The sequence below is a fragment of the Cygnus atratus genome, unplaced genomic scaffold (assembly GCF_013377495.2).
Source record: "Cygnus atratus isolate AKBS03 ecotype Queensland, Australia unplaced genomic scaffold, CAtr_DNAZoo_HiC_assembly HiC_scaffold_45, whole genome shotgun sequence".
Taxonomy (NCBI): Eukaryota; Metazoa; Chordata; class Aves; order Anseriformes; family Anatidae; genus Cygnus; species Cygnus atratus.
Genome location: NW_026110051.1, coordinates 92,061 through 151,862, shown reverse-complemented (window position 1 = coordinate 151,862; position 59,802 = coordinate 92,061). Strand labels below are relative to the sequence as shown.

Sequence of the window (59,802 nt, the reverse complement as noted above, 5' to 3'; positions counted from 1 at the left end):
CTTCGTGCCAGTTCATGCTGGTCTGTTGCTCCTCAGAGGCATGGCAGCAAGAGGCTGCGGACAGCCAGAGGGCAGGAGGAGCAGGCAAAGAAAAGGTGCTGCGTGGTGCCACGCACAGGGCACAGAGGGGCCCTGTTTTCTTCTGCAGGCACGGCTGCCCCAGGACGGGCACCTGGACGGGCACCAGGGTGTGTGTCCCCTGCACCCTGCCCTGAGCTGCCAGGGGAGCCAGGAGCTGCAGGGTGACGGGCATGCTGCAGGCTCTGCCCATCTCTCACGGCTGTGTTCATTTCAGATGATGCATCCAACTGAAAAAGTACTAGCGGATTTATGTGACCCAGAAAAGCTGCTGCTGCTTCTGAGTCTTCACAACCTGCCGATTCTCTGGCTGGTGCTCAGAGCCCTCGTCATGTTGTCGGAGAGATCTGAGATGGTGAGCCGGACTTTGCCAAGCAAAGCCCTGTTGGCAGCCTCGTGCTGGGACAGGAGGCAACGCCATGGCTTGTCATTAGCTGGGAGTCAGGAGGTGGGGTGATGGTGGTGGTGGGGCCTGGTGTCTGCTTGTGGAACATCCCAGGAGCTTTCCAAATGGATTCCCTGGGGGACATTTACAAAGGGGGCGACTCAGTGGGGGAAACAGAGCCCTTGCTCTCATCACCTCCCTTCCCCGTGCCCTGCTCTCCCAGCTACTTAATCACCACACTCATGGCCGTTGCCTGACGGAAGGTTGTTGGTGAGATTCCCATGGCAGCTGCCAGGAAGTGAGCAGGATGATGGTGCTCTGTAACCAGAGCATCTTGGCTAAGGTGGCCATTTTCTTCACTAAAAGCAAATGGTGTCTTTCTGTACAGGTGAGGGACGTGCGGGTCCTGCTGCCAGAAGTCATGGAGACTCTGCAGTATGACAACACACACATCACTGTGAAGGCCCTGACTATCTTCAAAAATGTGATCGGTCATCTGGAGAAGAAGGAGGCCAGCCCCATCGCTCTGGCACTGGCTGAGAGACTCCTGCCTCTTTTCAACAACGTAAGGCTGCTGTGGGTGACTGAGCCCTGTAGATGGGCACTCCGCAATGGCACTGCCCTTCAGCCCAGGCCTGTGGGCAGCACTTGGGCAGGGCCTTCTCCTCTCTCTGCTCCTCTGGGCTCCTGTGGGCTGTCTTCTGGGCTCTGCAGTCCAACAGGGCTTCTCCCTGTCAGGTTGACAACTCAACACAGTCAAAAGTTCCCTGTGCTGAGGCAGAAAGGCAGAAGCTGAGGAGACAGAGTGTGCCCCAGAAGCCTTATCGAAGGCCAGCCATATATCCTCCTCAGCCCTTTCCCAGGGAGCTATACTTTGACATGGCTGGTGCAGCTGGTAGTAAAAGTGGGCTGGCTTGGAGCACACTCTATGGTACAGGCACCCTGTGCTGGAAACCTGTTGCTTTGCCTCGTGTGGGCCTCCAGCTCCTTTGATTGAAATACAAGGCTTCATCCTTCACATCAGCCACCCTACGGCCCTTGCTCCCCATGGGCAGGGGGGAGGCTGGCAGTTGCTGAAATCCTCCTTTTGTCCTCCCTAACAGGTGTCCAGTGAGGTGCGAGAGCGCTCCATGCTCCTCTTCAAAGACTTGATGGAGTCTGTGGTGTGGTGGAAAAAAGGAGCAATGAAGACGACCGTGCGCAGGGCCCTTATTCCACTGTTTTTCCGGATGAGTGACGAGGCTGAGAGCGTGGCCAAGGTACAGATTTCAGACCTGGCCGTTGATGTGGGCACTGGGTGTGCTGACACCAGAGGGGTATTCTGGGCATGGGGGGGGCAGGGCAGCAGGCAATCAGACACTTTAGATATGTGTGTGCGGTGCCATCTCCCTGCCTCTGCTTCTCCACAGGCGTCTGCAATAGTCCTACTCGCTTGTACAATGTTCCTGAAGTGGAAACAGCTTGAGCACCTGGCTCAGAACGAAGACACCACTAGGATTACGGAGTACTTGGTAAGGAGAACTGCCCAGCCCCAGGCCCCAAATGGACAAGCTTGCCCGATGTGCCCAGGCTGTGGGCTGTGCAGCTGTGCGTGGCCTGCGCTGCTCCAGCCCAGAGTCCACCACCTGCTGCTGCACTGTGGCTCCCTTCCCTCCAGCACAGAGCCCCAGGGGCTCTTCTGCAGGCCCCTCTGCCTTCCCCACCCCCAGGATGCGGGAGGAGACCCTAGCCCATCTGGGCCTTGGCAGCGGGACAGAAGGGTCTCCTAACTCTCTCCAAACCTCAGCCCCACAGAGCTCCTGGCTGGGAGCTGGGGATGGCCTGGGGGAAAGGGGGAGGGGGGTGCTGGCAGGAGGGACTGGTCCGGCTGGCTGGGGAGGGTATGTGAGCCCCGCGCCCTTGTGCTTTCTCCAGCTCAAGCAGAAGAGCAGCAGGGTGGGCGGATACCTGCAGCAGAGCCTGCCATACCTGGAGGACGCTCAGGCCAACTTGCGACAGAAGGCTATCAAATTCATCGGTGAGCCCAGGCCCCGCTTCCCTGTCTGGGCCCTGGCCTGGCAGCAAGGCGCAGCCCTGTGGGCCCTGAAGCCCCTGATTGTACCCCCAGGAGCCCTGTGCCTCCCTCAGCCCCCTGCCCATGCAGGTGGGCCTGGTGTGTGCCTCGCTCAGGTTCCTCCTTGGGCACCGTGCTTGCAGGGGTGCTGGGGGCAGGGGGGGGAGGGCACGGCCCTGTCTATACCAGGGGCTGTGATGGATCTGATTGGTGCTCTTTTCCTAGCGTTTGCTGCATTGCATTCCAGGGACCTAGACAAAGAGAAGCTGCAGATGATCATCACCTGTGAGTGAGGGCAGTGCTGGGGGTACTGGGACCAAGTGACAGGGGCCAGAGCCCCTGCAGTCTGCAGCTCTGTGCCTTGTCCTGCTCCAAGGAAATGCTGCAGGGGCAAAGGGACATGCTAGTCTGACCTGTTCCTGCTGGCCCTAGAAGTATACGATGGGGTTGGCATGGTCCAGAGTGATGATGGATGGTCTCTGTAGGTCAACGGGTTTCATCTCTGCTCTGTGTCTTTCTGTCACAGACCTCCAAATGCATTTGGAATATGACACCCATCCATCGATCCGTCACCTGGCAGCTGGGACCATAGAGATCCTGCAATGTCAAGTACAGCAGCAACCCGCATCAAGATGGGCTAGGTTGGCAGCACTGCGCTGCTGGCCCTGAACAGCCAGGGAGCCACAGAGCTTCCCTGGGGAAGATCTCTCTGAATAAAACTGGAACTACAAGACCAGTCCCTTGGTGTCCTTCTGTATGTCTTATGCGGCAAGGTTTTGATAGGGGGGTTCTGCAGGGGCAGCTTGTGTGAGAAGAGCCCAGGAGATGCCGCAAGGCAAGCGAGAACCATCCCCAGATGGCTCCAGAAAGGACCCGCCGCCAGAGGAGCCCATGGAGGAGCAGGTGGATCTGGCCTGAAGGAGGCTGCAGTCCATGGAGAGGCCCCAGAGAAGCAGACTCTGGAGTGGAGCTGCTGCCTGTGGAGAGCAGCCCACAGCGGAGCGGGAGGCCCGGGCCCCCCTTCGCCATTCTCCTGTGCTGCTTGCGGGAAGGAGGTAGAAGAGTGTGTAAGGGAGGAAGGTGTTTCTAGTTTGCTTTTGATTCTCACTGCTGTAGTTTGTTATTGACAGGAATAAAGAGAACGATGTTTGGGTGCTTCGGGGAGATGTATGTCTCCTCTGATGAGAAGCACTGGTTTACTGGAAACAAGCTCGCTTCTCCCCCTGGGAGGTGCTTGTGGACCACAGGGAAGTGCTGGGGGTCCCCAGGAAGATGTCTGGATGCCCCTGGAGGTGCTTGTGTACCTTGAGGAGATGCTACATTGCACAAAGGAGATGCTTGCGTGCTCCAGAGACATGCCTGGGGGCCCCTGTGTTGTGCTTTCTTGCTCCAAATCTATGCTTGGGTGCTCTGGGCATGTTCTCGTGTGCCTCCAGGAGAAGATGGTGTGCTCCTGGAAGGTGCTTGGATGCCCTGAGGAGATGCCAGCATGCCCTGGGAAAATGCCTGGGTACACCAGGGAGATCCTTGGTCTTCAAGGGAGGTGATTGCGTTCCCCAGCGAGGTGTTTGGCTGTCCCGTGCTGGTTTGCCTTAGGGAGATGCTTGGGTGCTACAAGGATGTTCTTGGGTGCTCCTTTTACACAGTTGGGTGCCCACAGTTGATGCTACTCTTTCCCAGGGAGGTGCTTGGGTCCTCCAAGGAGATGCTTCTTTTCTAAGGGGAGATGCTTTTGGGTAATGCAAAGAGGGGTTGGGATGCAACAGGAGAGATGCCTGAAGGATGTGCTTGGGTGCCCAAGGGAGATGATTTGGTGCTCTAGGTAGAATCCTAACTTCTCCAAGGAGATGTTTTTGTGGTGTGGGAGAATTTTTCAGTGCATCCATAGCGAGCTGCTTGAGTGCTAATAGGAGATGCATGGGTCCACCAGGAAAATGCTTACGTCCCCTGGGGATATGCTTGGGTGCCCTGTGGACATACTTGAATGACCCGGGGAGGGGCTCCTGCACCCCACAGAAGCTCTGGGGTTCCAAGGGAGGTGCTTCCCATGTCCAATGAGATACTTGTGTGCCCCAGGTGGTATTTTGGAGCCCTGGGGAGACGGCTGGATTCTCCAATCAGATGCAGGAGTATCTTGGAGTATGTGAGATGCAGGAGATGCTGGCGTGTCCCTGTGAGATATTTGAGTGCTCCCGGGAGGAGCTTGTGACCCAGAGGCAGGTGGTGGCAGCCTCTAGGGAGGTGCTTAGGTGCCACTTGTGGTGCTTGGGGGCCATGGGGAAATGCTTGCATACTTCGAGAAGCTCCTTGGGTCCTCCAGGAAGGTGCTTGGATTCCCCAGGGAGATGCTTGTGTACCTAGGGAGATGTTTGACTGACCCAGGGCGATGCATGGTTTCTCCAGAGAGGCGTTTCATTGCTGGAGGGAAATTCCTGGGTGCTCCCGAGAGACGATTATGTGCCCCAGGCCATTCTGTGCCCATAGGAGATTCCTGTGTGCCCTTGGAAATGCTTTTCTGCTTCTGTGGACTGCTTGGGTCCTGAAAATATTCATGCTTGGGTGCCCAGCAGTAATGCTTGGGTGGTCCAGGGAGATTCCTGGGGCCTTCAGGGACACGCAAAGTGCCTTAGAATGTTCCTTGGGTGGTCCAGAAACATGCTGGGGACACTGTGGGAGATTTTAGGATCCCCCGGTGACATTCTTACGTGTCCCAAAAAGTTATTGGAGTGTTCCAGGAAGGTGCGTGGATGCTCTGGGGAGATGTTTGGGTTCTGCAGGAATGTGCTTGTATGTCCCGACGGAGATGCTTCTGTCGCCTGGGGAGATACTTGATTGCTGCAGTGGGATTTCTGAATGTTGTGCAGAGACGCTTGCTGCCTCAAGAGAGGTGCTTGTTTCCCTTGGGAAGATGATTGGGTGCCCTGTGGAAATGCCACGCTACCCCAAGGAGGTCCTTGGCTCCTCAAGGAAGATGCTTGTCTACCGTTTGGATATGCTTTGTTGCTCCAAAGAGATGCCTGAGTGCCCCAGAGACATGCGGTGTGCCAGGCCAAGGGGCTCCAGGAGTCCACGGAGGTTTGTGGGTGACCCAGGAAGATCCTTGGGCATCCCAGGGAGATGTGTGTCTTCTCCTGGGAGGTGCTCGATGGCTGTAGGGAGGTGCTACGGAGCTCCGAGGATGTTCTTGCCTGCCCTATGGAGATGCCGGGATAGCTATGAGCAATGCTTTTGTGCCCCGAGGAGGTGCTTGGTTGCCACAGGCTCTAGCAATTCCCTGTATGCCACAATCATCTCACTCAGGCAGGCAGCAATTTCCCAGGGAACTCAAGCATCTCCACATTTCTCTGATTCTCTCATCCATGGAGTTGCTTGTTGGCCCCACGGCCATTCTTGGTTTCTCCGGTGTGGACCTTGGGTGTTCCAGGGAGATGCTTGGTGAGTCAGCAAGAATCTAAGCACCCCTGGGGAGGTGTCTGAGTACATCAGGAGGTGCTTGGTTTTCCTGGGGATATGCTTAGGTGCCCAAAGAGGTGCTTTTGTTCCCCTGGAGGTGCTTGGGTGCTCCAGGGCAGGAGCCTGGTTCTTAACGATTGAGTGCTCCAGGAAGATACTTATGTGTGTCCAGGCAGAGAGTCAGGTGCTGCAGGGAGCTGCTTGGGTGCTCCAGGGTGGTGCCTTCTTTTCCCTGGAGGTGCTGGGGTGCCCTGGACTGATACATGAGTGCTCCACTGAGTGCTTTGTGTGATCCGTAAAGCTGTTTGCTTTCTCTGGGGAGATGCTTGAGTGCCCCAGGAAGTTGCTTGGCTGCTCTACGAAGGTACTTGGATGAGCTTTGAGTGCTCAAACAGGGAGCTTGTGTTCTCTGGTTATGTGCTTGGGTACCCTGGGATGATGGTTTTTTCTTATTTTTCACTGCCTTGAAACTTGGGTGCCTTGGAGAGTAGAAATCATGTTGAAGACCCCATTACTTGTAATACTGGAAGACTGCGATTCCTTTCTTAATCTCCTAATAAGAAAAACAAAGACAAAGTAGCAGCAAGCACAAATGAAAGCTTAAGAACACGTTCTATTACTATAAAAATAAAGACTCTGTCATACAGAGTCACTAATATTTAGCAAAATAGTGTGCTACCACCATCACAATGACCTATTACCCCTTCTAGCTTCAGATGCATCCTTATGCATCCAAAATAGAGGGTAGGATATAAACTGTATGGACCTGTATCAGCAGTGGTTTCACAACAATTAGAAAGAGTTAGAAACAGTTCCTGAAAAGCCACAACAAGCTCAAGAAGTTAATTTCTAGACTTTGAATAATTACCCGTTAAGTTCTCTCTCTTCCTACAGTACAGCACGCTCCTGACTAACTTGTACAGTGCCCTCTGAATAGGAGAGATTTGTTTGTTAAAGCTAAAGGAAGAAACAGAAAACCAAGAAAGCTAATTACTTTTAATTTAAGTATTAAAAGTTAAGTTACAAAAGTTCACAGGCCCTGAGATAACACAAGTAAAGCCCTGCTCAAGCTAAAAGATCTCATTTTTTCAGGAGCGGCCTCCCTGAATCCAAAGAATCCTCTCTCTTTCACAGGCGGAACAGAGTGTCCGTTCTAACTCCTTCTCAGATGTGGAAGAAGAGATCGAGATGACCAGTGCCTAAAACAAGAGGCACTCTCTTTTTAGGGCAGACTGATAGGCGTAACAACTTTTATCTGTTCTCAAGCACAAGCAACCCCAAGACAAATGGGTTCAAGGATCTGGAATCAGAAGACCGAATATCCAACGTATACTGGGAACACCTGACTTGGACCATGGATGCCTCATGCAGATTTCTGCTGAGTTCTGACAACTCGGAAAGCATCTTTTACAGGAAGAGACCAGAGAATTTGACTCATTAGGGTAAAACTGGCACAGGCAGAAATCTCCCAAATTACAGATGGTCAAGCATATTAGTTAAAAAGAGATTAGAGTGTGACTAGAGAGAAGGCTCAAACTCTTGTTATATACTTGTGACAAAAATTGTGTTGACAAGCCCCTTTACAAAAGAGGATTCTTATCTGGTCATATTCTTCCCACACAGGATTCATGCAGCACATAAACAGCAGTCCTAATCTGTTTTGGGCCAACCTCCATGACTCCTAGCAATTTTCCTAAATTCTAATTTCCTCATTCTAATTTCTAATTTCCCTCATTCTGCTCTCCCCTCAAGATGGTCCTTACTCATGCCCTCTCCAACTCATGCAAAGGAACCTTTTTCCTCCCGTACTTAGGGCCACTCTTATCCATTTCCCCCACTGGAGCCTAGGATAACCACTTTCCTCCCGTGAGGGATTGGCAAACCCTTATTACACTGCAATAGTATGGATGGGAAATCCTAATACTGCATTTTGAAGGAATTTCAGAAAAGTAGTCGCTTATCCACGGCTAGCTAGTTTATGTCAACCTGCTATCTTCAGGTTTAAAATCATCACCGCAAGAAATAAAGATCCTTTTCAGGTTCCTAATACATCAAAGCATGCAAAAAAAAAAAATACATAATAAACATCCCCAAATAAAAGCCCTCAAACCCATCATAAAAATTGTTAAAACAACAATTATAACCAATAGTACTAGCAGGTCATCAGTGCGGTATTTTAAAATGCAACAAGGCCTTTTACCTTAAAAATTAAGCAAAGAAACTGTCTCCTCAACTACAGTTGACCAAAAGCAAACGGTAGCCTACAGAAATCTACACGAGGTGTGGAAACTAAACAGTCACAGTGCATTATAGGTTGAATTACTTCACAATCTATATGTCCTTCCAATTAATTGTTTTAACTGGCATTGCTTAACAACTGACTTAATTTGCAGTTGTACAGATCACAAGAATATGTCCTATTTGACTATTAAAAAAAGCTGGAATTAGACCTACTTTGAGCTCATAGTGATCCACAATAACTACATTGTCTGGCTCTGTAGAAGCTTCCACGGTGTTCTCAACACTCATCTGTTGCTGTCCTACCTGAGAATGTCCAGTAGGAGTTCAGTTGAAGTGTCTAAGAACCTGGAATGACACAAATTTCTTCAGTCAGGTTTTCTGTTTACGTAGAATACAGTCTCAGTGAAGTATCCTGTACCTGCAAAACAATCTCTTCCTACAAATACAGAGACAGAATTGTTATCATCTTCACTGAGAAATACTTGGCTTCTCCCTTCTTTCCAGCTAACGTCACTGCTCCATAAAAATTTGAAACTGAGACAAAAAACAAACACCTCCCAATCAAACAAAAAGCACTAGAAAAAAGGGTAATAGCGGGAAAAAAACAGTCATGTTGCCAATTCAGGTTAGGAAACACATCTTACACTGCAACATTACGGCATAAGTCTCCTATTCCACATGTTACTCTGGAGCCACACATCTTGAAGTGCAGCTTTTTAACCTAAGCTGCTCATTATTGGAAACTGCCTCGTATAATAAAAGAACGTCAGTGATTGCTGGCTTTCAGTTAGGCACCATTCGAAAAAACAGACTTCAGAATCAAAAAAACAGCACCTACAGAAATACGTGGGCGTGGCTTACATAATTACAGGAGCAACATCATTACGGAATAAACTGTGTGATGATTTTTGAGAGCTGTAACAGAAAAAATAGAGTGAAACTGAAGGCTAGAGCTAATAAATAGTGTAATCCTCCTCAGCAAGAATAAGGTGCTAAATGACCTGTTGGACTTTTCACTTACCACTTGAATTCTGCTCTTCTTCTCTTAGTGCTGAATGTCCAGGAAGCTTGGCACTCTCCTTTTCAGCATCAGGTTTAGTCATATCAAAATCTCCCCCGCTTCTCTCACTGTCTGTCTATCCCAGAAAATGCTATTTCGTTGCTATGTGTCTGTTGTTCTTGAAGAACACCTTCACTTTCTTCCACAAAATAATTTTGTGTGGACTCACCTTCAGCTTGATACATCATGTCAGAAACATTTTTTTCCAGAAACTCTTCTTCACCACTACCATTTTGGTCATCTTCCGGTACTTCATTTTCTTTATCGAATTGAAAACTCCTTCTTCTCTTTGCTGCAGTACCTGCAGATTTGTTCCTTCTGCGCTTTCTTTCTGACGCACCCACAAAGAGACAGCATAAAAAGTAATCCAAAACTTTACCAAAAGAATTCTTTCTTCAAAATCCATTATCTTCATCTTACTTGACTGACAAGGAAAACAAAGGAACTGAGGTCCCATTGTCTGTATCCCTACATATGTCGAGAAAAGAGTTGAAAGTTAATGGGGTCACTTTGCTATTAGATTTAAAAAAAAAAAACAAAAAACACACAACACAACTACATAATTTCATTCACAGAACAACCGCCTTCAAGATTTTACATGCAGAGGATTCTTACTTTGGACGGGAAGTATTAATACAATGTGAGGTTATTCGATCAAGTCACTTCCTGTCTTATTACGGGAACTAATACAGATGACCATCAGAAAAGCCTTTGGAAATAAGCTCTTCTTCGAGTCTGTTATCAAGCTGCAGACTTCAAAAGCTGAATACGTGTTTGGAAGAGTTTGATTAAAGAGACAATTTTGAGGGAATATTCAAAGGAGAAAAAAAATGTAAGGACTTATACCTCGTATGCTTCCTTATTCAGTTCACCTTTTGTGAAAAAACAAACTTTGTGGTTTTGCCCAACAGAAAAGCCCAACATTCGTGGTATTCACAAAGTATTGCAAAAGGATATGGGGAAGTCCGTGGCAAAATTCCCACTCACACTAGTTAGACTTCCCTCCTTCAGCTGCAATCACAGTATGAGGTAGCAAAGATTTCAGCATTTGGGGAAGAGAGGGGTGGAATGGGGGAAAAATACCATTCTGCATAATTAAAAACTAGCTGACTATTCAGAAACTCCCATGCACAACATTTTTTACCTCAAGAATTAGCAATTTAGGGGCTATTAGATGTCAGTTGGGTCATCAAAGCCAGTTTTCTATACTGTAAACCAACTTTCTTTGAACTTGAGTTCATAACTATATTGAATGAATGACCTCTGGATTTCTCTCTCACATTTTGAAGTAAACTCGAAAACGTAAGGCCTCTGGCACAAAGAGCCAGGCATCAGAGAAACCTGTTATGTCACCAGAACAGAGAAGGTAGGAATGACATGAGCAACGGAATGAAATGCAACTTGCCATTACAAAGGGGTGTACTGGCATCTACAGGTGCCGCTGTCATCTTTGCATTTTCCTTACTCTCTTGATCCGCTTTGTTGTATTCAGTAGCAGGGTTTTGCTGTGGCGTCTCGGAGCCGTTACATGGAGCACGCGCTGGAGAGGTGAGACCTTGCAATAAAGAATAGGTAGCAAAGATCTTTGTCTGGCATTTTCGGTTACAAATGCAGAGACGAGTCTTAAAAACCATAGCATCAGAGCACATACCTCTTTTCTCACAAGATTCTTTAAGTTCTTCCCAAAGTCACCCAACCTCTGCATCCATTTCTTTCATCACTATAGAATATGCAGTGTCTTGCAAAACATAGGCTCTGTTCCTAACGAGAGGATCTGAAATTTTACAGACATTCACTGAATATTGTCTACCAACCGATGAAACTATTTGGATCACAGAAAAATTTGCTCTCTTCATAGGCTGGTTCTGAAAGGTTATCTCAGTGAATAGTTTCAGCATAACAACATAGAAGTTAGTTATTAAAACAAAAGCACTAGTTCCTTGTGAACACAGATCCCAATTCCATGCCCAAGTAGCAAAATGCTAAAATATTTACAACCCGGTAAGAAATGTTCTCTGTGGATATCCAAAATCATCTAATCCATCCAGACTACTGTCCACACACAGCATTTATCCATCTATACATCTGGCAGATTTTTTAAACTAGGCATAAAAAGCACATCCTCACCTGCAGGTCTTTGATCTGGGTTGTATTCTAAGGCATTGTTACAGATCAGATCAATATCCTTCAGAAAGTCTCCTGCACTTAGGTATTGGGGCGAGTCAATTTTACTGAGGACTGTTGAAAGATCCATTGCCTCTTTAGTGATTGTTGCATAACCAGGTACCTGCCAATCAAATAGATGTGTTCAGAGGTTTTCTTAGACTTGCACGCTGTCTACCAAAATTATTTGGAAAAACTTTCAATAAATGTCTTCTTAAAACCCTGAATACTTGTGACGCATCAGGAGATGCTGAAATTAACCACTTCACTTCTCAAAAATGGAAGGGCTCTTTCAACTGGCGTTACAGCTGCTACGAGAAGAAAAAAAGAAGTAGAGAGGTCAGAAGCATGTGCATGGTAGAGAACAAACACCGAGGGTGGGAGAGTCATTTCCCTTTGCTTCAGAAAAATCACAGCGATGAAATCTGAGTAAGCCGTCCGACATTCTCTTTGTTGTTGACATTGAGAAAAAGGCGCACGAATTGCACCTCTGAAGCATCTATTCCAGGCATCTACTTTAGAATGGGATAACTGGGCTCAGGGGTGCTGATTTCTTTACTCAGACCGTAAGAGGAGCCTAATGACTAGTTTGCATGAGGACATATGTATTTGTCTAGATGTTTCTCACCTCAAGAACCTAGGAGGAAAGGGGAAGAAAAGTCAGTGGGTGCCTACGTGAACAGGACTTTGCTGATACGCGGGCATATTCCAGTTACATCTGTCTTTCAAGCATATGCCCCTAGTTTAGACTTTTTGAATACATGAAAGGAGAAAAAGGGACCTAAGCAGCAAATGGGAGGAAAAAGAAAACACACAGCACTTAAGGCTGATCTCATATTGAGGAGTTCCAGATGAAACAGACAACAGAATCTCAAAACTTCTTTTACAAACTGCTGCTTCTCCTCCTGTTCCCACAGAAACTGACAGCCCAATACAGAGCTTCAGACTTCAGTAAAATAGTCCTGTAAATACAGTTTGTAATCACAAAGAAAGATCTCTGTGCTTTTCAGTGCTCTAACGTGCCTACATATCAAAGCCTTTTCATGAGCAAACTGTGTTGGCATTTGGTCTGACCAGGGCTTTCAGCGAATAATCCGATCACAGATATTGGAGAGCCAGCAGAAGTAAAAGCCCTGCCTGCTTCTTGCAAAATCACAACAGTGCAGTCCTAAAAACAAAGTTAAACCTTCCTTCCCCAAAATGCTGAGAAATACAAACCCTACCACTTACAGGGCAACCAGGCGATCAGGCTCAGTCAGCACGGGTTTATGAAGGGTAGGTCCTGCTTGACAAACCTGATCTCCTTCTATGACAAAGTGACACGCTTAGTGGATGAGGGAAAGGCTGTGGATGTGGTCTACCTTGACTTCAGTATGGCTTTTGACACCGTTTCCCACAACATTCTCCTCAGAAAACTGGCTGCTCGTGGCTTGGACTGGCGTACGCTTCGTTGGGTTAAAAACTGGCTTGACAGCCGGGCCCAAAGAGTTGTGGTGAATGGAGTCAAATCCAGTTGGAGGCCGGTCACTAGTGGAGTCCCCCAGGGCTCAGCACTGGCACCAGTCCTCTTCAATATCCTTATCGATGATCTGGATGAGGGGATTGAGTGCACCCTCAGTAAGTTTGCAGACGACACCAAGTTAGGTGCGTGTGTCGATCTGCCCGAGGGAAGGAAGGCTCTGCAGGAGGATCTGGATAGGCTGGAGCGATGGGCTGAGGTCAACTGTATGAAGTTCAACAAGGCCAAGTGCCGGGTCCTGCACCTGAGGCGTAACAACCCCAAGCAGCGCTACAGGCTGCGAGATGACTGGTTGGAAAGCTGCCTGGCCGAGAAGGACCTGGGAGTACTGGTTGATAGTCGGCTGAATATGAGCCAGCAGTGTGCTCAGGTGGCCAAGAAGGCCAACAGCATCCTGGCTTGTATAAGAAGCAGCGTGGCCAGCAGGGCTAGGGAAGTGATTGTCCCCTTGTACTAGGCTCTGGTGAGGCCGCACCTCGAGTACTGTGTTCAGTTTTGGGCCCCTTGCTACAAGAAGGACATCGAAGTGCTCGAGAGAGTCCAGAGAAGGGCGACGAGGCTGGTGAGGGGTCTGGAGAACAAGTCTTATGAGGAGCGGCTGAGGGAGCTGGGCTTGTTCAGCCTGGAGAAGAGGAGGCTCAGGGGCGACCTTATCGCTCTCTACAGGTACCTTAAAGGAGGCTGTAGAGAGGTGGGGGTTGGTCTGTTCTCCCATGTGCCTGGGGACAGGACAAGGGGGAATGGGCTAAAGTTGTGCCAGGGGACGTTTAGGTTGGATATTAGGAAGAACTTCTTTACTGAAAGGGTTGTTAGGCATTGGAATAGGCTGCCCAGGCAAGTGGTTGAGTCACCATCCCTGGAGGTCCTTAAGAGACGTTTAGATGTTGAGCTTAGTGATATGGTTTAGCAGAGGACTTGTTAGTATTAGGTAAGAGGTTGGACTGGATGATCCTGGAGGTCTCTTCCAACCTAGACGATTCTGTGATTCTGTGATACAAACACTGAGAAATTACAAATACACACAGATAAGATGGTACGCACAGATCAACACTCGTTTACCTTCTGTGGGTCAACGGGCTTTGTAAATTCCATGAAACGTCTGTCAGTGGCAAGTCTCTGAGTAACCTCCCTTAAGAAAATGCTAAGTTCACGCAACGTATCCTCCGCTTCCTCCTCCAGCAGTCCTACTTCTTCCTCTGTCGGCTCTTGAGGCTCAGCTGGTGATGCTACAGGCAGGACTTCCAATGTCCGGCGAACTTCAATTAATCAGGAAAAATTAGCCAATTCACAGTACTCACATACAAGCATATGAAAAATTACCGACAGAAAATGACCAGCAAAGGAAATACCAAATAGCTAGTAACTTACAGTTAGGAAGGTTTTAGATGTATTTCTTATATCCTCACCTGCTTTCTTTACCGGAGGCTTAGCAGTTCGATCTAGAATTAGGTCCTCAAAAATTCTTGCTCTGTCCTCCTTACTCGTAAACTTCTCCAAATTCCTTAAGAAAGCATTTTTGGATCTAAAGCAGAAGGAGAAAAAACATTTCAGATTTAAGGCCACAAAAAAATCATACTCTATTCCAAAAAGATGAGTACCTGTTAAAATTAGTAATAACCTGAAGAAGACAAACTGAAGCTATCTTCTTGGCCTTAAAAGGCTAGATTTTCACAGCTTAGCATGGCAAGTTCAAATATCACCTTTAAGAAACACCTGCAGAATTACATCTCAATGAAAGGATTGCACGATACACTGATGAAGTCATGGCATTCGCCACATCCAAGACCGCTTACTTTGTATTTACTTGCCTTGCTGCCCTTTAGTTAGAACCTTGATGGCTATAGAGGGAAGAGAAAGGCTTCAGTAGACAAGTGAGGGCTTTTTGCTGAGTTTTTATTTCTGTACCAAAAGAAGGTGTCTGAAGTAGCTAGTACTTCTTGCGTTTCCTCCATTAGTCAATTTCTAGTATCAAAAGGTAGGTAAGGAATTTCAATACTTATTTTAGAAGGAATTTAGAACCAGCACAAAAACTTCTGCGGAAACTTAAGCACTTTCAAAGCAGTTGACAATAAACACACCTAGGTAAGACCCATTTTCTCCCCCAGTAACTGAGACAAAATAATCAGAATGAGAACAGCTTGTTCCTGTTTTGAACACCTTCCTTTAATGTAAACGCTCAGAAGTCAACCAAGTTATGCATGTACTTTTACTGCAGTTTGTTTAGGAATACAACTAAAAATTGATTTCAAAGTTCCTTAAGCAGAAATTGGATCTCGGCTTTCCAGCTTAGAAAGCTTTGGCTCATATGAAGAAAGAAGCTGATTTTTTTATTAAAGCGTTTCAATTCTCTACTAAATGGCATTATTAGCAGTTTACCCAGTACAGCATGAAATGACAGACTGTCAGAAGAAATCTCTTCAGTAAAAATATCTTTTCCTCATTTACATTTCAAGCACTGCATATTTTGCACAAATTATGCTGGTGCTGTCTTCTGAGCATTTCCGATCACCTAGTGAAAAGGAATGCTTGGATAAGAAAACTAAAACACGTAGAGTAGCCTGTTAAGACGTAACTATCCAGTCATGTAACGGGTCTGTCCTTACTTGTACGGCTCACAAATGTTTTTACTAAAGGTAAAAATATTTTAAGATGGTGATGCCAAACAACAAAAAGGATTTCCTGCCTAAATGTAAAAACACCAAATCTGCTTATGTTTATTTTTTCGAGTTAAAACCACATCAGTTTGTAAACGAAGCGTTTTGTGAATTTTAATGCTTTGATTGCACATACTGCAACAGCACAAGTTGTATATGTACATGTAAAAACAAAACAAACAGAAGCCCCAGACCTTAGCTGCCTTACAGATAGAATAAAAAACAAGGCTACGAAAAGTACACCACATGCAGTCTGATACAGAGCCATCTACTGGGAGCACACAGTCCTGTAAGGCAATGAGAACTACTTTCTGGATCCCACTGAGAGCAGCATTTCTTTCCACAAAGAGAGGTCTATTAACAGCACCTCCCAGCCTCCTGAGCTGCTAGCAACATCCTCACTGTAAAATTTGGTATGGAAAATGTGGATGTGTACAACATCCATCATGTTTATGGTTTTCTCTAAAAGAAAAGTGGATTTTCAGACAGAAGCAAACATAACAGCACATGAAAACAAGGCCACCTCCATTACCAACGAATTTTGCTTACCTTACTTGCAACTCAATTGATCCTTTACATACAGTCAATGAATCCTATGAGGATAAAAAGAAAAAAGATACCTCTCCGCATATTTCTTCTGGCGGTGCAATGTTTGTAAACAGAATGGATAGCTCCAGGGTGTGAACGGGAAACTTCTCCAAAGCATGCAACACCGCGGGTGCCAAATAAGAAACCTGGCCATATCCCGCTTTTCCTACTATTAGCAGATGGGGCTGACATGATGGCGGTTTGTAGTAAGCACTCCTAGAACAAGAGTCATAAGAAAACAACTTTAGAAATGAGGTGCTGAATAGACACACGGATGTTCCAAGTACTTTTCCTATATACTTCCCCCCACCCCCCCCGCCCCCCAAATAATCTCCATCTTCCAGCAAATAATAAGCTGTTCTGTGATCAGGAAGACTATCAAAGCCCATTTTCTTACAATCTTGTGCCATACCTCCCCCTAAGAAATCCTGTCCATCTCTATCATGTCTGCTATTCGTTTGGCTGGGCTAAGTAATGACTCCTCAAGTGTACACATGGACTGTCTAACCAAATACATAGACGACACCTGATCTGCTACCTGATATGGGGGAGCACAGCAACTTTCTCAGCACACACCAATCTGGATCTCATCACTTCCCATATACACCAGTCTTCAGAAGGTCTCAAGTTTAAGTACCTGAGAGATCTCTACATCTGTCAAGTTTAGCCGAAATGTGGCCCTAGTTACTGGAGAAGGTAGCAAGAAAGGAGCAGAACAGCTTTTCTAGAAAAAAATGGATGTGGGCGCTGAACCACATGGGCCATATCTAAAGCAGCACACAACTGGATTGGTTAAATGACAGCGGTACATTAAACACATGTAAGATTTCCAGCTAATTTATTCAGTCATTCTAATTGTTTCATCTTCTTCCCTTATGTTTCCTAGTCATTACTAAACCAAGATTGCGAATTAATAGCCTGGCAATCTTGCTTTCCTACTAGGAAATATGTTTGCGAGAAGCATTTGCTTTTTTTCCCACTACAATAAGGCTGTACCTTTACTGGCTTAAATCAAAGATGCTAGAGAGTTAACTTTGCTCAAAAGGACAGAACATTTTCTGGACAGCACAGCAACAGAAAGTGAGAAAAATAACTGACCCGACTGTGACAACACAATCTAACTTTCCAACCGTGGGCTTACGTGACTTCCACATTAAAATACCAAAAGATAACACAATTTGGTGGCTTAATGGTAACAAATAAAAACACCGTTTGAATTTTTCTCAAGGCGTTTTAACAAGCCATTTCTCAGTTTTCTTTCTGCTACAGAATTCACTACTCGTTTAGCAGTCCTGGAAAACAGAAGGGCAAAAGGTGGCAACACAAATCCAGAAAGTTGGCTATTTTTAGCTAAAAGGACAGACAGCACGTTTATGTGGTCTTGAGTCTTTCAAAGAATGCCATGGATTAAGTAGACGTTCTAGTAGTCTGCGGATCACTTTGGCTCAGGAAGAGAAGCCTGGGCTTTTCCCTTTGATCATTTAGAGCAACTTACTTCATTAGAACTTTAGTCCCTTCACACTTTCTTCTTGAGAATACCGAGCACCCCTTCAACACACAAACTTGATGTTGCCCCTTCATCTACCAACCCTCACACTTTTAACAGCCGAAACTGTTTACAAAGACTCAGCAGTCCTAAGAATGTAAACATAATGGGGACCCATCTTTCTTTACCTGCAGAAACAGAGGAATTTTTCCTCGGGTCTGTCAGGCATTTTATCTGGTAGTTCATCTCCAGAGATTGAGGATGCGTCGTCATCACTGTCAAGTATATCATCTTGTAAAATAGGATTTAAATTGTCTGAAAGACAAAAGAGGTTTGTTAACTTTCCTGAATAGCCTGTGCCCCTTTCTCTTGCATTAATACAGCTTCTAAATCAGTGCCAAAACCCTTGCTTCATTTGAGGGCATACACCGAATGCTATTTCCTAGAGTTCATCCCACCACAGATCTAAGGAGATGGCACAAGTCTCTGTAAAGCTGTCTTAGGTCCCATTGACGTGTACGTATAAGGTACGCTACTCTGTTGGTGATTTTTCTTCCCCCTTAGAATAAAGGATTAGGAACAATTTCTGGAGCTGCTAAATAGCTATAAAAACAAGACCCTTTCTTTCTGGAGGAGGCTCCCACAATGAAAGCATGGGGATTAAGGATGTGCTGGTCACAGAATTCCATTCGTCTACGACTACTGAGACCTGGCAGAGAGACCAATGCGTCTTTCACGTAAGGCTCCTTAAAGATAACTGAAGGAGAAGATAGAAGGCAGACAGCAGAGGGGGAGCGCAATTACCAATCCCCTAGCCTCTCTGCTTCCACAATCATTTAAATTAGGAGACTGGTGAAAAATCATGATAGCTAAAACAATATTTAGCTTAAACCAGTTATACTTGTATCCTGGTCCCGATGTTCTTCAGAAAGGAATTAAAAACACCAACCTAAAAATGCTTCCCCTCCAAGTAGCTGAGTTTTTATTTTTAAAGGAAAAGAGGTGCCTTACACTTCAAACCTTCAGTCAACCTCTACAAATGCTGATTGCCTTAGCTACTGTCAGAAGCAGGATGCTTTAGCAGAGAACGCATAGTCCTCTACCGGGTGCTGAGTCATTCAGAGCTTCCATTTGGCATTTCAGTTTAGAATCCAGAATAAAACCTATGCATTATATTCCAGATATTCCCAAAATAAACACACGCACATGCAAATAATAACATTCTACCATCATTATGTCTGAAACGTTTCTGTATGCTGATTGCACAAACCACAAGTTTTTGCTCTGGCAGAATTTTAAAGAAGTGGATGCTACGGTTATACCTTGCTGTCGGTCCTTCTTTAGCGCAAGCTCTGCATGCGGAAATGTCTTCTGCGCGGCTTGTAAAATATTCGCTACTGAATTTTCAAAAAGCGGCTTAAAAATGGGTGATAGTGCTTGTCCAGGTGAAGCCACAATCCTGTTTGAAGCTGGAACAACCTTCTTCACAGCCATCAAAAAAGCCTTTGCTTTTAGTTTCATGGAATTAACGTCTAGTCGCAATTTCTCCCCACTTGCATAGATCGGAGGATAGCGTCGACACAGAGAGCACAGCGCAGCTTCAGCACATAAGGATTTTATATCTGCACCACATTACCTTAATAAACAAAAATCAGATGTTACATTAGTCAAGGCCCACGTTTACAATAGACAACATTTAGAGAATTTGTAATGCCAAAACTAAACAGGTTAACAGGGACTTGAAAGTGCTACCGCCCTGCAGGGAAGTTTTCTTATGCTGCTCACTGCCTGATATCCTGTGCTTATTAAGCCAAAGCAGACTCCTCATCAAAACTATACTCTTGAGGAAGATGCCCCAAAACCATTCAATGTTCTCAGACAACAAGAAGAACGACAACAAAAAGTAAATAGATGAAAGCATCTAACTCTGATTGCTACGAAGGCGTGCCAGCTGACTCATGGACCAGTTGTGCAGCAAGGCACAAGAGCTTGGGTACTGCCTGCCACAAGCTAAGATTCTTTAGAACTTAGTCACAAGCATTAATCCATTTTGTTTTCAGTCTCACCAATGCATTTCTCAGCTAGCTCATCAAGCAACAGGTCCGGTGGCTTAGGGATCCGGTCACGAGTATGAATCTTGAAAATTTCTTTTCTAGCCTGGAAACAAAATCATCGCATTTTAGCTTGTCCTACGTTTTCCTTGAAAACACCCACAAAAACAAACAAACCAAAAATCAAACAAACAAAAAACAATCTTCCCTCAAAACCCCTCATATATTAATACATTTTTCTTATTTGCTAAACTTTCAAGTATTGTACAGTTACGTAATATACACTCTGCATTTTCAACCAGGAAATCCAGTATTTCTTAATTTGTTACACTGAACTTTTGATAGGAACCTGCAATGAAAGAAAAGGCATTTATACCTTCTATAATAAGTTTCCAAAATATGAGACCTAATGACCCAGAGGAAAATGCTGTAATGAAAAATTTATCCAGAAACAGATCTTTTTTCTCCAAAAAACTTCTCTAAAATTGAGCAAACTTTCATTGTGACAGTCTCATTAGTTCATCAAATTTGCTTTTCAGTCAGTAAATGCGCAGAAAGCACTTCTAGCGCTATGTTTCAAGCTGCTACAATTACTATAAAGAAGAAAATAATTATGACTCAAACTACTACCACTGATCCGGGGAACAATCAAATGCAAATACGTCCCCTATCCATTCATAAAGGAAGTATTGAGACCAAGAACACAACGTCAAGATGAAAGCGCCCACGTGGATTAAATAATTAAGCAAACGGGAACAACTTCGGAAATCAAAGATCTGATTATAGAACTAACTACTTGGCGGTACCATCTTGACCATATATATTCAGTACCAGATCTGCCCTCCACGGTACGACACAGTGTCTCCACATATCACTCTTTTGCTCACGTTGTAAGTTTTTTTTTCTATAAAGTTGGACTTTGCCACGTTAGCATTAACGTTGAATTTAAGTTCTCACCTCTTTATTTGGCAAGTTGAAGAGGAACTCTCTGTCAAAGCGTCCTGGTCTCCGTAAAGCAGGATCTATAGAACCTAGTCTGTTGGTGGCTCCGACTACCACAATCTCCCCTCTGTTGTCTATGCCATCCAGAAGTGTCAGAAGTGTTGAGACAATGGAACTAACAGAAAAACATAATTTAGACTTACCAGTTCAGTAAATTTTGTTACATTCCACATGACTTTCTTCCATGAGTAGTCAAAAAGGACAAGCTTTTTAAGGACAAGATTCATTTTAAGACATAAAAAAATAGGTAAGTTAACACAGACCACGTGCTGATATCAGGCTTAGTGTATTGTTTTCAACTATCGTTTAAAAGCACCTGAAATTTAGTGGCAATGAGTTACGAGTTTTCAGGATAAATTAATGTGTTCACAGGAAATTAAGCAGGTCATTATCCTCTTTTTTATTCCCCAAAGATCAAGCAGATTTTAGGTAGGTGCAAAAATGTACTGCCTATGAATTTGGTCTTGTTTACTGCACTGCACAGGAGCGAGGCCATCTACCTCATCAAAGAAAATAACTGAAGGTCGCATCTGATAGGCCCACAATGAAAACACAGAGTAAAACAGCAGTATTTGAAGAAAAAATGCACAAAAACATTATGGTTGGAATGTCACCTAAACTCGATTTTTCACTTTAGCATCTGGGACCTCTACTTATAGAGCTAATGGACTATCTGGCATGACTAACAGAAGATGGCACTCTGTGGCAACCCACTGGTACTGGGCGACACGAAACAAATCATACCAGTACTTACTACAGCTTTTTGGCTACCATAAAAAACAAACAAACAAACAAAAAACAAACAAACAAACAAACAAACCACGAGTCAGAACTTAATTCAATTACAGGTTCGGGAAGCAAGCTTCCTTTATGAGTTTAAATAACCATGCTTCCAGCCTGTATCTGTTTCCCTCTCATCCAAAGCCATCATCTCTTGCCTCCTGCAGACTTTTCAGTGGCTGTTTTGGTGGGAGGTAATCTCTTGCTTTGCAAAGTTTTCTCGTTTTGTTCCTTCCCCACACAACTCAGTTTCAAGCCCCTGATCCAAAGTAACAAAAAAAAAAAAAAAGAGCAAGTTCTACTTAAAAATGTTGACCATAAAAATGATGGTTTCAACTCTGACAGAATACATTGCACATTTCAACCTCACCTGTTCAAATAACGAGCGAAGCTGACGTTCTGATTCCCCCACCCATTGTCCCAGGCAGTCTGAAGCTTTTCTCATAAAAAACGGTATTTTCCTGTCTCCTCGGCTACATTCGTTAGCAAGAGCACGAACAACCAGCGTCTTTGCCGTTCCTGGGGAGCCATAGAACAAACAGCCTCTGCAATAAAACAGATTTTCTTTTCAATCCCCCTTGCAGCTTCACCTCCAGCAACCCAAACCGGGCCGGGCAGTTTTCCCCGGGGGCTTTAGCTCCGCTTCCAGCTCCCCCTTTCTGGCGCCTCCCTTCCCAGTAGCAGCCGGCTTGGGCTCAGGCGGCCCGGGCCGGCCCCGCCGGCCGGTACCGGGCCTCGGCCGGCCCCGCCGTGCCCGGGGGAGGTTGCCGTGAGGGACGCGGCTGGGACGCCCTTTCCTCAATAAATAAATACATAAATATCCCAAATAAAATGAAAAAAGACAAATACATTCAGAAAACCGACCAAAGCCACAGCATTCCCCTCCCCCCCCTCCCCCTTAAAGGGCGGCAGAGCACAAGGCTGAGGAGGGCCTAAGCCTACGGGCGGGGAGCGGGGCGGCGGCAGGAGGGCCGAGGCACGGACGGAGGGAGGGAGGAAAGGAGAGGGAGGGGAGGAAAAAGGTGATGAGAAGGAGGCGGAGGGAACCGCAGAGGTGCAGGGCGAGAGCAACGCTAAGAACCAGGGTTAAGAATCAGTGTTTAAGTAAAAACGCTTCCTTGGGGGACTTCATCTGGTTACAGCTTTCCTTAAGGTGTTGATGGTTTGGGGGAAAACCCTGCTTTGTTCTGAGGGGCAACTTGCGTGGCTGCAGAGGCCGTCTAGTATTCCACACCGTTTCCAGCTCCGTCTTGCTGCTTCCATCCCCGATCAGCATCACTTGGAGGAGTTGGCTGCTTTAAGCGCAGCTCGCCGGAGCTAAAGCTCTGCTCTTCCCAAGGCAGGCTCCGTGCAGCGGGGCGTCCCGCATAGCCATGGCATGGCAAAGCAGAGCGGATCCGGCTCACAGCTCTTGGGGCGAGCCCTGCCTCCAAGGGATGCTTTTAGTGCCCTGGGTCTCCGTGCAGCTGAGCTCAGGATTCTCGGTTGTTTGGATTCAGGTTGTGGATTTGTTTTGTTTGTTTTGCTTTTCTCTTCCCCTCCTCTTTTCAAGACTACTGAACTAAGAAGGAAGAAGTCCTTGGGGTGGCTTCTCTTTGCAAACAGGCACTGGAGGCTGCTTAAAGATCTCGACTTTGCTTTTGCAGTGTACCTGAGAACTGGTTGTCAAAGCCTGCAAGGACTTGAGCTGCCTGTGGCACATGAAGGAAGGCTATACAAAGTTAGGCAGAGAAAACAGCTGGCCCGCTTTCATTGTGGGAACAGGAATGAGGAAGTTAAATGTAAAATTTTCCCTGAAGTGAAAGCAGAATCCTTGTTATGAAATGGGTTGTAAGTTTTTGTTTGTTTGTTTTGGTTTCTTTCTTTGTGCTTTTCCCCTCGTTGCAGAACTTTCCCATGCTTCGAGGCACAGAGCCATTCTTGTTTCATTTGTAGGACTGCCAGGCTTTGCTGAAGCACTCAAATTGCGGAGACATGTAGAAGTGCCCTAGATGACAGAGATGATGATCCTGCCCCTAGCTGCGTGTTCAAGTCCTAATGTCTCTTCCCTTACTTTCTGATGCACAACGACTTGGCAGTAGCAGCTTTTGCAGTTTCCCCGATATCAGCAGGCCGTTTATCTCCTGGCATATCTCCAGGCATATTTCCTCCATCTAGATTAAGGAGCATACAGCAGAAAGTCTAAGGTAAACTGGAATCTGATGGCTTTATCTTCTCCCAGATTTCCAGTCCCAAGGAGTCCCGTGGCAGACCGTAAGCGGCTGCTGTCCCTGTGGAGGCTGTGCCTCTCTAGCTTTACAACCCCAGTGTAATTCCTCAGGCCGAACGAGGGGGTTTTATTGTGACCTGTACTTGACACCTGTGTGCTCCAGAGTTCCCTTTTGGTTTGGGCAAAGTGGAAAGTGGCCCTTTTCCGTGCTGAGCCTTCCTAAGTCACCTGTGCAGGGACTCGGCACCAGAGCTCCCAGCCTCGTAGGCTAAACACACTTATCTGTTTGGCTGGCACTCGAGCATCCGCTTACATCCTTAGAGACACCCAACAGCTAACTTTTTAGAAGCAATTGTTGATCGCTTCTCATAGTAGCAGGAAAGTAAGTTTCAAAATACAAAATAGTTCACAGAATTCCTTCCTCCAGTTTCCTTGTTGTTCTGGTTTAGCCACTTGCTTCTACTGGATTTCACTTCTTGAGTGCATTGTTTCAACCTTGTACGGTTGATATGAGCTAGTTCTCCTGCTCTGCTGGCAGCTTGCTGCAGTTAACGTAGTGCTTCTCAGTGTCTGCTGTCTCACTGAGTTGGGATGCCTTTGTAGGACTGGAGGATGGTCAGTTAGCAATGTCCATTGTTCCTGCTTTGGCTGTGCCCTCGTTTGAGACAAGGTGAAGATAAAAGAAGAGCCGATAAAGAACAACACAAGTCCATGGCACTGTGCTTGTTGGAGAGATGTCAACAAACAAATGCATAACTATATGTACAAAGATTTCCCGAGTTACTGCACTTTTTTTCCCCCTGCTATCAATACTGGCGTTCCCTAAGGGTTTGTTCTTCTTTCAGTCTGGAGTTTAGCTTTCCTCAGATAAGCTCGGGGCCACTTTCAAGAATGACATCGGAGCTGGTTTCTTTCTCCATTCCCCTCATACTTTGTGGACTGGAGTCGCACTCCATTTGTGTCAGGGAATGGCGTTTTGTCTGGGGGCTTGCTTCCAGAACTGGGCTGCGTGTGCGGGGCTGCCCAGGCAGCCCACCCTGCGCACCGCCTGAACTGTCCTGGTCCCCGCGTGCCTTTGGCCAGAGCTCAAACCGAGGCAGTCAGAGCTGACCGATGTGCTCGGGTCAGCTGGCAGCTCCTTGCGTTGCATTTCAGCCTGGGGAGCATGGTGTGCAAATAAATGCATTTGAAAATCCTAAGAGGCAGTAAAGTTTTATGAAGTTTAGGCGACGACCGCTGTCTTATAAAACAATAAGTTGTAAGGCTTTCTATTCTGATTTCTTTCTTACGCCTCCCAGAGGAAAAACGTTAAACATCTCTGTGACAGACCAGGCTGGCTCTCGTCACGCTTTAGATCTTGTTACATCTCTGCTGGATCTGGGAAACAAGAAATGTCTTCAAGAGTTGTTTCAGGTGCTCGGATTCAAACACGTGCTAGGGCAAGCATCTCGTGAGGCCCCTTTCCATCAGCACAGAGAACAGGAGGAAGAAAGGCGCTCTTCCACGTGCCCTTACCAGTGCCCTCCTCTAACAGTCTTCTTCATGCCTTTGCCATTATCTTGAGCAAGCACTAACTAAGCTCTTAGTAAAGTGGTTGCCGAGGAGTAGAAGAAGAATCTTGTCTATTTTCTGACTTTAGAGCAAAATTTAGTTTGATATACTCTCAATGAAACTTCATTTTGTAAGCAGAACGAGCCCCCCCCCAGGTTTTCACAACTTCCCTCCTGTAGTAAAAACGATAGTACTCATCCTCGTAGGAGCAGCAATATGACGAAGGTCAACAGCAATTAAGAAGGGTTCTAAGCTTTGATATAACGAGCCTTGCTCTTTTCTGGAGAGAGCTCCTAATAAACATATTTGGCAAGGTATGGAGATGGGAGAAAAACTCTAACTAGATTTTAATTCTAGGATGTATAACGTCAGGCTTGACTGTTCCTCTGACCAATTGAAATTAAAGTGTTTTTTTTTGTTTGTTTGTTTGTTTCATGAAACACTAAGTTTTTGTGAAAGGTTTTGCTTGTCCAAAGAATGTATTGTTATCCACAAGAAAGTGGTTAGTTTTGAAAGCTGTTTTTTTTTTTTCTTTTCTTTTTTTTTTTCAGGGTTTTTCTTGAGCACAGCAGTGGTTCCATGGTTCAGTGGTTCTACCTGCCATTCTCCCACTACCAAGTTAGGAGAGCTAACTAAACCTGCGCGAGGCAGAATTTCTTTATCTAAATCTATGTGGTTCACATAAATAAATCCATATTTCCTTCTTTTCATAGGATTATTCTTCTGGCAGTCTTGAATGTTTCAATGGACACTGTTTAAGATCAATGAGAAACAGCATCCTGCCACATTCAGACCCTAGCTTTGAGGAAAGCGTGGCAATATTGAGTGAAAATGTCAATAGAGGACACTTTTCAAGGTATTGTATTTCTCTATGTTCAGTCTCTGTTCAATGTATAGATTGAAAAGCAAGAGTGAAAGTCCAGTGAGTTGTGTCCTGATAAACCTCCAGCTAAAATCAGCAGAGGACTATGAGCATGCTGATGTCAGTACCGGTACCTTAAAACTAGAATCCCTCTTCTCAGTGAGTCTTCTGCTTTTCTAAAAACCATGTGTTTTTTTTTCCCAACCCCTTTGAGGTATCTTTTTGACTTTGGTCACTGAGCTATTGCTCATACTTTTGAGCGTTCAAGATGAGCAAGTTAGGAAATGTGTGTACATCCAGACCTGTGTACAGACGGTACGCAACAGACTTGGGATCTGGATCCTCCGCGTGGTCCACAGGCTTTTCTTTGCATACCACGGAGCACTGGCTTATAAACCTGGTGAGATTTGCCATTCTCGATGGGTCTAATCCAAGAATTCTTTTCTCCCTTCTCTCCTCTGTCCTCTTTCTTAATATAGGCAGTTGACAAAGCCGAAATCAGACTGATAAAGAGAATCTAATGCAGCTAAGTGGCTGTAACTCCCTAGGATACCTGTTTCTGCTGGTTACTGAAGAGGATGGCACTTGGTCACTCCATCTATTTCATTTGGCCCCAAAACCTTCTGAACCCGTCAGCTCGTTCACTCATCAGTGACTTTTCTGTGAAGAGAGGTAGGTGCAAATAGGAGGCTATTTTATGAATTCCTTGAAGGCTTGGGGAGAGAGCAGTGTGAATTCCAGCTTGTTCATAGGCACAAAGGAATCTGTTCCTTACCTCAGGTTTGTCTATTACGTGGATTTTCTGAAGTCTGCAGGACACAAAATAATTGAAAATTGCTCTTGCAAATAGGAGGGAATACTACAGGGTTACAGTATGCGTAAGTTAACGAGTAGTTCAGTGAGGAGATGCACAGAGCCACTGATGTTTGGAAGCTTTCACTGAAGTTGAGCAGTTTGACTTGAAACCAAAGTGCAATGCTAAGTTAACAGGCACGCCTGGTGCAGTGCGCCACTTGCTGATGACTGGAAAAATCCCTTAGTTGCAGGCAGTGTCCTAGCAGCTGTGGGCCAAACGGGGACAAGGGGCCTGAAATACAGCATTTCAGGTGCTGTAATTCAAATTCTCATTGTGCAAAGTAAATTGTTATTGAGTAAGCTCAAACTTAGTTTTATAGTTGGCAATCAGCAAATTAAATCTTAGCTGTGATCCTGCTACCACAGTGGTGTAGCTCTTACCTTCCCCTTGTGCTCTTGGCTATTTTAATGGGAGTGCAAGCAACAAACCTGTGCCAAAGGATGCTGTATGGTAAACAATGGGCAGAGTTTTTCTCTGAAAAGCAGTGGGTTGGAGTTATCTGGTATTTGGGTATCTCTCTTGAAACGGTTCTTATCTCCTTGAGCTGTTAGATCATAATGCAGGAAATGAAAGTGCTGCATGCTTAAACAGGGTAATAAAACATATACGCCTTAGGAAGAGACTTACAGTGTAATAGTTTTTTTGAACAGTTAGATAGAGTTTTACATAAATGGACTGAAAACACCTTGGAGAAAGGTGTTGATTGTTTTCGCTTTTCCAAAGAAGAAGTAAATGGAGTTAACTTCCCTCCTGCGTGGAACAAAAGTTGCACATTTGTTTTCGTCAGACTAGCTTTCAGTCTATGAAAAAGTTTCTCTACAGGTCACGCTTTTAAGTGGATAGTTTAAACGTGCAGAACGATAAATAAGAGGAATGCAGTGGTCATGACAAGGACTTCTAATTTGGTATTTAAAGAAAAATCAGTCCGCTTCAGGGTGTCTGTTTGTTTGTTTGTTTGTTTGTTTACATTTTACAAGAGCAACGGTGAAATCAAGATAATCCCATCTTTACTGTCTCAAAATATTTTATATGTTGCTGCATTTCAGTCACCAGAACGCTGAGGACCAGAGCTGATGCAAAAGCTGCAAGGCGAGCCCATGGAGAAAATGGGAATTTGGAGCCGAAGCTGCAGACTTCGACGAAGTCGTTACCCTACTACAAATCCATCCCTTCTGTTTGACAAACTTATAACAAAGTAAGTCGTCTTTTCTTGCAAACCTACTAAAATGATCCTTCTTAGCAAGCCTTTGTGCTATGGCACGATATTGGCCTCAACTCGCTCTTTATTTTGACAACAGAGAGGTATTGTCACTCCTGGCATTGAGAGTTCAGTATAGTCGGGTGTAGGCTGAGACTTCCTTACGTGCCCCCGTGTATGCGATGCGTTGCTACTGGTAACTACTGGCCACCAGTGACCGTTACTGGTCGGGTATCACAGGCTTTCAGACTGTTTGGTCCGAGCATTCCACTGCTTAGCAGTTTTCCTAGCTGGTGAGCGTAGGCGGTGCTCTCTTCATTGTTCTACTGACGGTCACCTCTTTCCTTGGCCTACACTGGTATGTCCTGCTGTCCTTGTTAATAGATCGATTCCTTGAAGTCGTGGTCCTCTGTAGTTTATTGCCAAGCTGTTTAACCTGACTTTTTTGGGATTGGGTAATCATGGCTCGTTAAGTCTGCCTGGACTGAGAGGGTGTGGGAGAGGATGAGCTTGGAAGGTGCTTCATGTCTAAAGAATTTGGGCCCAATTGGTTTAATTTGCCGCTGAGCTTGTAGTTGTGGGACTGCCGTTTGATGAGAGATCTTCATCCTGAGCATCTTTTATATATGGGCCTAGGGGGTTTCTGGGTTGTCTTCTGAACCAAAACGATTACTTTACCTGTGACTTTCATTAGATTTAACTTTCCCCACGCAGCAGTTTTCTTAGTATCAGGAGTGCCTTCATTTTCAATGAACTTTTTGTTCCGTACTTACAAAAGGGAATGTAACGTTTGCTTAAGAAACTGAGGACAGTTTGATACAGTCAAAGCAAAGTAGTCCTAGCGATTCTGAGTTTCTGTCTGTGGTTTATTTCTGTTTCTGAAGACAAAATTGTTTTCTGCTTCAGAATTCCCTTTCCTTTCATTTCATTGTTTTCTACAACATGAAACTTAGATTACTATTAAGAGAAGAGCAAACAGCCTTTCCTCGGTTAACAAAAAATGACTTAATGCTGCTGTGCAGAGCAACTTAAGTAGTATTAGAAGCTGACATAAATTCTTTCTAATGTCTTACTACGTTATTCAGAATTCTTATTTTCCTCCTGCATTTAAATATATGTATTTTTTAATGTGCTCAGTAAGAGGGAAAACAAACCCGAAAACAGTGTATGTTTGCAAATCCTCAAACGTTTGTTCTTAAATCTCCCTCAAAAATAAAGATTTGACCTAATTTTTTGGTAATGTCTAAAATCTTGGCTAAGTATCAATGACTTTTGCTTTGTGTGTACTGTATTAAAATGTCCTATTGATGATGTGTAGTATTTTAATTTTTTTCATCCATGCCTAACTTTGCTCTTCTATGTCAATGTTTTATCTTCATACTGCAGAAGTTGTGTTGCCAAAAATGGATGAAATGGAGAAGGTCCATAGATGCCAAATCCTGAATTTGGAAGACGTTGAGGTGCGCAGCAACCCGGAAGCAAATACTCCTTTATTTTGCCATTTTTGTTTAAGTAGAGTATTTCACCTAGGGAAGTAATGTAGTTGTAATTTTAATTGAACTGAAATGTCTTCCTTCCAAAGAACAGCGTGGTCTAAAGTCTTGCTCTCTAATTCTAACTTCATGTCTTGTTGATATGGTTGTGCTCCAGGTATCTTTTAAGAGTGGAGGAAGTATCTTCTGCAGAAGACGTGAGATAACAGGGAGATGCTGGAATGCACGTCTTCTATTCCAGTTTCTGAATTGCCTTCTGCTTTTTGAATGGACACTGTTTACAAACAGCTGTTTTGGACTTGGGTTTTTACTCCAAATCTTACTAAAACCTCTGACTGGGGGACTGAATATGCCAAAAGACTGGTGCTTTCCATCACCTTGGCAGTTTAAGCTGTTTATCTTTTTATCCTTAGCTCCTAAATCATATTTCTCATCCTGCTCAGGAACACATTTCCTTGGAAAGCTTAACAAAAGTTAGTGCATAGCTGCCTGTGTTTGTCACTCACTCGAATTTTGATTCCTGTTAACATGTTTTTTTTTCTTGATAGCTCACAAAGAATCTCCAGTATCATTGGTGAGCAATTGGCTGACGGGCAGGGCTCAAAGGGTTGTGGTAAATGGGGCCACTTCAGGCTGGCAGATGGTCACCAGTGGGGTCCCCCAAGGCTCCATTTTAGAGCCAGTCCTCTTCATTGCTTTTGTAAATGATTTGGATGTAGGACTAGAAGGTGTTTTGAGCAACTTTGCCAATGACACTAAACTCGAAGGAGTTGTGGACTCTGTTGAGGGTGGAAAGGCCTTGCAGAGAGATCTGGACAGATTGGAGAGCTGGGCGATCACCAGCCGCATGAAGTTTAACAAGAGCAAGTGCCAGGTCCTGCACCTGGGACGGGGCAACCCTGGCTATACGTACAGACTGGGCGACAGAACACTGGAGAGCAGCCCCGCAGAGAGGGATCTGGGGGTTATGGTTGATAGCAAGTCGAATATGAGCCAGTAGTGTGCCCTGGCAGCCAGGAGGGCCAGCCGTATCCTGGGGTGCATCAAGCATGGCATCGCTAGTCGGTCGAGGGAAGCGATTGTCCCGCTCTACTCTGCGCTGGTGCGGCCTCAGCTTGAGTGCTGTGTGCAGTTCTGGGCACCACAGTACAAAAAGGATGTAAAACTGTTGGAGAGTGTCCAGAGGAGGGCAATGAAGATGGTGAAGGGCCTAAATTTTGGGGTAGACCTGTGTGGTGCCAGGAGTTGGACTCGATGATCCTTATGGGTCCCTTCCAACCCGGGATATTCTATGGTTCTGTGTAGTTCCAATCATTTGTTACAGGCAAATGTAACTGTTTTCCTAAATTGTCCTAACTGTCATTTTAGAATACTTCCTTGGTTGCGAGCTGCTCCAAGAATTTTCAGGAACTTGAAGCCTTTTAAATTTCTGACTGAATTAACTGATGGCTATATTGTATATATGAATCTACAGCTACCTTTGCTGATCGTTTTTTCTAAAGCAACTTCTAAAATTGTCCAGAATGTTTCCTTTGTGCTGACATGATTTCTGATGAAACCTGTATCTAGGTTGCTGCTTTCTTTAACATATAATCTGTGTTGTGTTGAATTTCTCTTTAGGTTGGATTTGATAACATGGGTGGTCTTTCGGAACACCTTGCAGCTTTAAAAGAGATGGTTATTTTTCCCCTCCTTTATCCAGAAGTCTTTGAGAGATTCAATATTCAGCCCCCAAGGTAACTCATTAAAGCGATAAGTTGTAAGTCAGCTGTTTTCAGGGGAATGTTCAATTAAGGTATCAATATGCTTCCATGCTTCAACATTTTTGGCAGTGCTGAACGTTTGTTTTAGTAGTAGTAAAAAGTAATTTCTTCAAAATGGATAAAATCCAGAATATATGTAGATTAAAACTATAAGCAGCACCTTCAAGTTTTACTATCTGGTGTTTTAAAATGAGAAAATACTTCAAAAGTGCCTGGGTTTTAAAAAGTTGGGTTGGAGTGGTTTTGTTCAGAGTTTTATGTACAAGTCAGCTTGATTAGTTTGTAAGCAAGAAGGGATTATCTAGTGGAAGTCAATTGTAATACGTTGCTTGAAAGCCCAGTTGTTTCTCCCACCTACTTTTGCTTTCTTTTTCTTTTTTTTTTTCTCTGAGTGCTAAAGCATCACTTTTCCTTCCAGCTTTACACTTTCTCACTTGCCATCAGCAATAGATGGTCTGAGAGACCAAACCCAGTAACTTAATGCTTTTGAAGGCAGAATTAAATGCTTTACTATCAGATTCTGCCTTTTGTGAAAACAAGAATATGTGGTTTATCACTGAAGAATGAACTAACTGGTGATTCACCACTGAGCCCATTCTCAGATTCTGTGCTGCAGTTTGCTCGTTTGGCTCCAGTTTGCTGTAATCACCCAGTTTGTCAGCAGTTTTGGAAGTGTCCTTCTGGGACAGTACCCTCTTGTTTGAAGGTTTTGTGCACTTGAGTTATCCCCCTTATTCATTTCTCTGGGTGAAAAAAATAAGTTTTCCTGTGAAATCTTGTAGGAATGCAGAACTTCTATCTGTTCTGACTCTACGTACACTTCAGCTATTACTGCTGCCTTAGACATAATGTGTTTTGGTTAGAAAAGATGAGTTGTTTGTTCTAGAGACGATGATTGTAAGAGGTACTCATCATGATGTTTTTTTCTATCTGAATCTTTTTTATTGCAGAGGCTGTTTATTCTGTGGCTCCCCAGGAACGGCAAAGACGCTGGTTGTTTGTGCTCTTGCTAACGAATGTAGCCGAGGTGACAGGAAAATACCGTTTTTTATGAGAAAAGCTTCAGACTGCCTGGGACAATGGGTGGGGGAATCAGAAGGTCAGCTTCGCTCGTTATTTGAACAGGTGAGGTTGAAATGTGCAATGTATTCTGTCAGAGTTGAAACCATCATTTTTATGGTCAACATTTTTAAGTAGAACTTGCTCTTTTTTTTTTTTTTTGTTACTTTGGATCAGGGGCTTGAAACTGAGTTGTGTGGGGAAGGAACAAAACGAGAAAACTTTGCAAAGCAAGAGATTACCTCCCACCAAAACAGCCACTGAAAAGTCTGCAGGAGGCAAGAGATGATGGCTTTGGATGAGAGGGAAACAGATACAGGCTGGAAGCATGGTTATTTAAACTCATAAAGGAAGCTTGCTTCCCGAACCTGTAATTGAATTAAGTTCTGACTCGTGGTTTGTTTGTTTGTTTGTTTTTTGTTTGTTTGTTTGTTTGTTTGTTTTTTATGGTAGCCAAAAAGCTGTAGTAAGTACTGGTATGATTTGTTTCGTGTCGCCCAGTACCAGTGGGTTGCCACAGAGTGCCATCTTCTGTTAGTCATGCCAGATAGTCCATTAGCTCTATAAGTAGAGGTCCCAGATGCTAAAGTGAAAAATCGAGTTTAGGTGACATTCCAACCATAATGTTTTTGTGCATTTTTTCTTCAAATACTGCTGTTTTACTCTGTGTTTTCATTGTGGGCCTATCAGATGCGACCTTCAGTTATTTTCTTTGATGAGGTAGATGGCCTCGCTCCTGTGCAGTGCAGTAAACAAGACCAAATTCATAGGCAGTACATTTTTGCACCTACCTAAAATCTGCTTGATCTTTGGGGAATAAAAAAGAGGATAATGACCTGCTTAATTTCCTGTGAATACATTAATTTATCCTGAAAACTCGTAACTCATTGCCACTAAATTTCAGGTGCTTTTAAACGATAGTTGAAAACAATACACTAAGCCTGATATCAGCACGTGGTCTGTGTTAACTTACCTATTTTTTTATGTCTTAAAATGAATCTTGTCCTTAAAAAGCTTGTCCTTTTTGACTACTCATGGAAGAAAGTCATGTGGAATGTAACAAAATTTACTGAACTGGTAAGTCTAAATTATGTTTTTCTGTTAGTTCCATTGTCTCAACACTTCTGACACTTCTGGATGGCATAGACAACAGAGGGGAGATTGTGGTAGTCGGAGCCACCAACAGACTAGGTTCTATAGATCCTGCTTTACGGAGACCAGGACGCTTTGACAGAGAGTTCCTCTTCAACTTGCCAAATAAAGAGGTGAGAACTTAAATTCAACGTTAATGCTAACGTGGCAAAGTCCAACTTTATAGAAAAAAAAACTTACAACGTGAGCAAAAGAGTGATATGTGGAGACACTGTGTCGTACCGTGGAGGGCAGATCTGGTACTGAATATATATGGTCAAGATGGTACCGCCAAGTAGTTAGTTCTATAATCAGATCTTTGATTTCTGAAGTTGTTCCCGTTTGCTTAATTATTTAATCCACGTGGGCGCTTTCATCTTGACGTTGTGTTCTTGGTCTCAATACTTCCTTTATGAATGGATAGGGGACGTATTTGCATTTGATTGTTCCCCGGATCAGTGGTAGTAGTTTGAGTCATAATTATTTTCTTCTTTATAGTAATTGTAGCAGCTTGAAACATAGCGCTAGAAGTGCTTTCTGCGAATTTACTGACTGAAAAGCAAATTTGATGAACTAATGAGACTGTCACAATGAAAGTTTGCTCAATTTTAGAGAAGTTTTTTGGAGAAAAAAGATCTGTTTCTGGATAAATTTTTCATTACAGCATTTTCCTCTGGGTCATTAGGTCTCATATTTTGGAAACTTATTATAGAAGGTATAAATGCCTTTTCTTTCATTGCAGGTTCCTATCAAAAGTTCAGTGTAACAAATTAAGAAATACTGGATTTCCTGGTTGAAAATGCAGAGTGTATGTAACTGTACAACACTTGAAAGTTTAGCAAATAAGAAAAATGTATTAATATATGAGGGGTTTTGAGGGAAGATTGTTTTTTGTTTGTTTGATTTTTGGTTTGTTTGTTTTTGTGGGTGTTTTCAAGGAAAACTTAGGACAAGCTAAAATGCGATGATTTTGTTTCCAGGCTAGAAAAGAAATTTTCAAGATTCATACTCGTGACCGGATCCCTAAGCCACCGGACCTGTTGCTTGATGAGCTAGCTGAGAAATGCATTGGTGAGACTGAAAACAAAATGGATTAATGCTTGTGACTAAGTTCTAAAGAATCTTAGCTTGTGGCAGGCAGTACCCAAGCTCTTGTGCCTTGCTGCACAACTGGTCCATGAGTCAGCTGGCACGCCTTCGTAGCAATCAGAGTTAGATGCTTTCATCTATTTACTTTTTGTTGTCGTTCTTCTTGTTGTCTGAGAACATTGAATGGTTTTGGGGCATCTTCCTCAAGAGTATAGTTTTGATGAGGAGTCTGCTTTGGCTTAATAAGCACAGGATATCAGGCAGTGAGCAGCATAAGAAAACTTCCCTGCAGGGCGGTAGCACTTTCAAGTCCCTGTTAACCTGTTTAGTTTTGGCATTACAAATTCTTTAAATGTTGCCTATTGTAAACGTGGGCCTTGACTAATGTAACATCTGATTTTTGTTTATTAAGGTAATGTGGTGCAGATATAAAATCCTTATGTGCTGAAGCTGCGCTGTGCTCTCTGTGTCGACGCTATCCTCCGATCTATGCAAGTGGGGAGAAATTGCGACTAGACGTTAATTCCATGAAACTAAAAGCAAAGGCTTTTTTGATGGCTGTGAAGAAGGTTGTTCCAGCTTCAAACAGGATTGTGGCTTCACCTGGACAAGCACTATCACCCATTTTTAAGCCGCTTTTTGAAAATTCAGTAGCGAATATTTTACAAGCCGCGCAGAAGACATTTCCGCATGCAGAGCTTGCGCTAAAGAAGGACCGACAGCAAGGTATAACCGTAGCATCCACTTCTTTAAAATTCTGCCAGAGCAAAAACTTGTGGTTTGTGCAATCAGCATACAGAAACGTTTCAGACATAATGATGGTAGAATGTTATTATTTGCATGTGCGTGTGTTTATTTTGGGAATATCTGGAATATAATGCATAGGTTTTATTCTGGATTCTAAACTGAAATGCCAAATGGAAGCTCTGAGTGACTCAGCACCCGGTAGAGGACTATGCGTTCTCTGCTAAAGCATCCTGCTTCTGACAGTAGCTAAGACAATCAGCATTTGTAGAGGTTGACTGAAGGTTTGAAGTGTAAGGCACCTCTTTTCCTTTAAAAATAAAAACTCAGCTACTTGGAGGGGAAGCATTTTTAGGTTGGTGTTTTTAATTCCTTTCTGAAGAACATCGGGACCAGGATACAAGTATAACTGGTTTAAGCTAAATATTGTTTTAGCTATCATGATTTTTCACCAGTCTCCTAATTTAAATGATTGTGGAAGCAGAGAGGCTAGGGGATTGGTAATTGCGCTCCCCCTCTGCTGTCTGCCTTCTATCTTCTCCTTCAGTTATCTTTAAGGAGCCTTACGTGAAAGACGCATTGGTCTCTCTGCCAGGTCTCAGTAGTCGTAGACGAATGGAATTCTGTGACCAGCACATCCTTAATCCCCATGCTTTCATTGTGGGAGCCTCCTCCAGAAAGAAAGGGTCTTGTTTTTATAGCTATTTAGCAGCTCCAGAAATTGTTCCTAATCCTTTATTCTAAGGGGGAAGAAAAATCACCAACAGAGTAGCGTACCTTATACATACACGTCAATGGGACCTAAGACAGCTTTACAGAGACTTGTGCCGTCTCCTTAGATCTGTGGTGGGATGAACTCTAGGAAATAGCATTCGGTGTATGCCCTCAAATGAAGCAAGGGTTTTGGCACTGATTTAGAAGCTGTATTAATGCAAGAGAAAGGGGCACAGGCTATTCAGGAAAGTTAACAAACCTCTTTTGTCTTTCAGACAATTTAAATCCTATTTTACAAGATGATATACTTGACAGTGATGACGACGCATCCTCAATCTCTGGAGATGAACTACCAGATAAAATGCCTGACAGACCCGAGGAAAAATTCCTCTGTTTCTGCAGGTAAAGAAAGATGGGTCCCCATTATGTTTACATTCTTAGGACTGCTGAGTCTTTGTAAACAGTTTCGGCTGTTAAAAGTGTGAGGGTTGGTAGATGAAGGGGCAACATCAAGTTTGTGTGTTGAAGGGGTGCTCGGTATTCTCAAGAAGAAAGTGTGAAGGGACTAAAGTTCCAATGAAGTAAGTTGCTCTAAATGATCAAAGGGAAAAGCCCAGGCTTCTCTTCCTGAGCCAAAGTGATCCGCAGACTACTAGAACATGTCTACTTAATCCATGGCATTCTTTGAAAGACTCAAGACCACGTAAACGTGCTGTCTGTCCTTTTAGCTAAAAATAGCCAACTTTCTGGATTGGTGTTGCCACCTTTTGCCCTTCTGTTTTCCAGGACTGCTAAACGAGTAGTGAATTCTGTAGCAGAAAGAAAACTGAGAAATGGCTTGTTAAAACGCCTTGAGAAAAATTCAAACGGTGTTTTTATTTGTTACCATTAAGCCACCAAATTGTGTTATCTTTTGGTATTTTAATGTGGAAGTCACGTAAGCCCACGGTTGGAAAGTTAGATTGTGTTGTCACAGTCGGGTCAGTTATTTTTCTCACTTTCTGTTGCTGTGCTGTCCAGAAAATGTTCTGTCCTTTTGAGCAAAGTTAACTCTCTAGCATCTTTGATTTAAGCCAGTAAAGGTACAGCCTTATTGTAGTGGGAAAAAAAGCAAATGCTTCTCGCAAATATATTTCCTAGTAGGAAAGCAAGATTGCCAGGCTATTAATTCGCAATCTTGGTTTAATAACGACTAGGAAACATAAGGGAAGAAGATGAAACAATTAGAATGACTGAATAAATTAGCTGGAAATCTTACATGTGTTTAATGTACCGCTGTCATTTAACCAATCCAGTTGTGTGCTGCTTTAGATATGGCCCGTGTGGTTCAGCGCCCACATCCATTTTTTTCTAGAAAAGCTGTTCTGCTCCTTTCTTGCTACCTTCTCCAGTAACTAGGGCCACATTTCGGCTAAACTTGACAGATGTAGAGATCTCTCAGGTACTTAAACTTGAGACCTTCTGAAGACTGGTGTATATGGGAAGTGATGAGATCCAGATTGGTGTGTGCTGAGAAAGCTTGCTGTGCTCCCCCATATCAGGTAGCAGATCAGGTGTCGTCTATGTATTTGGTTAGACAGTCCATGTGTACACTTGAGGAGTCATTACTTAGCCCAGCCAAACGAATAGCAGACATGATAGAGATGGACAGGATTTCTTAGGGGGAGGTATGGCACAAGATTGTAAGAAAATGGGCTTTGATAGTCTTCCTGATCACAGAACAGCTTATTATTTGCTGGAAGATGGAGATTATTTGGGGGGCGGGGGGGTGGGGGGAAGTATATAGGAAAAGTACTTGGAACATCCGTGTGTCTATTCAGCACCTCATTTCTAAACTTGTTTTCTTATGACTCTTGTTCTAGGAGTGCTTACTACAAACCGCCATCATGTCAGCCCCATCTGCTAATAGCAGGAAAAGCGGGATATGGCCAGGTTTCTTATTTGGCACCCGCGGTGTTGCATGCTTTGGAGAAGTTTCCCGTTCACACCCTGGAGCTATCCATTCTGTTTACAAACATTGCACCGCCAGAAGAAATATGCGGAGAGGTATCTTTTTTCTTTTTATTCTCATAGGATTCATTGACTGTATGTAAAGGATCAATTGAGTTGCAAGTAAGGTAAGCAAAATTCGTTGGTAATGGAGGTGGCCTTGTTTTCATGTGCTGTTATGTTTGCTTCTGTCTGAAAATCCACTTTTCTTTTAGAGAAAACCATAAACATGATGGATGTTGTACACATCCACATTTTCCATACCAAATTTTACAGTGAGGATGTTGCTAGCAGCTCAGGAGGCTGGGAGGTGCTGTTAATAGACCTCTCTTTGTGGAAAGAAATGCTGCTCTCAGTGGGATCCAGAAAGTAGTTCTCATTGCCTTACAGGACTGTGTGCTCCCAGTAGATGGCTCTGTATCAGACTGCATGTGGTGTACTTTTCGTAGCCTTGTTTTTTATTCTATCTGTAAGGCAGCTAAGGTCTGGGGCTTCTGTTTGTTTTGTTTTTACATGTACATATACAACTTGTGCTGTTGCAGTATGTGCAATCAAAGCATTAAAATTCACAAAACGCTTCAGTTTACAAACTGATGTGGTTTTAACTCGAAAAAATAAACATAAGCAGATTTGGTGTTTTTACATTTAGGCAGGAAATCCTTTTTGTTGTTTGGCATCACCATCTTAAAATATTTTTACCTTTAGTAAAAACATTTGTGAGCCGTACAAGTAAGGACAGACCCGTTACATGACTGGATAGTTACGTCTTAACAGGCTACTCTACGTGTTTTAGTTTTCTTATCCAAGCATTCCTTTTCACTAGGTGATCGGAAATGCTCAGAAGACAGCACCAGCATAATTTGTGCAAAATATGCAGTGCTTGAAATGTAAATGAGGAAAAGATATTTTTACTGAAGAGATTTCTTCTGACAGTCTGTCATTTCATGCTGTACTGGGTAAACTGCTAATAATGCAATTTAGTAGAGAATTGAAACGCTTTAATAAAAAAATCAGCTTCTTTCTTCATATGAGCCAAAGCTTTCTAAGCTGGAAAGCCGAGATCCAATTTCTGCTTAAGGAACTTTGAAATCAATTTTTAGTTGTATTCCTAAACAAACTGCAGTAAAAGTACATGCATAACTTGGTTGACTTCTGAGCGTTTACATTAAAGGAAGGTGTTCAAAACAGGAACAAGCTGTTCTCATTCTGATTATTTTGTCTCAGTTACTGGGGGAGAAAATGGGTCTTACCTAGGTGTGTTTATTGTCAACTGCTTTGAAAGTGCTTAAGTTTCCGCAGAAGTTTTTTGTGCTGGTTCTAAATTCCTTCTAAAATAAGTATTGAAATTCCTTACCTACCTTTTGATACTAGAAATTGACTAATGGAGGAAACGCAAGAAGTACTAGCTACTTCAGACACCTTCTTTTGGTACAGAAATAAAAACTCAGCAAAAAGCCCTCACTTGTCTACTGAAGCCTTTCTCTTCCCTCTATAGCCATCAAGGTTCTAACTAAAGGGCAGCAAGGCAAGTAAATACAAAGTAAGCGGTCTTGGATGTGGCGAATGCCATGACTTCATCAGTGTATCGTGCAATCCTTTCATTGAGATGTAATTCTGCAGGTGTTTCTTAAAGGTGATATTTGAACTTGCCATGCTAAGCTGTGAAAATCTAGCCTTTTAAGGCCAAGAAGATAGCTTCAGTTTGTCTTCTTCAGGTTATTACTAATTTTAACAGGTACTCATCTTTTTGGAATAGAGTATGATTTTTTTGTGGCCTTAAATCTGAAATGTTTTTTCTCCTTCTGCTTTAGATCCAAAAATGCTTTCTTAAGGAATTTGGAGAAGTTTACGAGTAAGGAGGACAGAGCAAGAATTTTTGAGGACCTAATTCTAGATGGAACTGCTAAGCCTCCGGTAAAGAAAGCAGGTGAGGATGTAAGAAATACATCTAAAACCTTCCTAACTGTAAGTTACTAGCTATTTGGTATTTCCTTTGCTGGTCATTTTCTATCGGTAATTTTTCATATGCTTGTATGTGAGTACTGTGAATTGGCTAATTTTTCCTGATTAATTGAAGTTCGCCGGACATTGGAAGTCCTGCCTGTAGCATCACCAGCTGAGCCTCAAGAGCCGACAGAGGAAGAAGTAGGACTGCTGGAGGAGGAAGCGGAGGATACGTTGCGTGAACTTAGCATTTTCTTAAGGGAGGTTACTCAGAGACTTGCCACTGACAGACGTTTCATGGAATTTACAAAGCCCGTTGACCCACAGAAGGTAAACGAGTGTTGATCTGTGCGTACCATCTTATCTGTGTGTATTTGTAATTTCTCAGTGTTTGTATCACAGAATCACAGAATCGTCTAGGTTGGAAGAGACCTCCAGGATCATCCAGTCCAACCTCTTACCTAACACTAACAAGTCCTCCGCTAAACCATATCACTAAGCTCAACATCTAAACGTCTCTTAAGGACCTCCAGGGATGGTGACTCAACCACTTGCCTGGGCAGCCTATTCCAATGCCTAACAACCCTTTCAGTAAAGAAGTTCTTCCTAATATCCAACCTAAACGTCCCCTGGCACAACTTTAGCCCATTCCCCCTTGTCCTGTCCCCAGGCACATGGGAGAACAGACCAACCCCCACCTCGCTACAGCCTCCTTTAAGGTACCTGTAGAGAGCGATAAGGTCGCCCCTGAGCCTCCTCTTCTCCAGGCTGAACAAGCCCAGCTCCCTCAGCCGCTCCTCATAAGACTTGTTCTCCAGACCCCTCACCAGCCTCGTCGCCCTTCTCTGGACTCTCTCGAGCACTTCGACGTCCTTCTTGTAGCAAGGGGCCCAAAACTGAACACAGTACTCGAGGTGCGGCCTCACCAGAGCCTAGTACAAGGGGACAATCACTTCCCTAGCCCTGCTGGCCACGCTGCTTCTTATACAAGCCAGGATGCTGTTGGCCTTCTTGGCCACCTGAGCACACTGCTGGCTCATATTCAGCCGACTATCAACCAGTACTCCCAGGTCCTTCTCGGCCAGGCAGCTTTCCAACCAGTCATCTCGCAGCCTGTAGCGCTGCTTGGGGTTGTTACGCCTCAGGTGCAGGACCCGGCACTTGGCCTTGTTGAACTTCATACAGTTGACCTCAGCCCATCGGTCCAGCCTATCCAGATCCTCCTGCAGAGCCTTGCTACCCTCGAGCAGATGGACACACGCACCTAACTTGGTGTCGTCTGCAAACTTACTGAGGGTGCACTCAATCCCCTCATCCAGATCATCGATAAGGATATTGAAGAGGACTGGTGCCAGTGCTGAGCCCTGGGGGACTCCACTAGTGACCGGCCTCCAACTGGATTTGACTCCATTCACCACAACTCTTTGGGCCCAGGCTATCAAGCCAGTTTTTAACCCAACGAAGCGTACACCAGTCCAAGCCACGAGCAGCCAGTTTTCTGAGGAGAATGTTGTGGGAAACGGTGTCAAAAGCCGTACTGAAGTCAAGGTAGACCACATCCACAGCCTTTCCCTCATCCACTAAGCGTGTCACTTTGTCATAGAAGGAGATCAGGTTTGTCAAGCAGGACCTACCCTTCATAAACCCGTGCTGACTGAGCCTGATCGCCTGGTTGCCCTGTAAGTGGTAGGGTTTGTATTTCTCAGCATTTTGGGGAAGGAAGGTTTAACTTTGTTTTTAGGACTGCACTGTTGTGATTTTGCAAGAAGCAGGCAGGGCTTTTACTTCTGCTGGCTCTCCAATATCTGTGATCGGATTATTCGCTGAAAGCCCTGGTCAGACCAAATGCCAACACAGTTTGCTCATGAAAAGGCTTTGATATGTAGGCACGTTAGAGCACTGAAAAGCACAGAGATCTTTCTTTGTGATTACAAACTGTATTTACAGGACTATTTTACTGAAGTCTGAAGCTCTGTATTGGGCTGTCAGTTTCTGTGGGAACAGGAGGAGAAGCAGCAGTTTGTAAAAGAAGTTTTGAGATTCTGTTGTCTGTTTCATCTGGAACTCCTCAATATGAGATCAGCCTTAAGTGCTGTGTGTTTTCTTTTTCCTCCCATTTGCTGCTTAGGTCCCTTTTTCTCCTTTCATGTATTCAAAAAGTCTAAACTAGGGGCATATGCTTGAAAGACAGATGTAACTGGAATATGCCCGCGTATCAGCAAAGTCCTGTTCACGTAGGCACCCACTGACTTTTCTTCCCCTTTCCTCCTAGGTTCTTGAGGTGAGAAACATCTAGACAAATACATATGTCCTCATGCAAACTAGTCATTAGGCTCCTCTTACGGTCTGAGTAAAGAAATCAGCACCCCTGAGCCCAGTTATCCCATTCTAAAGTAGATGCCTGGAATAGATGCTTCAGAGGTGCAATTCGTGCGCCTTTTTCTCAATGTCAACAACAAAGAGAATGTCGGACGGCTTACTCAGATTTCATCGCTGTGATTTTTCTGAAGCAAAGGGAAATGACTCTCCCACCCTCGGTGTTTGTTCTCTACCATGCACATGCTTCTGACCTCTCTACTTCTTTTTTTCTTCTCGTAGCAGCTGTAACGCCAGTTGAAAGAGCCCTTCCATTTTGAGAAGTGAAGTGGTTAATTTCAGCATCTTCTGATGCGTCACAAGTATTCAGGGTTTTAAGAAGACATTTATTGAAAGTTTTTCCAAATAATTTTGGTAGACAGCGTGCAAGTCTAAGAAAACCTCTGAACACATCTATTTGATTGGCAGGTACCTGGTTATGCAACAATCATTAAAGAGGCAATGGATCTTTCAACAGTCCTCAGTAAAATTGACTCGCCCCAATACCTAAGTGCAGGAGACTTTCTGAAGGATATTGATCTGATCTGTAACAATGCCTTAGAATACAACCCAGATCAAAGACCTGCAGGTGAGGATGTGCTTTTTATGCCTAGTTTAAAAAATCTGCCAGATGTATAGATGGATAAATGCTGTGTGTGGACAGTAGTCTGGATGGATTAGATGATTTTGGATATCCACAGAGAACATTTCTTACCGGGTTGTAAATATTTTAGCATTTTGCTACTTGGGCATGGAATTGGGATCTGTGTTCACAAGGAACTAGTGCTTTTGTTTTAATAACTAACTTCTATGTTGTTATGCTGAAACTATTCACTGAGATAACCTTTCAGAACCAGCCTATGAAGAGAGCAAATTTTTCTGTGATCCAAATAGTTTCATCGGTTGGTAGACAATATTCAGTGAATGTCTGTAAAATTTCAGATCCTCTCGTTAGGAACAGAGCCTATGTTTTGCAAGACACTGCATATTCTATAGTGATGAAAGAAATGGATGCAGAGTTTGGGTGACTTTGGGAAGAACTTAAAGAATCTTGTGAGAAAAGAGGTATGTGCTTTGATGCTATGGTTTTTAAGACTTGTCTCTGCATTTGTAACCGAAAATGCCAGACAAAGATCTTTGCTACCTATTCTTTATTGCAAGGTCTCACCTCTCCAGCGCGTGCTCCGTGTAACGGCTCCGAGACGCCACAGCAAAACCCTGCTACTGAATACAACAAAGCGGATCAAGAGAGTAAGGAAAATGCAAAGATGACAGCGGCACCTGTAGATGCCAGTACACCCCTTTGTAATGGCAAGTTGCATTTCATTCCGTTGCTCATGTCATTCCTACCTTCTCTGTTCTGGTGACATAACAGGTTTCTCTGATGCCTGGCTCTTTGTGCCAGAGGCCTTACGTTTTCGAGTTTACTTCAAAATGTGAGAGAGAAATCCAGAGGTCATTCATTCAATATAGTTATGAACTCAAGTTCAAAGAAAGTTGGTTTACAGTATAGAAAACTGGCTTTGATGACCCAACTGACATCTAATAGCCCCTAAATTGCTAATTCTTGAGGTAAAAAATGTTGTGCATGGGAGTTTCTGAATAGTCAGCTAGTTTTTAATTATGCAGAATGGTATTTTTCCCCCATTCCACCCCTCTCTTCCCCAAATGCTGAAATCTTTGCTACCTCATACTGTGATTGCAGCTGAAGGAGGGAAGTCTAACTAGTGTGAGTGGGAATTTTGCCACGGACTTCCCCATATCCTTTTGCAATACTTTGTGAATACCACGAATGTTGGGCTTTTCTGTTGGGCAAAACCACAAAGTTTGTTTTTTCACAAAAGGTGAACTGAATAAGGAAGCATACGAGGTATAAGTCCTTACATTTTTTTTCTCCTTTGAATATTCCCTCAAAATTGTCTCTTTAATCAAACTCTTCCAAACACGTATTCAGCTTTTGAAGTCTGCAGCTTGATAACAGACTCGAAGAAGAGCTTATTTCCAAAGGCTTTTCTGATGTTCATCTGTATTAGTTCCCGTAATAAGACAGGAAGTGACTTGATCGAATAACCTCACATTGTATTAATACTTCCCGTCCAAAGTAAGAATCCTCTGCATGTAAAATCTTGAAGGCGGTTGTTCTGTGAATGAAATTATGTAGTTGTGTTGTGTGTTTTTTTTTTTTTTTTAAATCTAATAGCAAAGTGACCCCATTAACTTTCAACTCTTTTCTCGACATATGTAGGGATACAGACAATGGGACCTCAGTTCCTTTGTTTTCCTTGTCAGTCAAGTAAGATGAAGATAATGGATTTTGAAGAAAGAATTCTTTTGGTAAAGTTTTGGATTACTTTTTATGCTGTCTCTTTGTGGGTGCGTCAGAAAGAAAGCGCAGAAGGAACAAATCTGCAGGTACTGCAGCAAAGAGAAGAAGGAGTTTTCAATTCGATAAAGAGAATGAAGTACCGGAAGATGACCAAAATGGTAGTGGTGAAGAAGAGTTTCTGGAAAAAAATGTTTCTGACATGATGTATCAAGCTGAAGGTGAGTCCACACAAAATTATTTTGTGGAAGAAAGTGAAGGTGTTCTTCAAGAACAACAGACACATAGCAACGAAATAGCATTTTCTGGGATAGACAGACAGTGAGAGAAGCGGGGGAGATTTTGATATGACTAAACCTGATGCTGAAAAGGAGAGTGCCAAGCTTCCTGGACATTCAGCACTAAGAGAAGAAGAGCAGAATTCAAGTGGTAAGTGAAAAGTCCAACAGGTCATTTAGCACCTTATTCTTGCTGAGGAGGATTACACTATTTATTAGCTCTAGCCTTCAGTTTCACTCTATTTTTTCTGTTACAGCTCTCAAAAATCATCACACAGTTTATTCCGTAATGATGTTGCTCCTGTAATTATGTAAGCCAAGCCCACGTATTTCTGTAGGTGCTGTTTTTTTGATTCTGAAGTCTGTTTTTTCGAATGGTGCCTAACTGAAAGCCAGCAATCACTGACGTTCTTTTATTATACGAGGCAGTTTCCAATAATGAGCAGCTTAGGTTAAAAAGCTGCACTTCAAGATGTGTGGCTCCAGAGTAACATGTGGAATAGGAGACTTATGCCGTAATGTTGCAGTGTAAGATGTGTTTCCTAACCTGAATTGGCAACATGACTGTTTTTTTCCCGCTATTACCCTTTTTTCTAGTGCTTTTTGTTTGATTGGGAGGTGTTTGTTTTTTGTCTCAGTTTCAAATTTTTATGGAGCAGTGACGTTAGCTGGAAAGAAGGGAGAAGCCAAGTATTTCTCAGTGAAGATGATAACAATTCTGTCTCTGTATTTGTAGGAAGAGATTGTTTTGCAGGTACAGGATACTTCATTGAGACTGTATTCTACGTAAACAGAAAACCTGACTGAAGAAATTTGTGTCATTCCAGGTTCTTAGACACTTCAACCGACTCCTACTGGACATTCTCAGGTAGGACAGCAACAGATGAGTGTTGAGAACACCGTGGAAGCTTCTACAGAGCCAGACAATGTAGTTATTGTGGATCACTATGAGCTTGAAGTATGTCTAATTCCAGCTTTTTTTAATACTCAAATAGGACATATTCTTGTGATCTGTACAACTGCAAATTAAGTCAGTTGTTAAGCAATGCCAGTTAAAACAATTAATTGGAAGGACATATAGATTGTGAAGTAATTCAACCTATAATGCACTGTGACTGTTTAGTTTCCACACCTCGTGTAGATTTCTGTAGGCTACCGTTTGCTTTTGGTCAACTGTAGTTGAGGAGACAGTTTCTTTGCTTAATTTTTAAGGTAAAAGGCCTTGTTGCATTTTAAAATACCGCACTGATGACCTGCTAGTACTATTGGTTATAATTGTTGTTTTAACAATTTTTATGATGGGTTTGAGGGCTTTTATTTGGGGATGTTTATTATGTATTTTTTTTTTTTGCATGCTTTGATGTATTAGGAACCTGAAAAGGATCTTTATTTCTTGCAGTGATGATTTTAAACCTGAAGATAGCAGGTTGACATAAACTAGCTAGCCGTGGATAAGCGACTACTTTTCTGAAATTCCTTCAAAATGCAGTATTAGGATTTCCCATCCATACTACTGCAGTGTAATAAGGGTTTGCCAATCCCTCACGGGAGGAAAGTGGTTATCCTAGGCTCCAGTGGGGGAAATGGATAAGAGTGGCCCTAAGTACGGGAGGAAAAAGGTTCCTTTGCATGAGTTGGAGAGGGCATGAGTAAGGACCATCTTGAGGGGAGAGCAGAATGAGGGAAATTAGAAATTAGAATGAGGAAATTAGAATTTAGGAAGATTGCTAGGAGTCATGGAGGTTGGCCCAAAACAGATTAGGACTGCTGTTTATGTGCTGCATGAATCCTGTGTGGGAAGAATACGACCAGATAAGAATCCTCTTTTGTAAAGGGGCTTGTCAACACAATTTTTGTCACAAGTATATAACAAGAGTTTGAGCCTTCTCTCTAGTCACACTCTAATCTCTTTTTAACTAATATGCTTGACCATCTGTAATTTGGGAGATTTCTGCCTGTGCCAGTTTTACCCTAATGAGTCAAATTCTCTGGTCTCTTCCTGTAAAAGATGCTTTCCGAGTTGTCAGAACTCAGCAGAAATCTGCATGAGGCATCCATGGTCCAAGTCAGGTGTTCCCAGTATACGTTGGATATTCGGTCTTCTGATTCCAGATCCTTGAACCCATTTGTCTTGGGGTTGCTTGTGCTTGAGAACAGATAAAAGTTGTTACGCCTATCAGTCTGCCCTAAAAAGAGAGTGCCTCTTGTTTTAGGCACTGGTCATCTCGATCTCTTCTTCCACATCTGAGAAGGAGTTAGAACGGACACTCTGTTCCGCCTGTGAAAGAGAGAGGATTCTTTGGATTCAGGGAGGCCGCTCCTGAAAAAATGAGATCTTTTAGCTTGAGCAGGGCTTTACTTGTGTTATCTCAGGGCCTGTGAACTTTTGTAACTTAACTTTTAATACTTAAATTAAAAGTAATTAGCTTTCTTGGTTTTCTGTTTCTTCCTTTAGCTTTAACAAACAAATCTCTCCTATTCAGAGGGCACTGTACAAGTTAGTCAGGAGCGTGCTGTACTGTAGGAAGAGAGAGAACTTAACGGGTAATTATTCAAAGTCTAGAAATTAACTTCTTGAGCTTGTTGTGGCTTTTCAGGAACTGTTTCTAACTCTTTCTAATTGTTGTGAAACCACTGCTGATACAGGTCCATACAGTTTATATCCTACCCTCTATTTTGGATGCATAAGGATGCATCTGAAGCTAGAAGGGGTAATAGGTCATTGTGATGGTGGTAGCACACTATTTTGCTAAATATTAGTGACTCTGTATGACAGAGTCTTTATTTTTATAGTAATAGAACGTGTTCTTAAGCTTTCATTTGTGCTTGCTGCTAATTTGTCTTTGTTTTTCTTATTAGGAGATTAAGAAAGGAATCGCAGTCTTCCAGTATTACAAGTAATGGGGTCTTCAACATGATTTCTACTCTCCAAGGCACCCAAGTTTCAAGGCAGTGAAAAATAAGAAAAAACCATCATCCCAGGGTACCCAAGCACATAACCAGAGAACACAAGCTCCCTGTTTGAGCACTCAAAGCTCATCCAAGTACCTTCGTAGAGCAGCCAAGCAACTTCCTGGGGCACTCAAGCATCTCCCCAGAGAAAGCAAACAGCTTTACGGATCACACAAAGCACTCAGTGGAGCACTCATGTATCAGTCCAGGGCACCCCAGCACCTCCAGGGAAAAGAAGGCACCACCCTGGAGCACCCAAGCAGCTCCCTGCAGCACCTGACTCTCTGCCTGGACACACATAAGTATCTTCCTGGAGCACTCAATCGTTAAGAACCAGGCTCCTGCCCTGGAGCACCCAAGCACCTCCAGGGGAACAAAAGCACCTCTTTGGGCACCTAAGCATATCCCCAGGAAAACCAAGCACCTCCTGATGTACTCAGACACCTCCCCAGGGGTGCTTAGATTCTTGCTGACTCACCAAGCATCTCCCTGGAACACCCAAGGTCCACACTGGAGAAACCAAGAATGGCCGTGGGGCCAACAAGCAACTCCATGGATGAGAGAATCAGAGAAATGTGGAGATGCTTGAGTTCCCTGGGAAATTGCTGCCTGCCTGAGTGAGATGATTGTGGCATACAGGGAATTGCTAGAGCCTGTGGCAACCAAGCACCTCCTCGGGGCACAAAAGCATTGCTCATAGCTATCCCGGCATCTCCATAGGGCAGGCAAGAACATCCTCGGAGCTCCGTAGCACCTCCCTACAGCCATCGAGCACCTCCCAGGAGAAGACACACATCTCCCTGGGATGCCCAAGGATCTTCCTGGGTCACCCACAAACCTCCGTGGACTCCTGGAGCCCCTTGGCCTGGCACACCGCATGTCTCTGGGGCACTCAGGCATCTCTTTGGAGCAACAAAACATATCCAAACGGTAGACAAGCATCTTCCTTGAGGAGCCAAGGACCTCCTTGGGGTAGCGTGGCATTTCCACAGGGCACCCAATCATCTTCCCAAGGGAAACAAGCACCTCTCTTGAGGCAGCAAGCGTCTCTGCACAACATTCAGAAATCCCACTGCAGCAATCAAGTATCTCCCCAGGCGACAGAAGCATCTCCGTCGGGACATACAAGCACATTCCTGCAGAACCCAAACATCTCCCCAGAGCATCCACGCACCTTCCTGGAACACTCCAATAACTTTTTGCGACACGCAAGAATGTCACCGGGGGATCCTAAAATCTCCCACAGTGTCCCCAGCATGTTTCTGGACCACCCAAGGAACATTCTAAGGCACTTTGCGTGTCCCTGAAGGCCCCAGGAATCTCCCTGGACCACCCAAGCATTACTGCTGGGCACCCAAGCATGAATATTTTCAGGACCCAAGCAGTCCACAGAAGCAGAAAAGCATTTCCAAGGGCACACAGGAACCTCCTATGGGCACAGAATGGCCTGGGGCACATAATCGTCTCTCGGGAGCACCCAGGAATTTCCCTCCAGCAATGAAACGCCTCTCTGGAGAAACCATACATCGCCCTGGGTCAGTCAAACATCTCCCTAGGTACACAAGCATCTCCCTGGGGAATCCAAGCACCCTCCTGGAGGACCGAAGGAGCTTCTCGAAGTATGCAAGCATTTCCCCATGGCCCCCAAGCACCACAAGTGGCACCTAAGCACCTCCCTAGAGGCTGCCACCACCTGCCTCTGGGTCACAAGCTCCTCCCGGGAGCACTCAAATATCTCACAGGGACACGCCAGCATCTCCTGCATCTCACATACTCCAAGATACTCCTGCATCTGATTGGAGAATCCAGCCGTCTCCCCAGGGCTCCAAAATACCACCTGGGGCACACAAGTATCTCATTGGACATGGGAAGCACCTCCCTTGGAACCCCAGAGCTTCTGTGGGGTGCAGGAGCCCCTCCCCGGGTCATTCAAGTATGTCCACAGGGCACCCAAGCATATCCCCAGGGGACGTAAGCATTTTCCTGGTGGACCCATGCATCTCCTATTAGCACTCAAGCAGCTCGCTATGGATGCACTGAAAAATTCTCCCACACCACAAAAACATCTCCTTGGGGAAGTTAGGATTCTACCTAGAGCACCAAATCATCTCCCTTGGGCACCCAAGCACATCCTTCAGGCATCTCTCCTGTTGCATCCCAACCCCTCTTTGCATTACCCAAAAGCATCTCCCCTTAGAAAAGAAGCATCTCCTTGGAGGACCCAAGCACCTCCCTGGGAAAGAGTAGCATCAACTGTGGGCACCCAACTGTGTAAAAGGAGCACCCAAGAACATCCTTGTAGCACCCAAGCATCTCCCTAAGGCAAACCAGCACGGGACAGCCAAACACCTCGCTGGGGAACGCAATCACCTCCCTTGAAGACCAAGGATCTCCCTGGTGTACCCAGGCATTTTCCCAGGGCATGCTGGCATCTCCTCAGGGCATCCAAGCACCTTCCAGGAGCACACCATCTTCTCCTGGAGGCACACGAGAACATGCCCAGAGCACCCAAGCATAGATTTGGAGCAAGAAAGCACAACACAGGGGCCCCCAGGCATGTCTCTGGAGCACGCAAGCATCTCCTTTGTGCAATGTAGCATCTCCTCAAGGTACACAAGCACCTCCAGGGGCATCCAGACATCTTCCTGGGGACCCCCAGCACTTCCCTGTGGTCCACAAGCACCTCCCAGGGGGAGAAGCGAGCTTGTTTCCAGTAAACCAGTGCTTCTCATCAGAGGAGACATACATCTCCCCGAAGCACCCAAACATCGTTCTCTTTATCCCTGTCAATAACAAACTACAGCAGTGAGAATCAAAAGCAAACTAGAAACACCTTCCTCCCTTACACACTCTTCTACCTCCTTCCCGCAAGCAGCACAGGAGAATGGCGAAGGGGGGCCCGGGCCTCCCGCTCCGCTGTGGGCTGCTCTCCACAGGCAGCAGCTCCACTCCAGAGTCTGCTTCTCTGGGGCCTCTCCATGGACTGCAGCCTCCTTCAGGCCAGATCCACCTGCTCCTCCATGGGCTCCTCTGGCGGCGGGTCCTTTCTGGAGCCATCTGGGGATGGTTCTCGCTTGCCTTGCGGCATCTCCTGGGCTCTTCTCACACAAGCTGCCCCTGCAGAACCCCCCTATCAAAACCTTGCCGCATAAGACATACAGAAGGACACCAAGGGACTGGTCTTGTAGTTCCAGTTTTATTCAGAGAGATCTTCCCCAGGGAAGCTCTGTGGCTCCCTGGCTGTTCAGGGCCAGCAGCGCAGTGCTGCCAACCTAGCCCATCTTGATGCGGGTTGCTGCTGTACTTGACATTGCAGGATCTCTATGGTCCCAGCTGCCAGGTGACGGATCGATGGATGGGTGTCATATTCCAAATGCATTTGGAGGTCTGTGACAGAAAGACACAGAGCAGAGATGAAACCCGTTGACCTACAGAGACCATCCATCATCACTCTGGACCATGCCAACCCCATCGTATACTTCTAGGGCCAGCAGGAACAGGTCACACTAGCATGTCCCTTTGCCCCTGCAGCATTTCCTTGGAGCAGGACAAGGCATAGAGCTGCAGACTGCAGGGGCTCTGGCCCCTGTCACTTGGTCCCAATACCCCCAGCACTGCCCTCACTCACAGGTGATGATCATCTGCAGCTTCTCTTTGTCTAGGTCCCTGGAATGCAATGCAGCAAACGCTAGGAAAAGAGCACCAATCAGATCCATCACAGCCCCTGGTATAGACAGGGCCGTGCCCTCCCCCCCCTGCCCCCAGCACCCCTGCAAGCACGGTGCCCAAGGAGGAAGCCGAGCAAGGCACACACCAGGCCCACCTGCATGGGCAGGGGGCTGAGGGAGGCACAGGGCTCCTGGGGTTACAATCAGGGGCTTCAGGGCCCACAGGGCTGCGCCTTGCTGCCAGGCCAGGGCCCAGACAGGGAAGCGGGGCCTGGGCTCACCGATGAATTTGATAGCCTTCTGTCGCAAGTTGGCCTGAGCAGTCCTCCAGGTATGGCAGGCTCTGCTGCAGGTATCCGCCCACCCTGCTGCTCTTCTGCTTGAGCTGGAGAAAGCACAAGGGCGCGGGGCTCACATACCCTCCCCAGCCAGCCGGACCAGTCCCTCCTGCCAGCACCCCCCTCCCCCTTTCCCCCAGGCCATCCCCAGCTCCCAGCCAGGAGCTCTGTGGGGCTGAGGTTTGGAGAGAGTTAGGAGACCCTTCTGTCCCGCTGCCAAGGCCCAGATGGGCTAGGGTCTCCTCCCGCATCTGGGGAGGGAAGGGTCAAGGGGCCTGCAGAAGAGCCCCCCCGGGGCTCTGTGCTTGAGGGAAGGGAGCCACAATGCAGCTGCAAGTGGTGGGCTCTGGGCTGCAGCAGCCTGGGCATGTTCGGGCAGGCTTGTCCGTTTGGGGCCTGGGGCTGGGCGGTTCTCCTTACCAAGTACTCCCCAATCCTCCAGATGTCCTCGGTCTGAGTCAGCTGCTCAAGCTGTTTCCACTTCAGGAACTTTGCACAGGCAAGTAGGACTGCTGCAGACGCCTGTGGAGAAGCAGAGGCAGGGAGATGGCACCGCACACACAGTATCTAAAGTGTCTGATTGCCTGCTGCCCTGCCCCCCCCATGCCCAGAATACCCCTCTGGTGTCAGCACATCCAGTGCCCACATCAACGGCCAGGTCTGAAATCTGTACCTTGGCCACACTCTCAGCCTCGTCACTCATCCGGAAAAACAGTGGAATAAGGGCCCTGCGCACGGTCGTCTTCATTGCTCCTTTTTTCCACCACACCACAGACTCCATCAAGTCTTTGAAGAGGAGCATGGAGCACTCTCGCACCTCACTGGACACCTGTTAGGGAGGACAAAAGGAGGATTTCAGCAACTGCCAGCCTCCTCCTGCCCATGGGGAGCAAGGGCCGTAGGGTGGCTAATGTGAAGGATGAAGCCTTGTATTTCAATCAAAGGAGCTGGAGGCCCACACAAGGCAAAGCAACAGGTTTCCAGCACAGGGTGCCTGTACCATAGAGTGTGCTCCAAGCCAGCCCACTTTTACTACTAGCTGCACCAGCCATGTCAAAGTATAGCTCCCTGGGAAGGGGCTGAGGAGGATATATGGCTGGCCTTCGATAAGGCTTCTGGGGCACACTCTGTCTCCTCAGCTTCTGCCTTTCTGCTTCAGCACAGGGAACTTTTGACTGTGTTGAGTTGTCAACCTGACAGGGAGAAGCCCTGTTGGACTGCAGAGCCCAGAAGACAGCCCACAGGAGCCCAGAGGAGCAGAGAGAGGAGAAGGCCCTGCCCAAGTGCTGCCCACAGGCCTGGGCTGAAGGGCAGTGCCATTGCGGGGTGCCCATCTACAGGGCTCAGTCACCCACAGCAGCCTTACGTTGTTGAAAAGAGGCAGGAGTCTCTCAGCCAGTGCCAGAGCGATGGGGCTGGCCTCCTTCTTCTCCAGATGACCGATCACATTTTTGAAGATAGTCAGGGCCTTCACAGTGATGTGCGTGTTGTCATACTGCAGAGTCTCCATGACTTCTGGCAGCAGGACCTGCACTTCCCTCACCTGTACAGAAAGACACCATTTGCTTTTAGTGAAGAAAATGGCCACCTTAGCCAAGGTGCTCTGGTTACAGAGCACCATCATCCTGCTCACTTCCTGGCAGCTGCCATGGGAATCTCACCAACAACCTTCCGTCAGGCAACGGCCATGAGTGTGGTGATTAAGTAGCTGGGAGAGCAGGGCACGGGGAAGGGAGGTGATGAGAGCAAGGGCTCCGTTTCCCCCACTGAGTCGCCCCCTTTGTAAATGTCCCCCAGGGAATCCATTTGGAAAGCTCCTGGGATGTTCCACAGGCAGACACCAGGCCCCACCACCACCATCACCCCACCTCCTGACTCCCAGCTAATGACAAGCCATGGCGTTGCCTCCTGTCCCAGCACGAGGCTGCCAACAGGGCTTTGCTTGGCAAAGTCCGGCTCACCATCTCAGATCTCTCCGACAACATGACGAGGGCTCTGAGCACCAGCCAGAGAATCGGCAGGTTGTGAAGACTCAGAAGCAGCAGCAGCTTTTCTGGGTCACATAAATCCGCTAGTACTTTTTCAGTTGGATGCATCATCTGAAATGAACACAGCCGTGAGAGATGGGCAGAGCCTGCAGCATGCCCGTCACCCTGCAGCTCCTGGCTCCCCTGGCAGCTCAGGGCAGGGTGCAGGGGACACACACCCTGGTGCCCGTCCAGGTGCCCGTCCTGGGGCAGCCGTGCCTGCAGAAGAAAACAGGGCCCCTCTGTGCCCTGTGCGTGGCACCACGCAGCACCTTTTCTTTGCCTGCTCCTCCTGCCCTCTGGCTGTCCGCAGCCTCTTGCTGCCATGCCTCTGAGGAGCAACAGACCAGCATGAACTGGCACGAAGCAGGCACTGGAAGCAGGTGGCTACAGGTGCTACTTGTCCCCGGTCTCACAGCCTGCCCAGACTGTGCAAAGACCATGGCTCTGCCCCAGCCCCAGCCATTGCTGTGACAATACCCCTGGCCCTGCCACTGCCACAGGTTTCCAGTTTTTCTTAGGGCGCTGGCCCTAAGGGGCTGTGTCTATGAGTCCTGGAAGAAGTGACAGTTTGGGGAAGATGGGGCGGGGAGAGGACTGTGCCTCTTTCCTGGAGGAGAGCACACAGCCCTGAAGAGGAGCAAGGTGTGTTCTCTGGTTACTCACAGCCAAGTTAAGAAGGCTGGTGTGCTCTGTCTGGACGTGCAAAGACCAGCACACCCGTTTGTCCTGGAGAACGTTCTGTAGCTCGTGCAAGATCTTCCCTGAAGTCATTGGAAGGGAAAGCATCGCCTTCCAGATGTCCAGCGTAGTGCTGCAAGCCCAGAACACTCTGTTGGCAGGGCTGCCCTGCCCACAGAGCTGCGACCCAGACAAGCCCCGCAGGTCCCAGGCTATCCTGCAGCCCTGGCCCTGACCCACCCCGTGCTTAGGGAACTGTTGGGGCTGGTACCTGTCAAGTGACGGAAGGCTGGTCAGCACATTTATGAGAGCTTCCCTGGGAAACTGGTTAGTCAGTGCCCTCAGTACTAAGAAGAAGCTCTGCCGGAGTAAAGATGTGCTGTTGCTCTTTTTTAGGTTTTCATGGAGGAACCTCAGAATCTTTTGCACCTGGAGGGGACACAGAAGAGAATGTAGCTGCCACTGGACTGCAGCCACTTGCCCAGCTGCCACTGAAATTGCTGCTGGGTATGCGAGGCAGGATGTGAGCAAGGCTTGAAAGGGCTCAAGGGCAGGGCAATCCAGCCACGGGCTGCTTACTTCCATCAGCCAAGAGGCAGGGTCTCTCACGGCCACTTCCAGCATGAACTTGGCCCACTGCTTCTTCTTATCGATGCAGCAGTCTCTCATGGTCTCAAGTGTCCTGAGGACGATGGCTGTCCTCTGAGGAGGCTGGAGGTATTTTCCAAATGGCTACGGAAGGAAGGAAGGAAGGAAGGAAGGAAGGAAGGAAGGAAGACATGACACATTGAGTCAGAGAGCAGCGCCTGGGGAGGGAAGATCAGGGGAAAGGAGGAAGAAAGACCCTCCCTTCAGGGCAGAGCTGTGCTGACAGCCCCCACCTGTGCCCAGCTTTGCCTCGCAGGCATCCCCTGAGCTGCAGGCTGCTCTGGAACACAGGGAAGGGGAGATGGCCTGGCTGGAGGGTGCCTGCGTCCTTACCTCCTGATCAGAACAGCTAGAAATGAAAGCAGACAGCCTCCAGATCCTTTCCATGGCTCTCTCCTTTACAAGTTTGTTCTGAGAGCTCGCAAAGCATAGCAGCACCTGCAGGAAGCAAAGCTGCTGGTCTGCTCTGGGAGCTGACAACTGCTCCAGCAGAAGCAGCACTGCTGAACTCCTGGCTGGAGTCACAATGTTCATTAGGGATTCCCAGAGCTGGAGCAAAGCCCTCAGTGGGTCACTGAGCCATGGGGTCCCTTCACACAAATCCCAAGGCCAACCCTGTAGCCAGGCAAGTAGGCAGATGCCATCCCAGGGAAGCCCTAGCTCCTTCCCATTCCCGCCCCCAGAACACAGTTCCCTGTCCCCTCTCCATGAAGGCTGGCTTTTGGAGCAACGTCCTGGTTTCAGCTGGGATAGAGTTAATTTTCCTCCTGGTAGCTGGTGTGGTGCTGTGTTTTGCATTTAGGGTGAGAATAATGTTGGTAACACACTGATGTTTTAATTGTCGCAGAGCAGTGCTTACACTAAGCCAAGGACTTTTCAGCTTCTCGCTCTGTCCTGCCGGCAGGCAGGCTGGGGGTGCAGCGGGAGCTGGGAGGGGACAGACCCAGGACAGCTGACCCGAACTGGCCAAAGGGGGATTCCATGCCATCTGATGTCATGCTGAACAATTATATGGGGGGGCTGGCTGGGTTGGGGGGACCGGGTGCTCGGGGATAGGCTGGGCATCGGTCAGCAGGTGGTGAGCAATTGCATTGTGTATTATTAGTAGTACTATAATCATTATTATTTTCCTTTCTTTTCTGTCCTAATAAACTGGCTTTATCTCAACCCACAGGCTTCATTTTTTCTGATTCTCTCCCTCATCCCAAAGAAGGAGTGGGGAGGGTGAGTGAACCGCTATGTGGTGCTGGGCTGCCGGCCGGGTTAAACCACAACAGGCAGAAATGGCCCATTCACACCTGGCAAGGAAAGCACGGGGGACCAGGAAAGCAGGGCGATGGCAGCTCCAGGTGCTGTCAGCGCGGAGCACAAGGACAGGGCTCAAATTCTCCCACCGCTTTGGTGCAAGGGGAGCTCTGGGGGCAGAGGAGGCCCAGAAGTGCTGGGAGGAAGCTGTGCTGTGACACAGGAAGGACCTGTGGAGGGCAAGGGACGTTGACAGCAGCCAGGGGACACTGGGGCCCTAGAAGAGCTTGGTGGGCAGCCCCTGGCTCCCCTGAGTGTGCTGGGCACGCTCCCGGCCGGCACTATGGTCTCTGTGCACGGCACAGGGGGCACTCTCCACTATTACATGTCACCTCGCTCTAGGGTGAGGAACGGCCACTGTGAAGCCCACACTGTGAAAATTACAAACCTGGAAGATCTTATGCAAATTCTCCTCGAAGCTGGAGGCAGGAGGGCTGATCAGCAACATCTGCAGCATGTTGTCCATACTTTTCAGGGTCTGCAAGAAGGACAAATTGTTGTGGTGGCAGGCTTTCAGTGGTCCTTCAAAGCTCTAAGAGACTGTGCTGAACTCCCCCTTGTACTGGGTTTACATAGCAAGGTTTTGGGGGGCTGCAGGGGTGGCCTCTGTGAGTAGAATCCAGAAGCAGCCCCTTGTTAGATAAGGGCCTGTTTCGACCAGCTCCAAGGGGACCCCCTCGCTGCCCAGAGCCAGGCTAATAAGCAACGTTGAAATGCCTCTGTGAGAGCATTCTTAAGACAGGGTGGATTAAGTATATATATATATATATATACATATAGCTGCACAAGAGCAGCTGGGAGAGCAAGGAGTGAGAAGCGGCCCTGCAGACACCAAGGTCAGGGCAGCAGGAGGGCAGGAGGTGCTCCAGGTGCAAGAACTGAAGTTCCCCAGGGCCTGTGGAGAGGCCCCTGGTGGAGCAGGCTGTCCCCCTGCAGCCCATGGGACCCACATGGAGCAGATCTCCACACTGCAGCCCGTGGAGGAGCCCGCGGTGGAGCAGGTGGATGTGGCCTGGAGGAGGCTGCGGCCCATGGAGAGCCCCCGCAGGAGCAGGCCCCGGGCCGGAGCTGCAGCCCGTGGAGAGGAGCCCACGCAGGAGCAGTTGATCTGGGGGCATCTGCTACCTATGGGAGACATATGTTGGAACAGTTTGCTCCTGACAGATGGACCCCATGGTATGGACCCATATTGGAGCAGTTGCCTGTGGGAAGCCCACACAGGATCACTTTGTGAAGGACAGCATCCCATGGGAGGGAGCCAACATCGGAGCAGGGGCAGAGAGGGACCGTGAAGGAGCGGTGGAGACAAAGTGTTATAGACTGACTGCAACCCTCATTCCCCCGTTCTCCTGGGGGGGAGGACGTAGAAGAGGGTGGATGGGGGAAGGTGTTTCCATTTTTTTTTGAGTTACTCACTGCTCTAGCTTGTTAGAAATAGGTAATAAGTGTTATTAATCTCCCTACTCTGAGCCTGTTTTGCCCTTGATGATAGTTGTTGAGGGATCTCCCTGTCCTTAGCTCAACCCTTGAGCCCTTTCCATCCTATTTTCTCCACCTTTCCCTTTGGGGAGGGAAGGTGAGAGAGCAGTTGTGGTGGAACTCAGATGTCCTGCGGGGCAAAACCACCACATCCCTTACTGCCAAGGAAGGACAGCTGCAGCTCTGTGCGCTGCCCACTGGAGGCCTCAGGGCAGAAAAGGTGCTGTGTGCGGACCAGGCCTCAAGCATTGGATACAGCCAGGCAGATGGAAAGGGTGAGAGGGACGTGATGGGGTGAAGCAAGGCTGAGACCCTGCCCAGCAAGGATCTTCAGTCATCTGTAAATACAGGCAAGCCAGGAGGTAGCTCAAAGAGATATGGGGGCTCCTGTTGCTCACCCAGCACATACCATGCTGTAGAGGTGAATGTCCAGTTCCTCTTTCGGAGGAAGGAAGAAGATGCTCTTGAAGGATGCAAGTAACAGAAACATCATTTCATCCTCCACCGCCATCTCCACTATGCTGCAGAGAGAGAGACACTGGTGCTGGCAGCAGTGCCTCCATGACAAAGGGAGGTGGACACAGACCTCCCATAGGCAGAACTCCAAGGGAGGGATGGGGAGCCCTGCTGGGATCAGTGTCCTTCTCCATGAGGCTGGCCTGGGCCAGAGGACGGTCCTGACACCTCCCAGCAGAAAGCTTCAGTGCTCCCTTTGTCCTCTGGACAAGCCCCGAGCAGGGGAGAGCAGAGGCCCTGCCTGGATGGTGGATGCCTCCTTGCCAGGGTCAGATCTGCCAGGACCATGCCCTAGGGATATGCCAGCTGAGCCAAGGACAGGGCACGTACCTCAAGGCAGAGACAGCAAGCATGGCTTGCTGCCGCACCGCTGTGCACAGCTTGTCCTTGGGCTCCTCGTCCAGCAGCACCTGCAGAGCACAACCGGGATAGGACCTGGCAGCTGTTGATACTCAGCGCCAGCAAAGCCAGCGCTGCTGGGCAGGACCAGAGGAGCCCTGGTGTCCCCAGCCCAGCACCGGCACCCAGAGTGCCCCCTGCACCTTCCAACACTGAGGTCCCAGCAGCATCCACAGTCTCACTGGGAGCAGCTCGGCGTCCATGCATTTTGTCCCCAGTCACCCCCGCCCAATGCCCAGGGAGCCTCGCTCCCATCCCCAGCCCGCCAGACGTCCCCTCACCTGGATGTTCTCTGCCAGCTTATTTCCACGGCAGAAGTTGTCAAGGCCCTCTAACAAGCCCTTCTCTTGGGCGGTTGTGCACACGGTGACGATGTTCCTCAGGAACTTCATCTTCTGCACCTCATCCTGGCAGCCACAGAGATTGCAAGAGGGAGCGTGAGGGGGGGAGCCACAGCCAGCAGGACCGCAGCATTGCGGGGTGCGGAGCTGTGCGGGACGCCTGGAGGGCAGCAGCTCTGCCCTGCCAGCAGCCCTCCAGCAGCCCGGCAGCAGAGCCGCGGCACGGCCAGGACATGCAGGCACAGCCGCCATGGAAAGGGCTGCTCTTACCCTTTCCGGGTTTCTGACGTAGGCCTCGATGAAGTCCACAGCTTCCTCTTCCTCTTCATACACAGGTAGCCAGCTAGCATCTAAGACAGAAGGAGAGCAAGGATTGC

The 59,802-nt window shown here is 46.2% G+C and overlaps 1 protein-coding gene, 1 long non-coding RNA gene and 1 pseudogene across 2 annotated transcripts; 2 read left to right on the top strand and 1 right to left on the bottom strand.

Annotated features, from left to right (window-relative positions):
• Positions 1-6,480: 6,480 nt before the first annotated feature.
• Positions 6,481-26,549, bottom strand: LOC118261218 (ATPase family AAA domain-containing protein 2-like). The gene is given in 19 exon segments (XM_050716843.1): positions 6,481-6,522; positions 8,424-8,513; positions 8,629-8,646; positions 9,500-9,601; positions 9,650-9,738; positions 10,922-11,044; positions 11,398-11,557; positions 14,012-14,208; positions 14,359-14,435; positions 14,437-14,474; positions 16,227-16,410; positions 17,869-17,995; positions 19,003-19,314; positions 19,744-19,837; positions 20,689-20,848; positions 21,184-21,273; positions 21,885-22,058; positions 23,567-23,666; positions 26,438-26,549. Coding segments are annotated over 19 exon segments (2,289 nt in total).
• A 1,498-nt stretch (positions 26,550-28,047) lies between these two features.
• LOC126913121 (uncharacterized) lies at positions 28,048-29,933 on the top strand. Its single transcript, XR_007709375.1, has 3 exons — positions 28,048-28,186; positions 29,576-29,649; positions 29,840-29,933. It is a non-coding gene; the product is annotated as an uncharacterized LOC126913121 (long non-coding RNA).
• A 498-nt stretch (positions 29,934-30,431) lies between these two features.
• On the top strand, positions 30,432-45,118 carry LOC118261217 (ATPase family AAA domain-containing protein 2-like; annotated as a pseudogene).
• The last annotated feature ends 14,684 nt before the right edge of the window (positions 45,119-59,802 follow it).